This window comes from Manis pentadactyla, chromosome 7 (genome assembly GCF_030020395.1).
Source record: "Manis pentadactyla isolate mManPen7 chromosome 7, mManPen7.hap1, whole genome shotgun sequence".
Taxonomy (NCBI): Eukaryota; Metazoa; Chordata; class Mammalia; order Pholidota; family Manidae; genus Manis; species Manis pentadactyla.
In genome coordinates, this window is record NC_080025.1 from 74,047,481 (window position 1) to 74,119,569 (window position 72,089).

A 72,089-nucleotide genomic window follows, 5' to 3' on the forward strand; every position below is an offset into this window, starting at 1 on the left:
CATTTTTGGTTTTTAGGACTTCTTGGATCTTGAATTGTAAATAAGGGATTATTTGACTGTATTCTGATTTCCAACTACCTGACTCCTGTGTAGACTTTCTCAGTTGGTTCCTAGCTTGTGGAGTGGAGGAAAGCAGAAGTAGATGTTCCAGGAGGGTAATAAAGCTTAAGCTTCAGGGCTCGTTCTCCAGCTTTATAACTTACTTTGTATTTATAATTTTATATTATTTTCTTAAAGAGATCCCTCAAAAATGTAAGCTTCAGGCCCCACAAAACCTAGATCTACCCCTGGAGAAAAGGGTGATTGCCTTCCCTAAAATCCCAATAGCTTAAAGGCATTATCATCCCCATTTTACTAAGGAAGAGACTACAGCAAAGAGATCTTTAGTAACTTGACATCCACTTGTAAGTGGCAAAGTCTGGATTCAGACCACAGTAGAACTACTGAGTTTGTGCTTTTAACCATTACCTTTCTATATTTGCAGAGAAAAATAAGAAAATAGTTGATACTCTTTCCAATTAAAAGTAAAGCTCAGAGGATAGCCCTTATCCCAACAAAAGTAACCAAGACATCTTAATTTCTATCAAACATCTGAGTCTAGTGAGAGAAGAATGAAATTCTTCAAATAAGAGTAACTTAGGGAAAAAGCACTAAAACACCTCTGTACATGTTCTTCTAAAGAGAATCCATGGGGTTAAGTCCTGTTTACACATTATCATTCTCCTGATATCGAGTCTTCAATATTAGTCTACTCTTTTTCCCCAAAAAGTGCTTGTATTTGCACCCCCTTCCCCCAACATCTTAACTATGCTTGGCTTTTTAGGAAATTTAATCTGGAAATCAGTGAAAACTGTGTACACAGAATTCTCAGACATTTCTATAATAGTAAACAGTGTTGCATATGTATTATCTCATTTCCTTTGCATAACAAACCTGTAAGAAGGGGAAACAGTGAATACACACATTTTACAAATGAAACTGTAAGGCTGGAGGCACCAGAGGGAGGAAAGCGAGGACAGTGCAAACAGCAAAGACAGCACCAAATAGCTCTGTGCCATATAAGGAAGGAACAGACAGCTCTTCCTGGATTCCAGTCCCGTGACTTGCCAACAAACCCCGGATGCAGAGCCCCTCCATCCAGAAGGAGGAGACCTCTGGCTGTCCACCCGACCCTGAGCCAATAAAAATTCCCCACATACCCCTGGCGGGGGCCCACATCCCCCTCCCCTCCCTGTGCTTATAAAAACTCCCCGCCTATCTCATTAGGGGCGACTTCTCCAGCCTGTGATTCAGACTGGTAAACCTCGCCCAGGATTGCGCTCAAATAAACTGCCTGGCCCTTTGTTGCCTCTCATCGCCTGCTTATTTTGGTTAGAATTGATCTTACATTTGGTGCTGAAAAAGTCCAGGAAGGAGTGTGAGCATGGGGCCCCGACCAGCCATCGGCTGCCCTGCCCCCCCTCCTTCCCTGACCTGGAACCTCAGCCTGCTCTCCACTGCATGAACTATTTTCCAGTGAGTCCCTCAGTGTCCCCCGGTCTGTTTCCCTTCCTAACTTCGTTTCACCTAGTCTGTCCAAAGTCGTAGCTACGTCCAGATTGGGGCATTCAGCCCCTGGGCATCCAGCCCATCCACTGCGGGCATCTGGGACACCCACCCCTGGCCCTGTGGTGGGGGAGATGTCCCTCACCCAGGCTCCCAGGCCATCTGCCCTGACTTGGCACACTTGGGACGCTGGGCGCTCCTCTCAGCAGGATTAGTTGGGGAGTGACACAGACTTGGGGAACCAGCCCTCGAAAGCAGAGGCCCAGACACCACCGTGGTGTCTCATTTCTAACTTGGCTACTCTATATTTGTCCCGGGAAGTTCACAAACGGAAGCTAGTCTTTCTTTGCTCTGAGGCCGGGCCTCAGTATCCCTTGAACAATCAATCTCTTTGGCCCCCTGAGGGAACTTTCGATTTTGGCCTCCTCACCAACTTGACTAATTATTGCCACTGGAGCAGAAAGTGGGGTGAAATCCCATATGTGCAGGCTTTTTGGAGTTTGTGCGCCCACCCAAATCCCAAATCGGTGTGTTAAGTGTACTCCTTCCCAAGTTTTGTTGGCCCAGGCCTCCACCAAGGACTGCCGATCTCTACCGCTCCTATTACTGGGAGGCTCTTCTCTGACGGACTCGGGGGAAGATCTTGGCTATCCCCCTTTCCGCTCCTCCAGGCCCACCGCGGGGGCCAGCTCCCTTCCTCAGTGTTCATGTCCTCACCTCTCCTCCTCTCCCTCTCTCTCTCTCTCCACCATCTTGTTCCCCTTCTCTTCCAGTTGCACCACTGTCTTGCTCCACAGGTGCTGACTCCACCTCAGAAAAAAACAGATAAAACTCCCCCATATGCTAGTCCCCAGCCTTCAAGTTCCACATCGATTCCCAAGTTGTATCCCCCACTGCCAGTGTTGCCTCCTCCATCCCCTCCTTCAAACCCACTGCCGTCCTACTTGCCGTGGCTGGTACCCAAGTGGTCTAGCCCTCCCGTAATCCGCTCTAAGTCACAGCAGTCTCAGGCTCATGTGATGGCTCCTCTGAGGGAGGTGACGGGAGCTGAAGGGGTGATGCAAGTTCATGTTCCCTTTTCCCTAGCAGACTTGTCCCAAGTGGAACAGCGATTGGGGTCCTTTTCTTCCAACCCCTTAATGTTTGCTAAACAGTTTAAATATCTCACTCGAGCTTACAAGCTCACCTGGCACGATGTACATGTAGTCCTCCAATCCACTCTAACCCCTGAAGAACATGACCGTGTCATGGCGGCGGCACAGCACTGTGCCAATGAGGCCCACGCCACAGATGAACGGGAACCTATGGGCAGGGAGGCTGTTCCTCTACAAGAACCCCTGTGGGATTATAATTCTCCCGAGGGTGAAGCATGCTGGGATTGCATGGTTCACTACTTGTTAGCAGGAATGAACTCAACCGCACAAAAGGCCATCAATTATGATAAGCTTAGAGAAATTACCCAGAGGCCTGATGAAAACCCGTCAGAATTCCTCAAGCGCCTAAAAGAAACCCTAGGAGCTTTTACTAAAATTGACCCGGCCTTAGCATTAGGTTCCTCTCTCCTGGCCATGCATTTTATAATTCAGTCAGCTCCCGACATCAGGAACAAGGTTAAAAAGGCTGAAGATGGTCCCCAGACCCCTCTAGGAGACCTGGTAGATAGGGCATTTAAAGTTTTTCATGCCCAAGAGGATGAGAGCAAGAAGAGGTCAGCTGCCCGAATGGCAGAACAGACTTGCGCCATAACAGCTGCTCTGTGGCTGGTTCATGGAGATCGTTGGGGTGTCCCTGAAGATTGACTTGAACCTCAGGGTCCTTGCTCTCAGTGCCGTGAAGAAGGGCACTGGGCACGGAAGTGCCCCAATCCATGCAAACCAACCAAACCGTGCCCCTACTGCTGTAAGCGAGGTCATTGGAAAGTAGACTGTCCACTAGGAGGTGGTCCTCCTCCAGTGGCAGAGCCCCACGGGGGGCGGACACCCTTGAAGTACTACCCTTCAGACCTGCTGGGCATCCTTGAAGATTGAAGATGCCTGGACTCAGAAACCCCAATCACCCTCGCTGAGCCCAGGGCCAAGTTATGGGTGGTGGGTAAGCCCATCTCCTTCTTGGTGGACACGGGGGCTACATACTCTGTTCTCCCCTCCTTTAAAGGGCCTCTGAACCCTACCAAGGTCTCCATAGTTGGGGTCATGGAAACCCTCTCCAGGCCTTTAGAGATGGGCCTGGTGGCCTGCACCTTCCAAGGCATCCCGTTTACCCATTCCTTTCTGGTCATGCCTTCCTGTCCTACCCCTCTGTTAGGACAGGATTTGCTCTATACGTTAGGAGCCTCTATTTCCCTCCCATGTGTTAAATGCTTACAGGATGCCAGAGACTCCCTCATTGCTTTGGTTGGTGAAGGGGAGTTAGACAATGGGGACCTGAGTCTCCCAACTTCCTGGACTGCTGTCAATCTGGTCGTGTGGGACATCTCCACCCCTGTAGTAGCATCCCACCACACCCCGGTTCTAATATGCCTTAAAGACCCATCCCGCTTCCCTTCTCGGCCTCAATTTCCTATTTCGCAGGCTCACTGAAGGGGACTACAGCCTATCGTTAATCATCTGCTCTCGCGGGGGCTTTTAGTACCCACTAACTCTCCATGCAATATTCCCATCTTGCCGGTAAAAAAGCCTTCTGGAGCGTATCGCCTCGTTCAAGACCTCCAAATAATTAATGAGGCTGTTATTCCCTTACACCCAGTGGTGCCTAACCCATATACTCTTCTGTGTCAGGTCTATTCCAGTACCTCTCATTTTACTGTACTGGACCTTAAAGATGCCTTTTTCACTATACTTCTCCACTCAGACTCGCAGCCGCTATTTGCCTTCACGTGGGAAGACCCTGATACCTGTCGATCTAGAAAACTGACCTGGACAGTTCTACCACAAGGTTTTAGAGATAGCCCCCATCTTTTTGGACAGGCCCTGGCAGAGGACCTCTCGTGACACTCAACGGGCGAGAGTACTCTCCTCCAATACATGGATAATCTTTTACTTTGCAGCCCCTCAAAGGAGGCCTCAGTTCTGTACACCACATCCCTTCTTAATTCCCTGGCAAATATGGGATACAGGGTATCCTCTGCCAAAGCACAGCTGTCTCTATCTCAGGTTACATTCCTCGGGCTGGCTCTAACTCCCACCACTAGAGCCCTAATGGCAAACCAAGCAGCTGCAATTAAAGCTCTCTTGCCACCTACTTCAGGAGCTGAGATACTATCCTTTCTAAGATTGGTGAGGTTTTTCAGACACTGGGTGCCTAACTTTGCCCTTCTAGCCAGACTGCTTTATGCAGCTGCCACAGAGACTCCTACGGGGCACTAATTTCACTCACCGAGGTGGCTTCTGCTTTCAGTTAGTTGCAGGATGTGTTGCTCTCATCCTCCCCGTTGATGCTCCCCGACTTAACTAAGCCCTTTACCCTATATACAGCAGAGAGGGCAGGGGTAGCAACCGGAGTGCTGGTATAGCCAGTAGGGCCAGGGTGCCATCCCGTTGCCTTTCTCTCCAAACAGTTAGATACCACCGCCAGGAGGTGGCAGCCTTGCCTCTGAGCCCTGGCAGCTGCGGGAAGTCTGGCCTGAGAAGCCCTGAAATTAACTCTCCAACAGCCCATTACTGTGTATTCCCCACACTGGTTGCAAGATCTTTTGAGTCATAAATCCCTGGCCTCCTTGAGTCCTTCAAGAATACAAGAATTCCATCTTCTGTTCATTGAACATCCACAGGTAACCCTACAAGTTTCTCCACCCCTTAACCTAGCCTCCTTGCTTCCCATCAGTGATCAGGCAGATCAGCCCACTCATTCCTGTGTAGAGATTTTAGAGGCCCTTAGAAAACCTAGAGAGGGCCTACAAGACGTGCCCCTCAAAGACCCTGACTTGACTTTTTTTGTGGACGGAAGCTCGGTGAAAGAGAGTGACGGGTTGTGAAGGGCGGTCTATGCAGTGATAACTCTGTCGCAAGTGATAGAAGCAAACCTACTCCCATCTGGGACCACCTCCCAGAAAGCCAAATTAGTGGCTCTTACCCGGGCATTACAGCTGGCAGCTGGGAAGAGGGCCACAATTTATACTGACTAAATATGCCTTCCTAACTGCACACACTTATGCTGCAATTTGGAAGGAAAGGGGCTTCCTTACCACTAAGGGAACCCCGATCATCAATGGCAGGGCTATCAGCCAACTGCTACAGGCCCTACAGCACCCCAAAGAGGTGGCCATCATGCATTGTAAAGGACATCAGGCTGGAAACGATCCAGTAACCAAGGGTAATGTGTTGGCAGATGCCACGGCCCGACAGTTAACATCCAGGTCTAGGTAACCCTCTGTGCTGTTTCTTTCCCCCTCTATTGCCCTAATACGCCGATGATGAATGGCAACTGCTACTACATCAAGGGGGAACGTTGGGAGATCAGGGATAGATATACCTCAGGGGATGAATTGCCCTCCCCCAAGCCCAAGGCAGGGATATCATATCCAAAATTCATCAGTTTCTACACATTGGGCCGGAGGCCATGCACTAGTTTCTCTCCTCCATATTTGCCCCTTATGGTCTCCGCAAGGCAATAGATCAGGTGCACCAAACCTGCACTACTTGTCATCCCGTCTTGTCTCAAGGTGCTCTGAAGACCTGGATGGCCCTCCACCAGATGAGAGGAACGATCCCCGGACAGGACTGGCAAGTTGATTTCACCCATATGCCTAGGCACAAAAAACTCTGATATTTACTAGTTTTAGTTGATACCTTTCTAGGGTGGATCAAGGCCTTCCCACCTACTGAGAGACTGCATCAGTAGTGGCGCAGGTGCTGGTAGAACACATCGTTCCTCGTTTCGGGCTCCCCACTTCACTCCAGTCTGATAACAGACCTGCCTTCATCTCCCAGGTCACTCAGCTAACAGCCAAGGCTCTCAATATCACCCGGAACCTCCACATACCCCATTACCCCCAATCGTCAGGTAAGGTTGAAAGGGCTAACGGTCTCCTAAAAGACCAACTAACTAAGCTGTCTCTGGAGATAAAGCTCTTGTGGCCCAATCTTCTCACTATTGCTCTCACTCGACTGCACACTGCTCCCCGGGGACCAGCTGAGCTAAGTGTATTTGAGCTAATGTATGGCAGGCCCTTCTTACTGAACACAGGCCTGCCTGCTACCTCTCCTCCTTTGGCCTCCTACCTTCCTTACTTTTCACTGTTGAGACATCTTCTCAGGGAACACGCAGACCAGCTCCTACCCCAACCTATGTCATCCAACAACCCAGAGGACGCAGCAATCCTTCAGCCAGGGGACAAGGTACTTCTAAAAGAACTCCAGCCTCGATTGCTCCAGCCTCGCTGGGCAGAAACATACACTGTAATCCTCACAACCCCCAATGCTGCCAAACTATCAGGACACCCTGTGTGGTACCATATTTCCCGACTAAAGAGAGCCCCTCCCCCTGATGATATTTGGCAAGCGGAACAAGTTGGACCTCTATGGATCCAACTTCCACGGGCTCCTCCTCCTCTTCCTCCTCCTACATAGTAGAGTAACCACACCTTCTCCCATCAGGTTCCTTCAACAGCGCATAGCAGAAATGTCACACATAAAGGTCAATCAACTGTTGCTGCACTAGTACCTGCCCCTCTTGATTGAGCCTCCTCCAGCTGTCAACCAGCCTTAAACCCCATCCCCCACAATGCCCCTTGTCAGCCGGAAGTAGCCAGATCGAGTTGTCGCCCATTATGATCAAAAGGCTGGAATGTAAGGCTGGAGGCACCAGAGGGAGGAAAGCGAGGACAGTGCAAACAGCAAAGACAGCACCAAATAGCTCTGTGCCATATAAGGAAGGAACAGACAGCTCTTCCTGGATTCCAGTCCCGTGACTTGCCAACAAACCCCAGATGCAGACCCCCTCCATCTGGAAGGAGGAGACCTCTGGCTTTCCATCACCCAACCCCGAGCCAATAAAAAATTCCCCACATACCCGTGGCATGGCCCACTTCCCTCTCCCCTCCCTGTGCTTATAAAAACTCCCTGCCTATCTTGTTAGGGGTGACTTCTCCAGCCTGTGATTCAGACTGGTGAACCTCGCCCAGGATTGCGCTCAAATAAACTGCCTGGCCCTTTGTTGCCTCTCATCGCCTGCTTATTTTGGTTAGAATTTATCTTACAGAAACTGAGCACAAGAGAAAGTAACTTCTCCAAGGCTACCAAGTAGTGCAAAATTGGCACCAAGACTCAGTACATCCTTCCATACCCCCTTGTCCAGGGCCACTACAACCACCTCTGCTTTATGAATGCTTGAGGGTAAGTTTTTCCATGAGGGGAAATACAGAAAGTTGTTTATCTAAATAAAATCAACTTTGGTCATATAGGTTCTAACTTGTTTCATGCATAACTTTGCTCGCTAAAGTGCTGGTGAAGTTTCCCAAGAAGAGCAAACCATCCACGCATTCAGACTGGTTCTTATTTCATTCTCAGATTCTCCACTTGGCATAGGAGAACAACAAGGAACAGTTTTGGTCTGTTCTTCACAATTAAAATAATATCTTTAAACATTTTATTATGAAACAAAGTTACAGAGAAAAACGGTGGTTCCTTGAAGAGGATAATGATATTTACCACCTTAACATTTTGCCATGTATTTGCTTCAAACTTTTTCCTTAAGTAATAAAGTCCCTGTGGGTTTTTCCCAATCCTTTTCTTTACTTGTGCTACTCAGAGGTAACCAGCAAACTAAATTTTAATCCATAAATATTTATATAGTACTTTTGTATTTAAAATTTTTTACATAAAATATTTTTTTTGTATTTATAAAAAGATGAATTTACCACTTATATAAATGTCTTGTATCTACCATTCTGCAATTTCTTTTCTACACCCAACGTTATTTTCAAATTTATATTGCTATTTAAAGGAAATAGATTGATGCCTTTGGTTTTTGCGATATGGTGGATGGGATCTTCGTTTCAATTACATTTTCTAATTGTTTATGACTGTTATATGAAAACACTATTGATTTGGAATCAAAGAAACTTTCTGAACTTCTTTATTGGTTCTAGAAGCTGGTAGATTCTCTGTATTTTCCATGTGGGCAATCATCTGAAAACAAGAACAAGCAAGTAGTTTTAGAATGATCATATTTCTCAGAGTGACCTGCTACTTTGCTGAATGAAAAACTCTCAGGATATCTCATTACTGAAATAAAATCACTCTCCAGTATCTACAAGCATATGTCCTAATGTAGACATTCAGGAAGGGTCTCCTATTTCCCATCCTGTTTTTTTGAGAGGTATAGTTGTAACCATGTTCTATTCTTGCTCTGTCACCCAGTGACTGTTCCTGAGGAGTGCTTGGTCTGACTTTAGATGGAGTACCACAAGACCAAAGAACTAGAAGCAATGGTGATTTTTATTTCAAGAAGAGCATATTACACCACTTAAGAATATCTGTGATTTTATGAAATAGCGGACTTTTTGGAGAAATAGTCTTTAGATTTAGGAAGCTCGTAATCATATTTCCCTGTAAATAGGTTGAAGCAAAAGTGTTCTCTTTTTGTATGTAGCATCCTGCAATTTGTTTTTGACATTCAGTGTTACTTTGAAATTTGTGTTGATATTGAAAGCTAATAGATTTATACCTTTAGTTTTGTGATACTCTTTGTCAATAAAATAAGTTGGAGAGGAGCTGTGAATTCAACATCATCTGCTCCCATTGAGAAGAAAAGTAGAGTGCCATAAAGAAAATCAAGGTCAAAGACCCATTATCTTTGTGGCCATTTATTCTGACCACCTACCAGAGCTGAACAAAAAGACCAGTGGTCCTGGGAAGGCATGGTCTGGTTTCCATGTGAACTGGAAGACAGAGCTTTAACTATGTGTCCTTTCTCATTTTTTGAACTGAACATTATTAAAGGACCTTTTCTTCAAACTTTGCTCAATATAAGACATTATCAAATAAATTTGTCAGCTAGTGTTCTTTAGATGCAAACAATAGAAACTGACTGACTGAAGCAAAAAAGTTATTGGAAATATTCTAGATAGATACCCAAAAATTCTGGGAGGGGAGCCTCCCCTGAATCCACTGGGGACATCCTCTTGGAGAAAGTAGCCTTATCACACACATGAATAATGGGGGGTGAGCCTTTTAAAACTGAGAAGAGTCTGTTTGGTGGGCACTTATGGGTGGGCTGACCTAGAAGGCTTCCAGGAAAGAAAAAGGTCCCCTAAGGGGACTCTTTTAACTTCAGACTATTGTTAGAACAGTTAGCTCTCCCAGGAGACTTCTGTGGCCCAGTTTCCCATTTTGATGCCTCAGCCTGACTACATATTTGAGGTTTCTTCCTAAAACATCTCCCATCATCCTTGTTTGGCTTCTGCTGCCTTTGCCTGTAAAGCAGGAAAATGTGTAACCCTTAGAATCTGGGTTCAAATTCTGACTTTTTACTTTCTGGGTGACCCTCTATGTCCCTATCTTGGCTAATATGAGTGACTGCTGATGCTTTACCACTTAGAACTCTCAGTCTTCCCTCCATCTTCATAAGTTTTATTAAGATACCCAGTCATGGAATTACCCCCATTTCCTGATAGCATCCTATCCAGAATAAAGTCCTGCTTCCTTAAGTCCTTCCCAAAATCACCTAACATAAGACTAAATCCTTTAATAAGACCTTCCAAACACCTTCCTACTGAGACACCCAACATCTCCCACGCTGCACATCCTTCTTTTCTGTAATAAGAAATAAAAGCAACTTGTTCAGCTACAGGTATATTCCTGATCGTCTTTAGCTAGAGGGTATTGACACCATCAACGACTCTGAAATTTCAGTGACCTGGCTTGGCATCCCTGGCTCCACCACTTATCAGCTTTAAGACCTTACAGGTATCTTAACCTCTAGGTGCCTCAGTTTCCTCCTTTGTAAAATGGAGATAGCTATAGCACCTTTCCATGGAACTGTTACAAGTATTAGCATGTAAAGAGCTTAGCATAGTGCCTGACACAGAAAAAGTTATCAGTAAATATTTGCTATTATTGTTGCTCCAAAATAGTATCATTTTCTTCATTTACTGGATATCCTAATTCTAAGATTTACATTTGATTTTGTCTTTAAAGATGGGTGGAATTATCCTTGATTTTATTCCATGATTCTTGCCTGATTACATACTTGAATTCCAGTGTATGTGTGTGAATGTGTGCATCTATGCATTTGATGAGAGGATGAGAGGCATGCCTGCCATTTACTGAACATTATGCACCAGTCACTTTGCTGGGGTTGGTTGTTTTTGTTTTTTTTTGCAATGTACAAAAGCCAAGGAGGTTTTCCTGGAAATTTTCTTGAGGCTAGATCCAAAATTTTCCAACAGAACTGTAAACAGTACTGCTGAATAAAAAGGGTCAGTCAGCCATCCTCCTGAGAAATTTAAGCCTGATGTAAGTCTGAAGTGAGGATTTAGATTTAATTTTCCTGCTACGGGTAGATAAATTCTCTGCCAAGGACGTGACCTTCAAACTTGTTTTCCAAGAAATGTCTTTAAGAGCCTGCAAAACAAATTTAATTCACATGAGAATGTAAATCAAGTTAGGATATGAAATCACATATGCTACTTACTGGCTCCATAGAAGTTTGATGGCAGAGTTTATGTTGCAACAAGCTTCAAGATACCTGAGAAGACCTTTCATTTCAGGGTCCGAAATGATTAAGTGATTAAAATTGGTCTTTAATAATTAAACGTGCCATCTGTATAAGGCAGAATGTGACCTTTCACCCAGGGTCTCTCGGGTTGTTCTAGAATTTCTGCAGTTGGCACATATGGTATCAGAAATTCATTGCTATTTGTCCTTTGAAATATTAGAGGAGCAGACTTAAAGCAGCTGTTTTTGTGTTGCCAGATTTCATTGAAATATGGGCTTTAAAAACCTTTGGCCTGTCATTTTGAGTTAGCTTACCTTAATCACAAATTTCACTGTAATATAATTCAACTGCTGCCTGAAACTCAATCTAGCAGAACATTTGCTGAACAATGCACTTAACAATAACCGACCAGAACATACATTTTCCATTGAAATGTCCTTTTCATATTATATGTGCCCTCAAAAATATCTAATAAACATTCCTTTTTCCTATAACAAAAAAATACTGACAAAACAATCTCCACCGTGCTCTCTTTCCCCTGGTTAGGTACATAAAAGGAAATACGACATTTGGAGAACTATCTGCTCTGCTACTGCAGTGCTACTGAAAAATTGATGCAACTCTGCCATTAAGCCAACTGTAGTAATTAGCAAGTGATGAGTACATTTGCATGTTTGACTTACATATCATATGAGACAACTTTCATAGCTCAGAGACCGACAGGTACAATGGTCAGAACACAGGAATGTCAGTCACCAGGGACAACTTCTCTATGTGTGGGGGAAGAAGGCATAGCTTCTGCTTTTAACAGTGCTTGCTAATTAATCCATAGTGTCCTGTAGACATTTCATCTGCTTGCCTTCAACAGGCTCTTTAGTTATTAAAGTTCAGCTGTTAGATTTCATTCAAATGCTTTCAATGTTGACTTTAGTGCTTCTTTTGGAGATAAGCTTACTTGTTTACTTCCATTTAAAACCATAGACTTTTAAAGCCAGAAGCAAAAATATATGAGCTAGTCTTACTTTAAAACATATTGCAAATTTTATTTTTAAAAGCCAAACTGTGGAGGAAACTCTCTTAGAATCTATTTGAATATGTTTCTCACATAAATTTATAGCCCAGAATCAGAAAAAATTGTCCCAGTTGATTTATCGATGTCTTCATTGTTGTATTCAGGAGCTAGAAGGAATTCACTGGGTGGTAAGACATAACATAAAATAGGGCACATTTGTCCTTTTTGCTCCCAGCAAGATTTCAAGCCATGGGGACAGTTACTGAGTATTCATTTGTTCATTTATTTATTAAAAATATTTATTTATGAGTTCCCCCAATAGTGGATACTGGAACACTTATCACCATGAATGAGACTTGTGAGAACTCAGTGTTGGCCTGGTATAGGAAGCCAAATACATAAAATTAATACCATAATACAAGATGATCTAATATAAATACAAAATTCAACCAACTAAATTTGAAGATCTAATTGGCTTTATTAAGTGATTCATGAATCAGACAGTATCTATGGCAGATAGCCTCATTGGTACTGATTGGAAAATTCCTGACTGACTGCATTTCTGGGGGATGTTGGAAACTGCAATTTCATTAGGTATTAAGCCCAAGTTTGGTGACTTGACCTAGCAGAAGTGACCCCATTTGGGGCCTGTGATTTTCTTTTGAACAGTATATATATACACAAATACATATATACATATACATACATAGATATACACACACACATTTACAAATCAGAGGAGAGGACAGTTCATTGTGAAGGAAAGTTATGCTGGTTATTCACCTTTCAAATCCATTCTCCAGACTTTGCTACCCTGCCTTGGTATCTCAGATTATATTGCCTGAGTTTCTTTGCTCCTCTGGCTTTGGAAGGATAGATAATATAAGAGAGAGGTCAGGGTATTTATTCCCCCTATTTCCTCTACCTTATGACCACAGCTCCTATCAGACAGTCCCCCACCAGTTCTCTAAGGATTTAAGCCCCTCTGCTCCCACTTTGCCCGTTCGTTCCATGGCTGGTAATAGCTTCTCTTTGTGTTTAGTCCCTGAGTGCCTCACCATCCTTTGTTTGCTCTTGTTACTCCTGACTATACCTCCGTATTCAATCCCTTCATTGAATTCTCTCTTTCGGGCCCTTGACTGATGCAGGAATACAGAAGGTTAAGAAAGATAATACACAGGTTCCTTTACCTTCAAATATTCAACATAACACACGTTGATAGATCTGAGCAAAGCTTTATCCAGACTAAAAACATGTCATTTCTGTTGCCACCAATAGATGGCAATAGCAGTCATGTCAGACATTTAGGGTTGTGCATTGTTCTTTTTCGTGAGACTGTTGGTCACTGTGATATTATGATTTAAAATAAGAGATATATATTTGGTCTTCACCTGTTTCTCACACAGAGCTCCTAAAACCCTTAGAATTTCCTAAATAAGCAGAGCAGCAATAAATGTGTCTTTTGTTATGTTAATGGTGACTTTGGACCCCACCTAATTATGGGGGCTGGTTGCCAAGAGAACCAGCCACGTGATTAAAGGGTTGAAATTTCAGTCCCCTGCCCAATTACTCACACCACAGACTTCAGGGGAGGGGAGAGGGGCTGGAGTTTGAATCAGTTGCCAATGGTCAGTGAATCAATCGTGTCTATACAATGAAGGCACCATAAAAACCAAAAGGACTAGGGTCAGAGAGCTTCTGGGGAACACACAGAGATTCATGGAGAAAGGTGGGCCTGGAGAGAGCGTGGAAGCTCTGTGCCCTTTATACCTTGCCCTATGCATCTCTTCCATCTGGCTATTCCTGAGTTAACATCCTTTTATAATAAACTGTGACCTAGTAAGTAAAATGTTTCTCTGAGTTCTGTAAGCTACTCTAGCAAATTAATTGAACCCAAGGAAGAGGTTGTGGGAACCTCAGTTAAAGCCAGTTGATCAGAAGCAGAAGTGATAACCTGGTCTTACGACTTGAGGCTGGCAACTGACATCTGAAGGGGGATATCAGGTAGAGCAGTCTCATAGGACTGAACCTACCCTGTGGTATCTGATGCTATCTCCAGGTTCCAGGGTCAGAACTGAGTTGAATCATAGGATACCCTGCTGGTGTACAGAGCATTTGTTAGCATGGGGGGAACCTCAACATCCCTCCCCACACCCCCACATACACTGGAAGTGGTGACCAAAGCCTAAAAAGTTATTTTTCTGAATTTTTAAAATGTTTTACAAATATTAACTCAATCTACCTGATAAATGGAAAAGCAGCGAAAATGTTGAAAAACTATTTTAATATGCATACATTTGACTTTGATAAAGGCAAGAGTAAAGATGATTTGGAAAAAAATGCAAAGTAGAGAGAAAAGAACAAAGTGTGTAGCACAAGCAATGAACAGTTTTGACAGGAAAAATTCTGCAGTTCAAAGAGTGACTCATATTACAAGAGAAAAGTTCCATGCTTGTTAGGGACAAAATTGTGTCCCTCAAGATACATATTTTGAAGCCCTAACCCCCAGTGTGACTATATTTGGAAATAAGGCTTTTGTGGGGATAATTCAGGTTAAATGAAGTCATATGGGTGGTACCCTAATCCAACATGACCAGTATTCTTGTGGGAAGAGGAACAGACACCAAGATTTAGTACATGAAACATTAGTGTCTTTGACGGGAGCCATTCTGTGGAGTGGGGGCAGGTGAGTCTGATTAGAGAGGGTTTAAGAGACAACTGGGGTGAGAATTGAAGTCAGTGAACATTAGACCACTCCTGAGAAATTTTCTACCAAGGAAAACAATGAGGTGACAGCTGGTTATGGAAGTAGGGTTGGAACAAGGTTTGTACATGTTTTTAAAGAGAGGATCAATAACAGCATGTTGGTAGACTATGGAGAATGATCCAGTAGAGACTGAAACACAAAGGATGCAGAAGATTAGGAGAGTTGCTGGAGCAATGCTGTTGGAGAGATGAGGAGGGTGAGATCTGGTGCCCTGGGGCAGGTTTGGCTTTGAACAGGCGGATGAGTAATTCTTCTCTAGTAACTGGTGGGAAAGCAGAGGATGTGTGGGCAGGCACTGGGGCTAAGCACCAAGGTACTACCGCATAGAGAGAATGGTACGAGCAGAAGCAAATTCACCTGGTACATCTGGACAAGAGGAGGCATCAGCATGTACAACAGAGTGATGCTCTGAGGCAGAGTGTCCTGACCTCTTCTACTCCTCTGCCCTGGAAATTGAGGGTCTCCTGTAATGAACCCTTAACAATCACAATCTTCTGTTCTTAATTTGGGACAACAAACTTTTCCTTTATCTTTTATTTATTTGGATAGATAGATACTTTATGTTTATTTTTTGTATGTGCATATGTGTGCATATATGTATTTATGTATATATATGGAAATGTGTATAGAGATAGAAAGAGCAAGACAGCAAGCCTGATTTATGAACAAAAGGACCTTTATACATGGGATTTGTAGACTTATGTATTCCCCTTCCTCACTGCAGATATTCAAATCATCTCTAGGAAGGAGCACAGGGACCTTGCTTAAGAACAACAATCACACCTGTTATCACCAGATTTTTCCTTTCTATGAGGAGTTGTGATCTGTTGCTGTCAAGAAATATTCAAGACACAGAAACATAACTCAAACTGGGTTAAGCAAAAGGGGAATTATTGACTCAGATAATAGAACAATTTGACTCCAGGGACTCTCTGATCCTGTGTCCAGACAGATTCGCAGAAACCTGTTTTTCCTTCTGGAATGACTCTATTCTCATCCTGGCTGTTCCCTTAGGAGCTGGAGTCTTCTGAGCAGTCGATACTAAGACAGGATTAGTCAGGGTGATGATTTAGACCTTCATGTATAAATGCCAACTCAGGTCCTGTATCCAGAAGCCCTCAACATGTCAGGTATTCTCTTCTCCCAGTGTACAGTCACCCTTAGTAAATAGTTGTAGGTCCCTTTGGGGAAGGACTGGGAGAATCATTATAGTATGTTTTTGATGCATTGTTGTAGATCCCTTCTGGAATTTGGATACCTCTTCAGTCAGTGGGTTCTAGGTGTGAAAGTTGGCTCAGGATTGGGAACTGAGCAAGGCAGCATGACATTTTGTTGGGTTTGCTGCCCTTAGCCTACTGCTCTTCCATCCCTGCCTTTTCTGGTCGTGGATGGTAAGCAGCACTCTTTCTGACTGCCCCTCTATTCTGCCCCTAGGTCTGGCACACTCTCCTATTCATCTCCACACCTCCCTAGAGGTCAAGCCCCCATTGGCTGCCCTCTGACTCTGGAGGCTGTTATGTTAATTGTGGCCTTCTGGCTTTCTGACCATCATTACTTTGGGGGCTCCATCATACCCATTGAATACTAGGAAGCTTAGCTCTGTGGCTGCTTCTACTGTGGTCTCAGCCTCCACTGGAGAGCCATTACTGACCTCGGTGACACTGGTGTGCCTCTTGCCAGCACATTCCTGATGGCCTTGGAGCATGGTGTTTTCTCTGGACCCTCTTCGGGAACATACTTGTTGCTGATTTTTCTGGCTTTACATAATACAGCTACTTCAGTAAGGCTAATTCTCTTGGCCTTTTCCTTCCTTCCTCTTCCTCTTGCCTGGGCAACTCAATCATTTTCATTTTACTCAGTGTTGGCCACCACTCTCTTCAGGATTCTATGAGCCTCCCTAACAATGAGTTTACCCCATTCCTTGGGGTCTTGCCCAGGTTATTAAATCCCATGTCCTGTGAAAGCACCCCAAGTCAGTGAAATCTTGCTTATCCAGTTTAACATTCGAGACCTTTGATCAAGCACCCTCAAGTACCTCAGTGGTACTCAATGACTCCTGCCAATACAAGCTAATTATACTTTTTTTTGGTATCATTAATCTACAATTACATGAGGAACATAATGTTTACTAGGTTCCCCCCTTCACCAAGTCCCCCCCACATGCCCCATTACAGTCACTGTCCATCAGAGTAGTAAAATACTGTAGAATCACTACTTGTCTTCTCTGTGTTGCACAGCCCTCCCCATGCCTCCCCCCACATTATACATGCTGATCGTAATGCCCCCTTTCTTTTTCCCCACCCTTGTCCCTCCCTTCCCAGTCCCTTTCCCTTTGGTAACTGTTAGTCCATTCTTGGGTTCTGTGATACTGCTGCTGTTTTGTTCCTTCAGTTTTTTCTTTGCCTTATACTCCACATATGAGTGAAATCATTTGGTACTTGTCTTTCTCTGCCTGGCTTACTTCACTGAGCATAATACCCTCTAGCTCCATCCATGTTGTTGCAAATGGTAGGATTTGTTTTCTTCTTATGGCTGAGTAATATTCCATTGTGTATATGTACCACATCTTCTTTATCCATTCATCTACTGATGGACACTTAGGTTGCTACCATTTCTTGGCTATTGTAAATTGTGCAGCGATAAACATAGGGGTGCATCTGTCTTTTTCAAACTGGGCTGCTGTATTCTTAGGCTAAATTCCTAGAAGTGGAATTCCTGGGTCAAATGGTATTTCTATTTTGAGCTTTTTGAGGAACCTCCATACTGCTTTCCACAATGGTTGAACTAATTTACATTACCACCAGCAGTGTAGGAGGGTTCCCCTTTCCCCACAAGCTCGCCAACATTTGTTGTTGTTTGTCTTTTGGATGGTGGCAATCCTTACTGGTGTGAGGTGATATCTCATTGTGGTTTTAAGTTGCATTTCTCTGATGACTATCGATGTGGAGCATCTTTTCATGTGTCTGTTGGTCATCAATTTCTTCTTTGGAGAACTGTCTGTTCAGCTCCTCTGCCCATTTTTTTGTTTTTTTTTTAAATTCATTTTATTATCATTAATCTACAATTACATGAAGAACATTATGGTTACTAGACTCCCCCTTCACCAAGTCCCCCCCACAAACCCCATTACAGTCACTGTGCATCAGCGTATTAAGATGCTATAGACTCACAACTTGTCTTCTCTGTGTTGCACATCCCTCCCTATGCCCACCCCCCACATTATACATGCTAATTGGAAGGCCCCCTTTCTTTTTCCCTGCCCTTATCCCTACCTTCCCAACCCTCCTGCCTAGTCCCTTTCCCTTTGGTAACCATTAGTCCACTCTTGGGTTCTGTGATTCTGCTGCTGTTTTGTTCCTTCAGTATTTCTTTGTTCTTATACTCCACATATGAGTGAAATCATTCAGTACCTGTCTTTCTCTGCCTGGCTTATTTCACTGAGCATAATACCCTCTAGCTCCATCCATGTTGTTGCAAATGGTAGGACCTGTTTTTTTCTTATGGCTGAATAATATTCCATTGTGTATATGTACCATATCTTCTTTATCCATTCATCTACTGATGGACACTTAGGTTGCTACCATTTCTTGGCTATTGTAAATAGTGCTGCGATAAACATAGGGGTGCACCTGTCTTTTTCAAACTGGGCTGCTGCATTCTTAGGGTAAATTCCTAGAAGTGGAATTCCTGGGTCAAATGGTATTTCTATTTGAGCTTTTTGAGGAACCTCCATACTGCTTTCCACAATGGTTGAACTAATTTGCATTCCCACCAGCAGTATAGGAGGGTTCCCCTTTCTCCACAACCTCACCAACATTTGTTGTTCTTTGTCTTTTGGATGGTGGCAGTCCTTACTTGTGTGAGGTGATATCTCATTGTGGTTTTAATTTGCATTTCTCTGATGACAAGCGATGTGGAGCATCTTTTCATGTGTGTGTTGGTTATCTGAATTTCTTCTTTGGAGAACTGTCCGTTCAGCTCCTCTGCCCATTTTTTAATTGGATTATTTGCTTTTTGTTTGTTGAGGTGCATGAGCTCTTTATATGTTTTGGATGTCAACACTTTATCGGATCTGTCATTTATGAATATATTCTCCCATACTGTAGGGTATCTTTTTGTCCTATTGATGGTGTCCTTTGCTGTACAGAAGCTTTTCAGCTTGATATAGTCCCACTTGTTCATTTTTGCTTTTGTTTCCCTTGCCCTGGGAGATATGTTCAAGAAGAGGTCACTCATGTTTATGTCTAAGAGTTTTTTGCCAATGTTTTTTTCATGACTTACGTTCAAATCTTTGATCCATTTTGAATTTACTTTTCTGTAATGGGTTAGACAGTGATCCAGTTTCATTCTCTTACATGTAGCTGTCCAGTTTTGCCAGCACCTTCTGTTGAAGAGACTGTCATTTCCCCATTGTATGTCCATGGCTCCTTTATCAAATATTACTTGACCATATATGTTTGGGTTAATGTTTGGAGTCTCTATTCTGTTCCATTGGTCTGTGGCTCTGTTCTTGTGCCAGTACCAAATTGTCTTGATTACTGTGGCTTTGTAGTAGATCTTGAATTTGGGGAGTGAGATCCCCCCCACTTTATTCTTCCTTCTCAGGATTGCTTTAGCTATTTGGGGTCTTTGGTGTTTCCATATGAATTTTTGAACTATTTGTTCCAGTTCATTGAAGAATGCTGTTGGTACTTTGATAGGGATTGCATCGAATTTGTATATTTTTGGGGGCAGGATGGCCATTTTGACAATATTAATTCTTCCTAGCCAGGAGCATGGGATGAGTTTCCATTTATTAGTGACCTCTTTAATTTCTCTTAAGAGTTTCTTATAGTTTTCAGGGTATAGGTCTTTTACTTCCTTGGTTAGGTTTATTCCTAGGTATTTTATTCTTTTTGATGCTATTGTGAATGGAATTGTCTTCCTGATTTCTCTTTCTATTAGTTCATTGTTAGTGTACAGGAAAGCCACAGATTTCTGTGTGTTAATTTTATATCCTGCAACTTTGCTGAATTCCGATATTAGTTCTAGTAGTTTTGGTGTGGAGTCTTTAGGGTTTTTTATGTACAACATCATGTCATCTGCAAATAGTGACAGTTTGACTTCTTTCCTAATCTGGATTCCTTATATTTCTTTGTTTTGTCTAATTGCCTTAGCTAGGACCTCCAGTACTATGTTGAATAACAGTGGGGAGAGTGGGCATCCCTGTCTTGTTCCCGATCTTAGAGGAAAAGCTTTCAGCCTCTCACTGTTCAGTATGATGTTAGCTGTGGGTTTATCATCTATGGCCTTTATTATGTTGAGGTACATGCCCTCCACGCCCATTTTGTTGAGAGTTTTTATCATGAATGGATGTTGAATTTTGTCAGATGCTTTTTCAGCATCTATGGAGATGATCATGTGGTTTTCGTCCTTCTTTTTGTTGATGTGGTGGATGATGTTGATGGATTTTCAGATGTTATACCATCCTTGCATCCCTGGGATGAATCCCACTTGGTCATGGTGTGTGATCCTTTTGATGTATTTTTGAATTCGGTTTGCTAATATTTTGTTGAGTATTTTTGCATCTATGTTCATCAGGGATATTGGTCTCTAGTTTTCTTTTTCAGTGGGGTCTTTGCCTGGTTTTGGTATAAGGGTGATGTTGGCTTTATAGAATGAGTTTGGGAGTATTCCCTCCTCTTCTGTTTTTTGGAAAACTTTAAGGAGAATGGGAGTTATATCTTCTCTGAATGTCTGATAAAATTCCGAGGTAAATCCATCTGGCCCGGGGGTTTTGTTCTTGGGTTGTTTTTTGATTACCACTTCAATTTCTTTGCTGGTAATTGGTTTGTTTAGATTTTGTGTTTCTTCCTTGGTCAGTCTTGGAAGGTTGTATTTTTCTAGGAAGTTGTCCATTTCTCCTAGGTTTCCCAGCTTGTTAGCATATAGGTTTTCATAGTAGTCTCTCATAATTCTCTATATTTCTGTTGGGTCTGTCGTGATGTTTCCTTTCTCATTTCTGATTCTGTTGATTTGTGTTGATTCTCTTTTTCTCTTAATAAGTCTGGCTAGAGGCTTATCTATTTTGTTTATTTTCTCAAAGAACCAGCTCTTGGTTTCATTGATTTTTTCTATTGTTTTATTCTTCTCAATTTTATTTATTTCTTCTCTGATCTTTATTATGTCCCTTCTTCTGCTGACTTTAGGCCACATTTGTTCTTCTTTTTCCAATTTTGATAACTGTGATGTTAGACTATTCATTTGGGTTTGTTCTTCCTTCTTTAAATATGCCTGGATTGCTATATACTTTCCTCTTAAGACTGCTTTCACTGCGTCCCACAGAAGGTGGGGCTTTGTGTTGTTGTCATTTATTTCCATATATTGCTGAATCTCCATTTTAATTTGGTCATTGATCCATTGACTATTTAGGAGCATGTTGTTAAGCCTCCATGTGTTTGTGAGCCTTTTTGCTTTCTTTGTACAATTTATTTCTAGTTTTATACCTTTGTGGTATGAAAAGTTGGTTGGTAGAATTCCAATGTTTTTGAATTTACTGAGGCTCTTTTTGTGGCCTAGTATGTGGTCTATTCTGGAGAATGTTCTAAGTGCACTTGAGAAGAATGTGTATCCTGTTGCTTTTGGGTGTAGAGTTCTATAGATGTCTGTTAGGTCCATCTGTTCTATTGTGTTGTTCAGTGCCTCTGTGTCCTTACTTATTTTCTGACTGGTGGATCTGTCCTTTGGAGTGAGTGGTGTGTTGAAGTCTCCTAAAATGAATGCATTGCATTCTGTTTCCTCCTGTAGTTCTGTTAGTATTTGTTTCACATATGCTGGTGCTCCTGTGTTGGGTGCATATATATTTATAATGGTTATATCCTCTTGTTGGACTGAGCCCTTTATCATTATGTAATGTCCTTCTTTATCTCTTGTTACTTTCTTTGTTTTGTAGTCTATTTCGTCTGATACCAGTACTGCAACACCTGCTTTTTTCTCCCTATTGTTTGCCTGAAATATCTTTTTCCATCCCTTGACTTTTAGTCTGTGCATGTCTTTGGGTTTAAGATGAGTTTCTTCTAAGCAGCATATAGAAGGGTCTTGTTTTTTTATCTATTCAGTGACTCTATGTCTTTTGATTGGTGCATTCAGTCCATTTACATTTAGGGTGATTATCATTAGGTATGTACTTATTGCCATTTCAGGCTTTAGATTCGTAGTTACCAAAGGTTCCAGGTTACTTTCCTTACTATCTAAGAGTCTAACTTAACTCACTTAGTATGCTGTTACAAACACAATCTAAAGGTTCTTTTCTATTTCTCCTCCTTTTTCTTTCTCCTTCATTCTTTATATATTAGGTATCAAATTCTGTACTTTTTGTCTATCCCTTGATTGACTTTGAGGATAGTTAATTTAATTTTGCATTTGCTTTGTAATTAGCTGTTCTACTTTCTTTACTGTGGTTTTATTACCTCTGGTGACAGCTATTCAACCTTAGGAACACTTCCATCTGTAGCAGTCCCTCCAAAATCGACTGTAGAGATGGTTTGTGGGAGGGAAATTCTCTCAGCTTTTGCTTATCTGGAAATTGTTTAATCCCTCCCTCAAATTTAGATGATAATCTTGCTGGATAAAGTAATCTTGGTTCCAGGCCCTTCTGCTTCATTGCATTAAATAGGTCATGCCACTCCCTTCTGGCCTGTAAGGTTTCTGCTGAGAAGTCTGATGTTAGCCTGATGGACTTTCCTTTGTATGTGATCTTATTTCTCTCTCTGGCTGCTTTTAGCAGTTTGTCCTTATCCTTGATCTTTCCCATTTTAATTACTATGTGTCTTGGTGTTGTCCTCCTTGGGTCCCTTGTGTTGGGAGATCTGTGGATCTCCATGGCCTGAGAGACTATGTGCTTCCCCAGATTGGGAAAGTTTTCAGCAACTACCTCCTCAAAGACACTTTCTATCCCTTTCTCTCTCTTCTTCTTCTTCTGGTATCCCTATTATGTGAATATTGTTCTGCTTGGATTGGCCACATGGTTCTTTTAATATTCTTTCATTCTTAGAGATCCTTTTTTCTCTCTGTGCCTCAGCTTCTTTTTATTCCTCTTCTCTAGTTTCTGTTTGATTTATTGTCTCCTCCACCGTATCCAACCTGCTTTTAATACCCTCCATCGTGTTCTTCAACAATTGGATCTCTCACCTGAATTCATTCCTGAGTTCTTGGATGTCTTTCCGTACCTCCATTAGAATGTTGATGATTTTTATTTTGAACTCCCTTTCAGGAAGAGTCACGAGGTCCATATCATTTAAATCTTTCTCGGGAGTTGTATTAATAATTTTACTCTGTACAAGGTTGTACATTTGGCATTTCATGTTTGTATATGGCACCCTCTATTGTCCAGAAGCTCTATTTGGAGCTGCTCAGGCCCTGAAGCAATGTCAGGGGTCGCAGGGGAGTGGTACTGGTGCCTGGGGGGAGGAAAGAGCTGTTCCCCGCCTCCCGGCTGCTGTGCCTGTCTGCACTGCCTGAGCTAGTGGGCCAAGCACACAGGTATAAGTTTTTGTCCCAGAGCAGCCAAATATGGATCCCTGCTTTCCACAAGTGGCTGGAATTCTTGTCTCCCAAGGAACTCTGCCTGTATTAACTTTCCAACCCGGTAGTCATGTGAGTCTCATGAAAGCACCATGAAATGTCGGTTTGTGCTCCCAGAGCAGATCTCCAGAGCTAGATATTCAGCAGTCCCAAGCCTTTCACTCCCTCCCTGCTCCGTTTCTCTTCCTCCTGCCAGTGAGCTGCAGTGGGGGAAGGGCTCGGGTCCCGCAGAGCCACAGCTCTGGTATGTTACCCCATTCAGTGAGATCTGCTCTTTTCTCCAGGTGTGTGCAGTCTGACGCCATCCTCTTTCCTGTTGCTCTCTCAGGATTAGTTGCACCAACTGTATTTTCTAATTGTATCCAGTTTTAGGAGGAAGCCTCTGTCTCTCCTCTTATGCCGCCATCTTTAATCCATGCTCTGCCGATTTTTTTATTGGATTTTTTGCTTTTTGTTTGTTGAGGTGTGTGAGCTCTTTATATATTTTGTATGTCAACCCTTTATCAGATCTGTCATTTATGAATATTTTCTCCCATACTGTAGGGTACGTTTTTGTTCTATTGATGGTGTCCTTTGCTGTACAGAAGATTTTCAACTTGATATCGTCCCACTAGTTCATTTTTGCTTTTGTTTCCCTTGCCCAGGGAGATATGTTCATGAAGAAGTCACTCATGTTTATGTCCAAGAGATTTTTGCCTATATTTTTTTCTTAGAGTGTTATGGTTTCATGACTTACATTCAGGTCTTTGATCCATTTTGAATTTACTTTTGTGAATGGGGTTAGACAATGATCCAGTTTCATTCTCTTACATGTAGCTGTCCAGTTTTGCCAACACCTACTGTTGAAGAGGCTGTCATTTCTCCATTGTATATCCATGGCTCCTTTATTGTATATTAATTGACCATATATGTTTGGGTTAATGTCTGGGGTCTCTATTCTGTTCCACTGGTCTGTGGGTCTGTTGTTGTGCCAGTACTAAATTGTCTTGATCAAGCTAATTATACTTTGGCTCATAATTTCTTTCTTTCCTCCCTTTATCAGTTTCAGAATGTCCCTAGCTATATTCCACAGGGGTTAAGCTCCACTGGGGTCCCTAGCTATATTCCGCTGGGGTTCTTGGTATATCTTCCAGGAGAAGAGGCAATGGGGAGCTCCTGTAAAGGAACCTGTGGATGCACACAGCACACAGGGAGGACACCTCTGTAAGCTCAGATTTCAGGGGGACTTGCAGAGTCAGCGTCACATCCTTAGGAGCATCCATCCAGTCACCAAGGCCATGTGTTGGCATAAAGGGCACTAGCATCAGTAAGACATTTGATACTCTATCTCTCCTCCAGAGGCCAAAACTCACAGTAGAGGCAATCATGGAGCTGGACTCATTGATGTCCATATGGATAATGAATTTTCCAAAGTAATAGAGGCCAAATGATGCCACTTGAACACAGGAGCCATGTTTCAGGGTCCCAAGTTTTCCCATCCATAGCTCTGGCCTTAGAGCTGCTTGGTGGGGAACATAAATGTCTCTGGAACTCTATCAGATCCTTAATCTGTTGTTTAGCTGTATCTACTCTTCCACTACAGGGGATAAGGGCTACAAAAGAGGTCCTCTAACTTTCACACTTAGTCTTTAACTGCTAGGCAGCAGACATTGGTTTCTCATTACGCCTCTGTAGGGCATTAATACAATTCTATAACAGAGTGATTCTGCTGTCTTTGTAGGCTCCCCTGTATTTTCAAATGATTGAATTATTACAGCTACCAGGGCATTCCCTTCTACAAATTCATTTTCCTAGGTGGAATACATTTCACCACCAGTGACATTTTTGGCAATTCAGCTTCATCTCTTTCTAGGGACTATCTATACTCCACATACTTCTCAAAATGGCTTCTTCCCTACCCATTTTATAGTCAGTGAACCAATCTCAAAGCTTTATCTTACCACTTATTTTCTCAGAACATTTCCAGGAGCATTTACATTGGTTTGGTCCTTCAAGATCAGCTGCCAAGATAGGATAGAAGTGGAAGAGGTGTATTGGGGAAACAGTTGGAAAAGGTAAGGGAGAGGGAGCCCATGAAGATCAGGAGAACCTTCAAACAGTGACACAGGTATGGTGCCTGTAAAGGAGAGGGGAAGGGATTTCACTGGTTGAATTTCAGAGTATAGCCCTGTTCTAAGAAAGTTTCAGCTAGATTGACAGGGAGTCCTCGAGCCAAAATCTTCTACTGGAGGCATGCTGCATTAGTACTCTTTCATGTTTAGTCTTGTTTGGGAGCAGCCATTAGGAGGCAGGTCTTAGCATGATATAGAGGAATCTAAGGTGCAATATGATGGAGGAATCTGAGGTACAACTGAGGCCATCAGTCAGTTACGCTCTGAGTAGGGTTTTTCCATAGCCATACTCTGCACAGTCTCAAACCGGCTTTTAGCAGCCACAGGGATTAAATCCTTCCAAGTCTGAATCCACAGAAAGATAAGCATCTTTGTCCCAGCATTCCCAGAAAAAGCCCTGAGGTTGACTTGGATCGGGCCAGTGTAAGTCATGAGCCCATCCATCTCATGATGGCCAAGTGAATGCTATCCATGTTCAGATTTTTTCAGGTCTTTTGTCATGCTCTACTTCCAGGGTAGGTGTTGGAGCACCACATGTGCCATGAGATCTGAAAAGTGATGAGGGGCAGATTCCCAAACATGCACATAAAGAATATATGTATTTTTTCTTTTAATGGCTACTGCCAGGTTGTTTTCCAAAGACACTATAACAATTCATAGTTCTCCCAGAGGTGTAATAGTATTTCCCCCCACATCTTCACAAGCAACCTGTGTTAGTTTATTTAAAAATTTTTGCCAACCCAATGACTATAAAGTGCTAGCTCATTACTACTTCAATTTATAATTACCTAGTACTAGCAGATATAATTTTTTTTTCACACATTCATTGGCTTCTTGGATTTTTTTTTTCTGTAAATGAGCTATTCACATCTCTTGTCTATTTTCCCATTGTTTTATTTCTTGTCCTTGTCAATTTATAAGAGTGCTTTTCATATTACAGCTAATAACTCTTGGTTTGTTTTCTGCCTTGCAAACTGGCAAGGAAAAAGCAGTGTGGATCTCTGCATATATCTTTCCACTTCCATCTTTATAATCAGTACTAGATCCTTGGTCCTCAGGGTGCAGTCTAGATCAATGTTCCAGGAAAGCTGAGGTCATCTCCATCATTCATTTTTGAAAAAAAAAGAGATAGGCCCTGGTCAAGGACAAGTTTCCAGGCCTCATCCCAACCGCCTCTTCCCATGTATACACTGGGGCAACATTGCTCAAATTTCAGTCATTTTGAATCTGCCTTCACAATTTTGCCATATCCTTTAAATTGAGTACTACTATTTATATTTCTGAAACTTGACATTTTTACATAGATTTCTTTGAAAGAAAAGTTTATGTCGTTACCATTATATCATAGCTACTAGTTATATTTTACCACTGCACATTAAAAATAAATTCATAACAATGACAGCCTCTTCACCAACTGGTGTTGGCAAAACTGGACAGCTGCATGCAAGAGAATGAAACTGGATTATTGTCTAACTTTATATACAAAAGTAATCGCAAAATGGATCAAAGGCTTGAATGTAAGTCATGGAACCATAAAACTCATAGAAGAAAACAATGGCAAAAATCTCTTGAATATAAACATGAGCAACTTTTTCCTGAACACATCTCCTCAGGCAAAGGAAACAAAAGAAAAAATGAACAAATGGGACTACATTAGACAAAATGTTGTACAGCAAAGCACACCATCAGCAGAACAAAAAGGTATCCTACAGTATGAGAGAATATTTCTAAATGATATATCCAATAAGAGGTTAATATCCAAAATATATAAAGAACTCACCTCAACACCCAAAAAGCAAATAATCTGATTGAAAAACGGGCAGAGGATCTGAACAGACACTTCTCCAAAGAAAAAATTTGGATGGCTAACAGGCACATGAAAAGATGCTCCATATTGCTAACTATCAGGGAAATACAAACTAAAAACACAATGAGATATCACCTCACACCAGTTAGGATGGCCAACATCCAAAAGACAAGAAACAACAAATGCTGGTGAAGATGCAGAGAAAGGAAAACCTGGTGGGAATGTAAATTAGTTCAACCATTGTGGAAAGCAATATGGAGGTTCCTCAAAAAACTAAAAATAGAAATACCATTTGACCTAGGAATTTACCCAAAGGAAACAAGACCTCTGATTCAAAAACACATATGCACCCCTATGTTTATTGCAGCACTCTTTACAAAAGCCAATATGTGGAAGCAACCTAAGTGTCCACCAGTAGATGAATGGATAAAGAAGATGTGGTACATATACACAATGGAATATTATTCAACCATAAGAAGAAAACAAATTCTACTATTTCCAACAACATAGATGGAGCTGTAGGGTATTATGCTCAGTGAAATAAGCCAGGCAGAAAAGACAAGTACCAAATGATTTCACTCATTTGTGGAGTATAACAACAAAGCAAAACTGAAGAAACAAAACAACAGTGGACTCATAGACCCCTAGAAGGGACTAGCGGTTACCAAAGGAGAGGGGTGGTGGAGGGTGCATGGGGAGGGAGGGAGAAGGGGATTGAGGGGCCTTATGATTAGCACACATAATATGGGGGGGGGCATGGGGAAGGCAGTATAGCACAGAGAACACAAGTAATGACTCTATAGCATCTTACTATGCTGATAGACAGTGACTGCAATGGGGTGGGGAAGGGGGGACTTGATAATATAGGTGAATGTTGTAACCACAATGTTGCTCATGTGAAACTTTCATAAGATTGTATATCAATGATAACTTAAGAAAAATTCATAACTAAACTATGAAAACAGAAGGTATTCATCGGCATACCACTTAAAATACACCATATTTTTGGAAAATATATTAAAGCATTCCATAGGGCCACAGTCTAGTCAAGGACAAGAGGAAGAATAGACAGAGCTGTGCGCTTCAGGACCTCACCACTGACCTACAGCACAACAACCCCCCTGAGGCGCGGTGGATGGTAGGTTCATTTAAGTCTGAGGAAAAAAGCACAGAAAGCTGCAACTGCTTCACACGCTATTGAGCAGTGGAAATTAGAATCCAGATCTTTGTCCAAACACAGCAGCAGAGCAGGAATCTATCATGTCCGGAGCACGAACTGTATGTACCTGGTTGCCAGGCTGTAGGAAGCCTGAGCTGGGGGTGGACTGGGATTGCGTTATGAACATTCCACGACTGGCTGGAACTTTAGGAGTTCAAAGGTTCTGTGAATTTTGCCGGGGTCCAGGCTCGGGAGGAGCTGCTCCGACAGAGTTGGGCCTAGGGTGGTGACAGTCCCAAGGGGGTCTGCCTGTCCGACCGGGTACCTGGTGCCACTGGCCTGGCACGGGGGGAACGCGGGACCATGGAACTATGTGCTGGCTGTGGGCATGGGGCCAAATCCTCCTGCCAGTTTTCCTCTCCCTCTTTCTCATCCAGTTGTTTATTAGCTTCTGAGAGAATCGTTTTTCCCACATCTCCAGACACAGAGGCAAGCAGCAACCCAAATCAGCAGATGACGACGGTGAGCGATCCCGGGCCCAGAGCCTTGGCGCCTGTCCTGTGCAGCCACCGCCCTGTTTCTGTTTGCCTGGTTTTCTTTTGGTTTCTTTCCAGGTAGGCTGAGATTTTCATCTCTAAAGTTGCCATTTAGTGTTAGTGGGAAGACAGCGTTAAAGGCTTTTGACGTCTTTGGTGAAATACTTTTAAACTGTGCTCGAATTAATTTGCTTTATCTGAAATATGAAAAGTGGTTTAAAACAAATTTAAATTTTGGAAAGCTCTTTTTCCAAACACTCGCTTTTTGCATGTCCCATAATACATAAGCTTTATGCTGTGAATAAGCTGTTGGGTTTCTTCTAATCAGACTCCACTCCATGGCCATACCTAGTTTTTCTTAGCTTCTTAAGGTTTTATTTAACAAATTGATGAATCTGTGTTTTATCTTAAGAATTAATTTGGTTTGGAGACTTCCTCGGCTGTCCTTCCCAACTGAAGAAATTTTGAAATGTTTGAAGTCATGCTGAACTGAATTCTCAAACCTGGAAATAAGGATTTTAGTGTCCTAAATTGAAATTGTATAGAGAGAATAAGGACAGGATTTTAATTACTTGGAAAATGCCCTGTAAAGCCAAGATTGCCATTTTTATGAACACCGTAAGACAGAATAATTACTGCTGCTTGGTGTTGGGAGTTCAAAAGGATGATAATATCTATAAGCGAATCAGGCTTTCTTACTAAAACAAACCCAAAGCTCTCAGCTTTGCATTGAAATAAGATTCTCCATTAAGAGGTATGGGGGTGGGGAAAGGCTGAATCAAAAGGCTTAGCTTGTTTCCTTTTTTCAGCTTTCCCATAGATTTCTTTCTTTTAACTTCTTGGTCATCCCTATATATGTTCCGAGAGGAATAGTGTTCTAGTGCCACCATCCCTTTCTGTTCTCCCCACAAATAGTGCCTGAAAACATAGGCCAACATAGAAACAAATCCTGCCCTTTGTTCCCTAACAAACTGGAGTCATACTGGAATTTTTCAAAATTTATTCAAATGCTGGGCAAGAACAAAAAGGGAGTAAACAAAACAAATCGAGAATCATAGATGACATACATAGTCTGGTCTCCAAAGATTGAAGTTTCTGACTATCTAGCTCCGGGCTGACCAGGCCTGGGCAGTGTTTCTGAGGGAACAGTTTCCCTTTGTAAAGGAAAGTCTTGTTCAGCCCATCCTGGGTCTCCCCTGAGTGTTTGCTTCCCAGCCTAGATGGTCTATTTTTTTTCTTTTTGCTTGCATTCACCCTTCCCATCTAACAGGGGTATGATTTCTTAGACATCATGATTGCTTCACTTCCAAAACCAAGAAAGAGATTCCAACCCCTCACTGATATCCCACCTACATCCCTGCTAGTGCTCTGAATGATAAGCCTTTCTGACTTTGTGAATAATCTCACATCAAGTCTGACCTCGCCCAAAAACAGGTTTCTTTGATCCCCAGGGCTTTTAACCTTGATCTTCGCTTACATTTGAATGCCTAGTAAGCAATATCCCAAGAAGTTACAGTTTGCACTTAGAACTTGAGTTAAGAATGTTCTCTAGTTTATAGGGGGGACCTGGTATAGGGGAGAGCCTAGTAAACATAATATTCGTCATGTAAGTGTAGATTAATGATACAAAAAAAAAAAAAGGCAGTTCCTGTGTGGAGACCTCCAATGAGTCCTACACAAGGGTATAAAGGGCATATAAAAGTGTAGGCAAGGGGTCTGTTTGTGTTAATACAGAGGATCAAAGCCTAACTGGGCTACCCCGAAAATGAACTAAGATACGATATGAAAAAGAACTTCCAACATCAGCACTCTCTGGAAGGCTCATGCCAGGAGATGATCATCAAAAAACCCCAACAAAGATCCACGCACTGCTACAGCTGTAGATGCACTCATCCCACCAGTTCCTGGACTTGCCATGGGAATGAAGAAGGAGATATCTAAGCTGGCCTGTGCATACAGTAAAAGAACAAATTTGACTAGATCTATACTGTTGGAACTCAAACAAGAATTAGGAGAAGTGCAAATCGTAGCACTCCAAAATCTTACAACTACAGACTATTTACTGTTAAAAGAACATATGGGACGTGAACAGTCCCCAGGAATGGGTTGTTCTAATTTGTCTGATTTCTCTCAGACTGTTCAAGTTCAGTTGGGCAATATCCACCATATCATAGATAAGTTTTCACAAATGCCTAAGGTGCCTAACTGGTTTTCTTGGTTTCACTGGAGATGGCTGGTAATTACAGGTATGCTTTGGTTATGTAACTATACTCCTATTATGTTAATGTGTGTGCGCAATTTAATTAGTAGTTTAAAACCTATACATGCTGAAGTTACTCTACAAGAAGATATGTCAAAGAAATAATCAATCTTCCCAGGTTTTCTTCTGCCTGCCACTTCTATAGCTTTTCTTCTTCCTTCCTAATTACAATCCTTAAATAGAATTCATGCCTCATATCAAATTTACCGAGTATCATAATTCTTCCAAGTGGTAAAGATACCTCAAGACAAATGATGGGCATAGAAGCCACAGGGCATAGATATGCAAAGAAGTAAAAAGCTAACCTTTTCAAACAATAAGGCTTCTCTCTCACTTACCAACTTTACATTTCCCTGTATGGCCCCGGAAGATGACTGGTTAGCCAGAGACGGGTAAGATTCCTCAAGGGAGGAACAACCTAAGACAGGCACAGTCGCAGGGGGGTCATCAGGTGAGAAATTGGGGATCAACAGAGGTGAGGCTTAGAACCTCACCCCCCCTGTTCTGAGAGAAATCTTCTGCATACGTGGATGTTTTATTGCCCTTGTCTAGCTTGGATTAACACATAGTCTACAGACACACACCTGATCATCTACATTTGCTCTCTTACAACACTAAACTATGTTTTCTACCTTTATCTTGTATCTACCTACCACTTCAGCATTTTATTAAAAATAATAATAAAGAGAGAAATGTGGTATCCACATATAAATCAAGTATAGAAATCAAATGAATATTCATATTTCACCTGACTGTTTATAGTTCATAATGCATGAGCAAAACCTAAAGTTTCTGTGATGACTGCCCTTGTACTGTTCACCATGTAACTTATTCACTATGTAAGAATTTGTTCTCCATGTAAGAACTTGTTCGTTATGCTTCAGAAGATTGGAGACTGACGAAAATTAGGCTTGGGGTGGATTAATGCTTGTGCATTGAGCATTGACTCCCCTATACAGAATTTTATTGTTGTTAACAGCCATTTGATCAATAAATATGAGAGATGCCCTCACAACAACAACAACAACAAGAAAAAAAGTACACTCTTCCAATTGTAAAATAAATAAGTAACAGAGATGTAATGTATAGCATAAGGAATATAGTCAAAATATTGTAACAACTTGGTATGGTGATAGCTGGTACCTAGAATTATCATGTATATAAATGTTGAATCACTGTGTTGTACACCTGAAACTAATGTAATGTAATACTGTGTGTCAACTACCCTTCAATAAAAAATAATTATCTACAAAAAAAAAAAGAATGTTCTCCAATCAATATCTAATGAATGAATAAAAAAGAAAAAGCAAATGTAGAGAAATTCTTTTGCCAGAAGCAACCAAACAACAATGGGGCATAGTCTAAAAAGCAAGTGGCAACCAAGAGAAGAAATAAAAGATTCTGGATCAGACTAGAATAACACAGCTATGGCAATGCTCCAAATACTATCAGCACCCCTTAGAAGTAACTAGTAAGTCACTAAATTCCAAGAATTTTTATTACTACTCCCAGATATAGAGAGATGCAAATTGAGTGAGTGTCCTTTACCCTGTTCTGAAGATCAACAGAGGAAATGGTTATAGAAGACAAATAAGGGAAACAGAGAAACTGAACAGTGGGCCTAACTGATGCAAACACCAGTGCTTGGACTACAAACTGGATTTAGGGTTAGATCTACAATCCAAAGATATCCCCTTTATGGAAATGGGAAAGACCTCTAGTTAGCTACTGCAAATCCTAGCACTGGGAAATGATGAAACTTCAGAAGAGAGTGTTGAGCTCAGATGTTCTAATAAAGGCTGGCACAGCATCACCTGAGTTTTCTCGCTTTGTCAAATGCTGAGAACAACTAAGTGAATAGAGCATAAAATGCCATAACACTAGTTTCTCAGAAAAAAATCTCAAGGACAGTGATAAGGTGGTCAAGATGTCATCTACACTGCGTCAGCACAAATAGAAGGTCTGAACAGAGCTCTCCAAGTATTAGTAAGATGAAAATAGCAATATTGCAATTATGCAAGTATTGCATAGCTAACAAAATAAATAATGAAATTTAGGAGTATATGATAGCATGCAGAAAACAAATAATCTACCATAGAAGAAAACATAATTCAACAGATGAGAATTTCCCTACAAGTGTTTTGAGCTAGAGAACAACCAAATCAGTGAAACAAGTCTCAAAGTCAAGCTAAGATATCAGAATGAGATAAAAAGGCAGATTTCTCCAAGGAAATAAATTGAAGGCTAAACAATTTGAATATAAGGCAAGGCTTCCAGGTTTTCTCTTCATTTCTATAAGTACCCATTTGCTTATATCAGCTCATGGTAAGCACACCACCAATATTTGTCATTGAAAGGAAAGGAGCAACACATAGCAGCAATTCACCGGAGAATTCCGCTTTATTAGGGAAAGGTGCTGGGTTATATAGGAAGGGGCATGGGGTGATTGTGGTGTTACTTCTACGGGGCTGGTGGCTATTGGCTAGGTGCTGGGATTAGGGGGGCGAGGGGTGATTGGGCTTCAGGTGGCACCAGCGGGAACCGAGGACTCGGAAGAGAAGCAGGAGGTTCGCCATCTTCTGGGTGGGGGCCCTTCATTCCCCCCTTTCTCCTCTATGGGGTTGTGGACGTTGCTTTCTCTCTGACTGCTTCCTGCTGAAGGGGGGGCAGAGAAGGGAGTGAGGGCTTGAGGACTGGGAGGAAAGGGTTGATAGGACTCCCCACAGTAAGGACGAGTAGATGTGGACTTCTTCAGGTTGGAAATCAATGAAGGTTCCCTGTAACCATAGGTCGAGGACTTGTTGATTCTAATGGTGCCAAGAGGATACGGGTGCCAGAAGCCAGGCGTCTGCGGCCATTGTTTCCAGGAACAGTTTCCAGCAGAGAGAGGGGTCCATCTCAGCGTGTGGTGAGGAGGTTACGTGAGGGTGAGGGATCTTCTGTGGCTAAAAGCTGGTAGTTCCTGAGTAAAAGCTGGTTGAAAGTTTGATTAGAGATTTTACCGACTTGGGATTTGATAAACTTTACTATACACGGTAAGAAGAGAAAGGTGAGAAGAATGATTATTATAGGGCCTGCAATGGGCCACAGCCAGGTGAGGAAGGGGTTTGTTAGTATTGAAGAGAATGGGTTGGAGGAGTAATACTGTGGGTACCGGGAGTTACCCATGTAGTGAATGGCGCAAGACCAGTGGGGACATCCCCCGTAGGTGTCTGGCCATCGCCTGCAACAGGCTTGTTTTTGGTCATAGAGGAAGCAGAGGTAGGGAGAATAAAGGTAGCTGCTAGTGAACACTTTGGTGGAGGGAGGAAAGTGGAGGTGTAATGGCTTGGAGCAGCCTTTCAGAGGGCAGTCTGATGTGGCAATGAGGGCAGTAATTTTTGTTTGATGCTGTGTGTAAGTCTGTCTGACTTTGAATCGCCATACAAAGGAGGCTGGGGTGGCGGGGAAGACAATAGGAATGAGGTAAAAAAGCAAGAGAGAGTGAGGGAGCAGTAAAGGAGGAAAAAGTCATGATTCGGGTATGGATGGCAAAGGGGGTGAACGGGATTTTGGAGGAAAGAGGACAGTAAGGTCAGGAGTCTGGAGGGAGGAAGAGTCTGTAAACTTTTGTAGGTTAAGAGATTCTTTAGGTGATGTGGGGACAAAATGGTAAGGGGCGCCCCGAATGTCAGTTTATGAGCTTCCTTCTGCAAGAGCTGTCCAGTGGCTAATGCCCGTAGGCAGGGGGCCCATCCCCGAACTGTGGGGTCTAATTGCTTGGAAAGATAAGCTACTGGGGCAAAGGATGGGCTATAATATTGGCCTAGGACTCCTAGAGCTTGACTGGACCTCTCATGAATGTATAATGAGAAGGGCTTCGACAAATCAGGAAGTTGGAGAGCTGGGGCTTCCACAAGGGCTTGACAGAGCTTAATGAAGGAGTGTCGGGGTGAGGAGGATAATGGTTCTTCAGGGGGTCCCTTGCTGAGGTCGTATAGGGGTCTTGCCAACAGGGAGAAGTTAGGGATCCACGCTCTAAAATACCCAGCCAGGCCTAGAAAGGAAAGGATTTCTGTCTTGGTTTTGGGAACGGGCATGTCAGAGAGGAGCCGTTTTCTGTCTAAGGTAATGGACTTTCTTTGTTGAGATAGAAGAAATCCGAGGTAAGTGACAGAAGGGGAAGAGATTTGAGCTTTGACAGGGGATACCCGGTAACCTCTGGAAGCTAGAAGGTTAAGTAGGGAGGCAGTGTCAAGTTGAGACTGTTCCCACGAGGGACTGCAGAGTAGAAGATCGTCCACATATTGTAATAAGGTGGACTCGGAAGCCTTGTGGCAAAACTGTCCAAGTGAGTTGTTCAGAATGTCTTGTGTATGGGTCCGTCCAGGTGAAGGCGAAAATATCTTGGGAGGAGGGGTCCAGAGGGATAGAAAAAAATGCGTCCTTGAGATCTAGTACTGAGAAGTGGGAGGCCGAGGCAGGGATCTGCGATAAAAGGGTGTATGGATTTGGGACTAATGGATGGATAGGGACGATGGCCATGTTAATGAGGCAAGGTCTTGGACAAGGCGGAAAGATCCATTGGTTTTTTTAACAGCTAATATGGGGGTATTAAATGGGGAGTGAGTGGGTCTGAGGTAATTTTTGTTTAAAAGATCTTGAATGATGGGTTGGAGGCCTAAGAGGGCTGAAGTGGTTAGGGGGTATTGGGCCTGACAGATATACTGAGAGGGGTCACGTAATTTGATAGAGGCAGGAGGACATAGAGCCACGGAGGGGCTTGTAATGTCCCAAACTCTGGGATTTACAGGGTGTATGAGGGCGGAACTGGAGCTTCTATTGGGTAGAGGGGGGTCGTTGGCTATGAGGGTCATTAGAAAGGGAGTACTGGGGGCTGTGGGAGTGGATATAGTTATGGAAACATGGCAGAGAGAAAGGATGTACCATCCTAGTAAGGGGATGGGACACTGGGGCATAACCAGGAAGGAGTGGGAGAAAGGTATGGGATTGTCTTGGTTTGTGCATAAAAGGGGGGGTTTAATGGGAAAATCTGTTTACCTCCTACCCCAACTATAGGAGTAATGGCAGGCGTGGTAGGGCCCCGGTATTCCCGCAAGACTGAGAAGGTGGCTCCTGTATCTAGGAGGAAGGAGATGGGGTGACCATCTACTATTAAAGTAACCCTGGGCTCCTGTTTGGTGATGGAAATGGTCGGGCGAGAAGCCCCCCGGACCCCGTCAATCTTCTTCTGCCAGCCCCACTACGCCGGGCTTAGGATGGGGGGTTGTTCGTCCAGCCTCCCCTTTGGGTGGCTGGGCAATCAGACCCCCAGTGGCCCTTTTTGTGGCATCTGGGGCATGGGGTGGTAGGAGATCTGGGGGAGGGGCATGCCCTTGACCAGTGTCCTTCTTGTCCGCACTTGAAACAAGCTCCTGGGGGGCCTTGTTTGTAGAAGGGCGCCTAGGTTGTGGTTTTATCAGCTGGGCCAACATTTGGAAATTGGCCTGATCAGCCTTTTGTTTACGGCGTTCTTTCTCCTTCTCCCGGTTATGGAAGACTTTAAAGGCCACTGTTAGGATCTCAGTCTGTGGGGTAGCGGGGCCCTGTTCTAACTTTTTGAGTTTAGCTTTAATGTCGGGGTGGCTTTGAGCTAGGAAGTATGTCATAAGGACATGTCTCCCGTCAGGCGTTTCTGGGTCTAGGCTGGTATACTGCAATAGGGCTTGAGTGAGTCTGTCTAAGAACTCAGAGGGTGTCTCCTCCCTCCTTTGAATTATGTCTTGGAGCTTTTGAAAATTGACTACTTTACGAGCTGCCTTTTTCAGACCTGCTTTTAAGCAGGAGGTGAAAATATCTTGAGAGCGGAGACCCACGGCGGTGTTATAATCCTAGAGTGGGTCTTGTTCGGGGACAGCGGTGGGGCCAGGGGGATAGGTGGGGTCAGTCCTGTGGGTTTCGGTGGCGTGCGTTTGGGCGAAGTCCCAAACTCGTCTGCGCTCTTCAGGAAGAAGGGTATTGGCCAGGAGCATGAAAATGTCATGATGTGTGAGGCTGTATGACTGGAGGGTCCATTGAAACTCCCTGATATATGTCATGGGATCAGTGGAAAAGGAACCTAGGCGTTTCTCCAGTTGGGCTAAATCTCCTAAGGAGAAAGGGACGTGAACGCGCACGATGCCTTCGGATCCTGCTACCTCCCGGAGGGGGGCAATAATTTTGGGAGGCCCTCAGGACCGAGTCTGAGGAGGACTGAAGGGTTCTGGCTCAGTCTGTGGGGGAGAAACAGTTGATGGGGGCAAAGACAGAGGAGGCTCCTGGAACTTAGAGGGGGACTGAAAGGCTCAGGCTTGAACTGCAAGGGGGGTGAGGTGGGGAAGGATATGGTGGGGGAGGAAGGGGGAGGGGCTGTTGTAGGAGAGGAGGGGGAGGCGGCGGCAATGGCGGAAGAGGGTGGAGGGGTTGTAGGAGGGGGAGGGGCTGAAGGGGGAAGCCTGTATGGCGGAGTTTCGTCGGCTGGGTCAAAGGTAATTGAGGAGGGACTGGGAGTGTGTGGAGGGGAGGGAGACGGCTTGCAGGCTAGGAGAACTTGGGGGGAGGCGGTGGGAGGAGGCGGCGGCGGCGGCGAGGGAGGCGGGAGGAGGAGGCGGAAAGCTTCGGTATAGGGAATCTCCTTCCATTTTTTCAGGCACTGGCAGTAGTTAAAGAGATCGCGAGTGGTGTTAGGATCAAGAGCTCCCCCTGCGGGCCATTGGTTGTGATTGTCTAGGGGGGTATGTCGGCCAATCTTGGGAGCAGTATTTGTGGAGAAGTTCTGGTTTTATATCAGGCGTCAGGGAGAGGGTGGCTAGATGCTTGAGCAGGCATTCAAGAGGTGAACTTCCAGGGAGGGATGAGGAGGCTCCCATGGCTAAAGGACAGAGAAGGAGACAAACAGGGGAAGATGAACGGAGATCCTCGGACTGGGAGCAGACCGCAAGGAGACAAAGGGCGTCCCCGATGATCCTTGGTGGTCTGCGGAAACTCGTATACAAGTCGGTTTCTTAGGAAGTGTGGGTCGTCACCCAGACTCCTCTAAGAAGGCAGAGTGCCGGAGTCCGAGGTACCCAGTACTAGGAATTTTCGGCGGACGGAACGGATTTTGGCAGGCAGAACAGGAGGAAGGGGAAAAAGGGAGCGTTCTCATCCACAAAGGAGTCACCTCGTTTATGGCTGTTGGAGGGTGGGCCTGAGGGTCTGTCGCAGCCATGAAGGCCTAAGGCAGGGAGAATTCCCTCCTCGTCCCCGAGCGTCAGGGCCTTGCCGGACGATCACGGTCAATGGCGCTGCGATAGCTCGGGGAAGAGTGGCCCGCTCCAGGGGGAAAACTTACCCCAAGGCCAGAGAGGAGTGGTGAGTGTGAGGAGCCAGCGCCTGAGAAAGAGGACAAGGGCAAGCTGCTGCTGGTGTCGGGGGGAAGACGGGGCCCAGTTGGGGTGTCCCGTCTCCCGGGTTTCGGCACCAATGAAAGGAAAGGAGCGACACACAGCAGCAATTCACCAGAGAATTCCGCTTTATTAGGGAAAGGTGCTGGGTTATATAGGAAGGGGCATGGGGTGATTGTGGTGTTACTTCTACGGGGCTGGTGGCTATTGGCTAGGTGCTGGGATTGGGAGGGGGGCGAGGGGTGATTGGGCTTCAGGAGGCACCGGCGGGAACCGAGGACTCCGAAGAGAAGCAGGAGGTTCGCCATCTTATGGGTTGGGGCCCTTTAGTCATGCTCTCTAATATTTTTATTGTATTGCACTCTGATATCTACCCCCTTCCTTTGTCCTCTAGACTTAGGGGTGCTGATATCTGGCAGGAGGTGGGGTTTCATTGTCTTCCCCTTGATAAACTTTTTGGTCGCTTCCATAACCTACATACACAATCCCCAATACTAAGTTCATTTTATGTGTACTAAGAGTGATTGCTATCACTCACAGACCCTCTCTGAAAAAGATACTCAAGGATATTATTCAGCAAAATGAAAATGAACTAAGGAGAAATGTGAAATTTCAAGAAAGAGTAGTAAAGAAACCAGTAAGACTTGGCAAGAAACGAGTAAAACAATAGCAATTTAAATATAGTAATTGTCTAATAATAATTAACTACTTAATAGTAATTAAAATCCCCGATGATTTCTACCTGAAAAGTAGTGTGGGGAGGCAAAGGAAGAAAGAAAAAGTATATTAGGATCCTATATATGTAGAGAATGTAGGTCCTGATTAGTCAATGAAAGAGGCAAATAAAGTATATGTCTCAAGATTTTTAAAGTAACAGTTTACATAGAATTAGTAAAGGAGGTGTGACTTTAAAACCACTAGAGGAAATAAAGGAATAAAGAATTAATTGATGAACTAAGATAAACCTTGCAAATGCTACCGAGAAAGAAAGCAAGTGTAGCAATATATTAATATTACATAAAACAGAATTAAAAGTAAAAACTGTTTAAAGTAGAGGAATAAGTGATATTCTAAACTGACATATATAACACCATACATGAAGATAACATTGTGAACCTTTATTTATCTGACAGCATAGTTTGAAATAGGTGCAGCAAAAGCTAATAGATATAAAAAAGAGCACTTGACAATTTAAAAATCACATGGAATCATTTTACATGTGTATGTCAAAAATCAACAGACCAAGTAAGTAAAGAAAATAAAAGGATACATATAGAGAAATATAAAAACCCTGTTATCTGTCCCCCACTTTTTTCTCCTAGCTCTTAAAAAAATTTCACTTCCAGATAAACTGTAGAATCGGCTTATCTGATGCAGCTGTATTTTTAAATTGTTAATTTTTAAATTCATTACAATGCCAATCAAAAAGAAAGATTTTGTTTTGCTACCTGATATGATGTTGATGTCTAGCATCTCTAGGCTTTTGAAATTGTGATTCCTCATGGAAGAAGAGAAGAAGATAAGGACAGAACTTTATGGCGTAACAATTTAGACAGTGATTGAGGAAGTGGAACCCATAAAGGAATCTAAAAAAGAATAGGCAGAGATGTTCCAACAGAAGTAGGAGAGAACGATGCTGCAAAAGTTTTGAAAAAAATGTGATCAAGAGGAAGGAAGTGACAAGAAATAAAACAGATATACAAAAATTAGGCCTTTGGGATATGGGAAGAATCCAGTAAGTGATAATGCTGTAGAATCAGTACCTCTTCAAGAATAGACTGAAAGAAAGAACTTACTGCTTTGTGTACAACATGGTCGTATAGTTCAGCTGGCCCTCACTGGTTTTCCAGTAAGAGCAAGAAAGACTATAGGCAAGATTTACAAATGCTCAATCTAAACCTTTTAGATAGAACCAGGTCAGGTCATTCACTGACATGGGGTTCAGGCTCAAGAAAAGGAAAGGAGGTTATGAGGGGCAAACAGATTTGGAAACAATGGAAACGTCAAGGAAAATAAAGTTCTGCATGATGTCAAAATGCAATCGAGAGGAAAGGAAAGAAGATTCTAGTCAAATAATAGAATATTGGAGTTGAAGATTTCAGTGTTGGAGCCATCTGAAATGATAGCAAAATCCAAGTTCAGATCATGGAAATAATTTGCTTAAAGTAAGATGAAGAATCTGTTTCTCTGGGTGGTGGAACTTCAGTTTTTATTTTTTATGTATGCTTACTTCTTAAATTGAACATGGATCATTTTGTAACTATATAAAGACAATAATACTGTTTTAATTTTGTGAAAAAAATAAGTAGTGGCAATGAAAAGAAGGAAAATATCAGGACTTAGTGAAAAGAAACAGTTGTGGGCTTTATAGTAACTGGAATGTTTTTGAATGCATTATAAGAAACCAAGATTATACATGTAAGAGACATGTAATTCTCACTTGAGAGAAACAAGAGAAGAATAGGAATGCAGTGGGCCTTAGACACGGGTAAATCACCATCAGCTCCCCATTTCTTCTGTTTTCTCTCCCTATCATCTTCATTCTCTATTACTTTCCTCCTCAGGACTTCTTTCAAAGCTACTGGCAGCCCCAAGCCCACATCCTCTCAGCTTTCCAAGCAAAGAGAAAGAGGCTCCCTCCTACCCCTTGACTCTCAAGTTTCAATTTGTAAATTGTGGGGGAAGAATTCTGATTGGCCTGACTGGGGCATATTCCCTCTCCTTGGACCAATGAGTGTGGTCTGGAATTAGCCCAGTTTGATTCAGGTGCATAGACTTGACTGCCTGGTGGGGACCAGGGAGTTTGTGTAAGAGAGGGCAGTTACCAATTGTACTGTGTGTCTAGAGGTGAGGAGGGAGTTTTGCAGAGGAAAGATGATTTGTATTTCCCAGGAGAAGGGAGAGGTGCTGGGGGTTAAAACAGCTCAAATCCATAGAAAGGGTGAGCATTTTTTAAATTGGTCCTTTTAGAGATACACCTTTTCTTAGTTCACACAAAGATGCCCTTTCACCAACTAGTGCTAGCAGCAGCCCTTTGTCTTCAAATTTCTCTCATGTATTTAAACATATAAAAGTTGAAAAACAAACATGTTGCTATCATGTACGTGCTGGTTTGATGTGATAAGGAGGGAACTTGACCTCCACAGTGTTCTTTCCCAAAACCTGTATCTCCAGTCTAATCATGAGAAAAACACAGACAAACCCAGACTGAGGGACATTCTGCAATAGATTTGACCAGTACTCCTCAAAACTGTCCAGGTATGAAAGACAGGGAAAAGCTGAGAAACTGTGACAGACCAAAGGAGACATGATGACTAGATGCAATGTCGTATCCTGGAAGAGAAAAGGGACATTAGAGTAAAACTAATGAAATCCTGATTAAAGCTGGAGTGCAGTTAAAAGAAATCTACCAATACTGGTTTCATAGTGTTGATAAATGTACCAGAGTAATATAAGATGTTAGCAATGGGGATTCTAGGAGAGGGCTATACAGGAACTCCCTGTATAATCGCTGCAATTTTTCTGTAAGTGTACAGTTATTCCAAAAGAAAAACCTTAGCTAACAAAAAAAGCTTTGTGAAGCAAGTAGAACTAGGAGGACGGTGGCTGCCATGTGACTTTTGTTCCAGGCTCCTACCCCTGAAGTCAGATGCTCCCATCAGAGCTGAAGCAGTAGAATCTTTCCCATTTACCTTACCTTTTCCTTAACTCACCTATCTCTTGGGGACTTCAAGGATACTTTTGAGTAGGAGTAAATTACTCAATAGGACTCAATTTGAAAAACTATTGTTAAGTTTTCCCCCAGCCAAATCAGATCTGTAGCCACCAACCAATTTGAAATTACATAGAAAGGTCTGCTCTTCCCACAGAGCCTGTGAACCTTCCCCTCCAAATAATAGAGAGAATGACGTTATTGTCACTGTAGCACAAGAAAACGAGGGTATATTGGAGTAATAATGTTACTAGGGATGGTGGACTAATAAAAAGAGCCATTGAAATGCTTTTCTCCAAACTCATATTTTTTTATTCTAGATTTTCAAATATAAATTATATTGTTTATTTTTTCACCAAACAAAACAATGAAAGCCCTCTTTTGGGGGAAGTTTTTAAGACTTGGTGGCCAAACAAATGGGGACAATTTTTTAATATTTAAATGACTGGTTAACCAGGAATATCTTGACAAAACCATGCTAGATAACAAAAGAGTTACTAGAAGAGTTTTTAAAAGTATGATGTTATAAATATACAGTGATATTGCCAATTTGTTTTTCCTTATTGTTTTTTATAAGTTAATTTTTAGAACTTACTTGGCTAATCAGAGTTGGATGGTACCATTTCATGTTTTCCCAAGTAACAGGAAAAAATAATAAAGTAAGGATTTAAGGAGTACCAATGGGGAAAGTATCTAAATATATGAAAATAATGAAGCAAAAACCCTGGGGTAGAGATGAATATGCCATGAAATGGAATGATTAATTGAAATTCACTTTTATATAAAATTGAGCAATAAATAGGCTTTGTATTTGCATTTTTTGTATTTAATTGTATTCTCTTGTAGCATGTGCCCTAAAGAAAAATTGTCAGTGCACAGAAAACAATAAGGTAAGTTAACTTTCACATGAAGAAATTGTCTTGGGAATATTATAATATAGTAATACAATTTATAGTTGTAGTCTGAAAGATGCTAAACTGTTTTACACAATGTTTTTTATAGTAGGAATGACTAGTAGCAGTTATGAAGATTTTCTGCATTTCAAGCTATTCTTTGAGGATCTAGAAATAAACAATGGAAATAATTCAGTACAAACATGTACTAATTTATACTAAATTATTTCCTTCTAGAAAATTATACTTTAAAAACTAAGCAATTTTTGCTTGAAAAAATTATATTGACTTTGGGGAGATCTTTTTTAAGTCAAGGAAAAGATCAGCCCTTTGAGATGCAGTGAAAATGTCCTTGCTCTGCTATTGCCTAAAGACTAGAAAGGAAGACACACTGTTCCTCAACCACAGTGTAGCTAAGATCCCCTTTTCTGATGATTACACATCTGACATCACTATTCTTCACTTCAGATTTGGAAGAAAGTGGAACTGCCATGAGTAATGAAGGAAATGATGTTGCAGAGAGCTTTGCAGCAATGCTCATAGAACCATTCCACTCTAAGTAATATTGGAGAACTGACAATTAACACCAAAGACACAAAATCACTGACTAGAAACAGGCACACTCCAGTAATTGACATCTTTCCTAGTGTTCTGGTTGTACCACTTTTTGTCCCTTCTTAACTTCATCTGGCCACTCCTCAGCTTTAATGAGATCCTGGGCTCCTGGCTCAGGCACTTCTCTACCCAATTCCTGTTTTTGCCTTATGTATTTTCCGTCCTTGGCAATGGCTCAGACACACATGGTTGCTCAGTGTCCTGACTTCCTCCACCTGCGCATGAAGTCAGTGTCCTGACTTCCTCCACCTTACTCCAATGGGCCCATCCTGAACCCTGCAGGATCTACAATGGTTCTTTTATTCTCCCTCACACTGTACCTACCTGTCCTCAAGCCCTTTAATCTCTAATTTTTTCCTTCAGCTTACTCGCCCTCTCCTGTGGACTCCCTTCCTTCCTGGGAATTCTCGTATCTGTTCACTTGAATAGAATATTCTTCTGCCTTTCTTTGTTTATTACAATAGAAAATTTCAAACATATGAAAACAGTATAAAAAAACTTTATATCCACAAGATCCATCTTGGCCAATCTTAGGTATGCCCTTTCCTCCCAAAATGGATTATTTGAAGCAAATAATAATAGTATGGAAACCGTATCATTCCATTTGCAAATATTTCTCTCCTTCTCTGAGACAGATATAAAGACTTTGCTTTAAAATATTACAAGTCCATTATCATACCCCAAAATTAGCAATAACTTCTTAATATCATCAAGCATCCAGGAAATAATATCATTTCTCTTGTTTCATACTTTTTAAAAGTTCATTTGAATTAAATCCATACCCTACAGTTGGCTGATATATCCCTTAAATCTCTTTTTATGTATATGTTCCTTCTCCTCTCTCTCTCTCTCTCTCTCTTTCCTTTTTGCAACCTACTTGTTGCAGAAACTGAATTGTTTGTCCTACTGGGTTTCCCACAGTCTGGATTTTGCTCATCACATCCCCATGATGTGCTTTAGCCTCTTTTCCCTGTTCTAAACTACTAATAACATAGGAGGGCTTGATCAGATTCAGTTTAATCTCTTAGCAGGAACACTTCATGCCAAGGGCTTTTATTAGGAGGCAAATAAGGTTTGTTGTCTATTATTTTATAATGTTAGCAGCTTTGATCCTTGCCCAGACCTGTTATTTCATTGGGGGGTACAAAACCCACCACTACTCAAATGCCCTTGACCTGCATTAGTGCAACTACAAATTCGTAATTTCTGGTCTCACCCAGATAGGAAACAAATACTATCCATTGTTTGCCTTTGGTTAGCAACATTTCCTAAAATTGCCTACAGCAACAATTCTAAAAATTTGTTGCCATCTTTAGAGTTCCAATATTATCCCACACTCACTCATTTCCAACTGATGACTTGTCTCTGATTTTATAGATAAAAATTGAGGCTCTAGGTGTAAACTTCGGCCTCCAAACTGATAAAATTTGTCATTTTTACTCATCTTTATCCATTCTTACACTTCCTCTTAAAGGAAGAATACTTCCTGCAATTCCTCTATAACTCTCTTTTGGATACTTAAATGTACATTTTGAATTGTAACATATCATTAAACTGTTTGCATGTTCAGCTTTCCCCATTCTCAGTTCCCTGAGGACAAAGTGCATGTTTTATTCATCTTTGCATCTGGAATACCTTACATATTTCTCAGCACATGACAGTATTACATAACTATTAAACTGAACGAACATTTGACCCATGTGAAGATTGAATTATATTTAATATACTTTATGGTGTAACAAGATAGTGTATCTCAAACAGTTTACAAACATAAGCCATAACGGCAGTTTCAATCATGGTGTCATAATAATGAGACTTGTATTTTCTCTTTTTCTTTTTGCTCATGACTGTTAAAAGACTGAGTTTTGCAACTGACTAAAAAAATAAATCAGAGTAGATTCTAGGTGTTCTCTATAATCACATCTTTCTCATTCATTGCGTCTTGATAAGGATTATGGGTTGAGACAGAAAGGAGCGAAGTCACAGCAAATCCACTAGGTTTTTAAAAAATATCTCCCACAGCCCACCTAATCTATTGCACTGTTCATAGGAAATAACCATTACTCACTTGCTTGTAAGATGCATTTATAAATGACATAACTTGCACCCTACAAAGATGACTACTTTGATACTTACTTTCCAAAGATTTTTTGTGTGTGTGTGCATGTGTAAAGGCAGGGAGTAGAGGAAAATGGACAGGATCATGCATCTGAATCTCAATATACCACTGAACATGTGGATATCACCTATCAGGAGTCTCTCAGCTGAAAAAAAAGTGTGGAGGACCAGTTTCATAGATTATTCTTCAAGGCAACTATTCCCAATACCTTACCTGCTCTCAGCATGACCATTCTTCTGGAGCTTGATTTTCCTGGGGATGTTTCAGGCCATCCATGAGGTTCAAGTTCCTTCATTTTTCTTTCTAATCAATTCAATGTCTTTTCTCTTACACTCCTTTTACCCTTAAGAAGTTGATTATCAGTTCCAAGGCTAATTCCCTAGTCTTTACTTCTATGTATGCATCATACTTGGAAACACATGCACAATCACAAACTCAGAGTCTGTCTCATTTCCTTGTCCCCTCTGTGACAAATTCAGTTTATTTCTCTGCATTGACATCTTTTCTTTCAGAATTCAGGCAAAAATGGAAAAAAACAAACCAAACCTTCTTGTTTCTTTCAAGCAGCTCAAGTCTATTGTCCCTTGGCTGCCTTATCACACTGTCTGATTACATCCTTATCAAACTGATTCAGAGGTTACAAAAGATTCTCCATGACCAAGTGCAATGACCTTTCCAACCAGTCACTCACACTAGAAACTTGCTCCTTACTTTGTGATCTGGGCTTTACCTTGCTGCTTCTGCCCTCACCTCTCTATTTCCTTTACAATCTCCTCTTCCTTTCCTTCCGCATCCTCCTAATGCTTTTTTATACTGTGCTCTCACCTTTGTGCTATCTCACTACTGCCATGACCTCTCTGTACCCTCATGTAAGGAAATCTCAAACCTATATCCTTAGACCTAATATTCCCTTGGGCTTTGGGGCCACCTTCAAAGTTGCTTGATTGACATTTCTTCCTGCAGTTTTTCATCACCTCATGCTTAAAATTTCTATAACTCAATTTATGATTTTCCTTCCCCAAGAAGCTCCTTTTATTTGCTACTTTATTTTTTCTGGTAGCATGTTCTAAACCCATAACTTCAGAAACCTTTGACTCCTTTCCCTTCCCTTTTCTCCATCTGCAGTTCACAAAGCCCTATCAATCCTATTTCTTTTCTTCTGGCTGTAACAATCCTAGACTTCTCCCAGTCCCTGCAATCCCTTCTGTTGCCTTTCTCATTATATTAAATTAGCACTTTGAGCATGTCACCTTTTAGCACAAAATAATTCAGTTGAATTCCTATTGTGAAGATAAAAATACAAACTCCTTAGTTTGGTATTCAAAACCCATCACAATCTGAGAGAAGCTTACCTTTTTCAAATAAATCCACCAAATTCCATGAGAGATTTTCATGCCATAGTGGGGTGCCTATTCTTTCCTTCTGCCCTGGCTTCTGTGTCTAATGCCCTCCCCTTTCCTGTGCAGATTTTACTGCCTGTTCTCTGAAAAAAATTGTATCTAGTCATTCCAACTCTGAGTATTTTTCTTATGAACTCCTATTACTTTATATCTGTCCCACTCCTTTTGAAATTATTATCTTCTGCCATTTAGAGATTTTGCTTTTTGTTGACTGTCCATATTATACCTGCCAATTAATCATCACCCTCTAGAAAACAAAAATAGTGCTTTATATACCTGTGTAACCTCTGCTATATCTAGCACTTGCCTGTATAATTAGTAACTGCTCTTTTGATCTCTCTCAATGCCCACTGTTTTAAAATACCTTTGCACAATAACACTTAATTAGTTTATTTTTGCTGGTATAATATTAAACCATTTGATTTATACAGTGTTAAAAAACCAGTAAACATTTTTATGTACCTTCTCCAATTCTACATTTCCTCATTTTAATGACATTTGCTTATAAAAATATGAATTTCGGTATCCACATAAGCTTATTAAAACAGAGTTCTACCCTAAAACAAATACTTTAGTTTCCTATGGAGCAATATTAACCATCATTCTAAAGTCTTTTAGCTGACTTCTCAATTGTCATTCTATTAAAAGTCTGAAGTTGGCATAGCTTCATATTTATATGGGTCACCTTCTTTAACTACAAGGAAAAAAATCTGTAATTTGTCTTAAATTATGCATTACCAATTTAAGGATGTTGAATATATTACACTGTTCCTCTGAGTAATGTGAAGTTCTTCTCTGAAGAGTTTTTAGAGTTAGGTATGGTATTATTCAAATCTTTTTGTGATAAGTGACATAAACCTAACTCAAAATAATTTAATAAAAAGGGGAATTTATTGACTCACAAAACTGGGGAGTCCAGGACAGCCTTGGCTTCATGCCCAGCTGACTCTTAAAGAATATCACTCCCATTTCTGCCCTCTTTTCATCTCCCAGCTTTGCCTCCCTCTGTGTATTGACCTCATTGTCTTCTATGGCAAATGGACATTCTCCATACAGCTTGGAAGAGGCTGGCTTCCAGCAGATCTCTCCCAGTGTCTGCAGGCCACTCCAAAGAATATTCTGACTGGTCCTCTTTGGGTCTCAAGTCCCGACCAGCACTAGTTACTGGGCCAGTGAGCCAAAGGGCTGAGGTGGTGAGGCAAGGCCGGTTGACAGCACACCAGGATCACATGTAACGGAGGAGGAATCCTGGGGGAAAGAGTGAGTGCTGCAGTCAAGGGAATGGGAAGGGTTTTGGAGGGAGGAAAAAACTCCATCTACTGAAGTCCTTATTACTACTTTTGTGAAATAATGTCCCTCAACACAGATCCTGAGAAAGAGAACATGGGGTTTCTTGGGTGACTGCTATTCAGCAAAACTCTGTGAAGGAGTAAGGGATTCAGGGCAAGTAGGGGACAAGAGTTAAACAAAGATATGATCTCAGGTAAAGTCTACCATTGGCTTGAACCTGGGCAGCCCTGGGGCAAAAAATTCACATAGTAGAACTGTCCCTGGAAGGATGCCCACAGTTTGGAACCTCATATATCAGTCAGTTTCTGGCAGAGAGGGAAGTATTCTCACAGGCAAGGTAGTCTCTATCCTTTGAGGACAATTCAACAAGGACCGCTTGAGCCATTGCCAGCCAACACTCACTGCTGCTGGGGTTCAGGTGCCTGGGCCTGGAAAAGGAGGTCTGGGCAGACCACCACCAGCATCTACTACAAATAATAATAATAAAATGATGAGTAGTAGGAGGAGGATGGCTGTAATTTATTGAACATTTCTTGAAGTAGTACTAAAACTTACTGGACTTGTGGTTATTATAGTGAACACTGCTTTTATTTTTCTCTTTCCAAATACAGTGTTTTTGGTGTAGTAAAGAAATGGTTTGCAAAAAAGTTTGTTTTCTGAACTTTGGGCATCAAATCAGTTATACTTACTGGTTAAACTGTAGAGGTGAGTTGTCCTTATTGGAATTTTTCTGTACTTTTTTCAATTAAATTACAAATGCTAGCGATTTGCTATGCTTGAAGGATTATAAATTACTGCATTTGCTTTGTTAAAATATAACAAATCTGTTCAATGATGTTTCCCTTGATACAGGCTGATACTGGTTATTTCCAGACAGTGCTGACTCAAACTAGGTCAACACTGGTTCTGATTGGTGGGTGCCTTAGCAAGCCAGTTGTTAGATACTGTTATCTCTAAAATTTTCTGATGTATGATAACAATAACCCAGTGAAGGGAAGTTTATGTTATTACATTGTTTCAGGAACTCTAGGAATTTCCAATAAGCTAGTCCTAGGATGAGACCTATTGAGCCCAGTAGCTTTACTATAATTAATATATCCTCAGCCAGTGTATTGTATACTGAATTACCTACCATTCAGGATGGCTCCCTAGGACTGAACAATGTCAATCATCAAAGAATCTTTAAATTACATCTGTAATGTTGTAATTTTGGTTTGTTACAAGATACTTAGTGAAGCAATGAATTGCAACCTTTTAAGAAGATTTCAAAAAAAGTTGAAACAAAACCTTTCCAGGTAAACCCTAAGTACATGAGAAAACCCAATCTAGAAAACCAGTTGCCCATGCTTTTTTTTAACTGAAGTGAAAAAAAACCGTAAATTTTGCCCTCAAGCCCTGTTTTCCTCAGGAACTATAAGGATTATTTCCAACAAGGAATTTATAAACAAGTAACACTTCCTATACTTAGTATGATGGGAACCCTAGTCTTCTCTTTCATGCTCTGTTCTTCTAGTTGCACTTTCTAGGTACACCAGGCTGATAAATTCATAGTACTGAGGGGGAAAAGTTTACAAGTGCTAGAAATCTGCTTTCGTAGTGAGCATTGGTTGTCTCTTTGATAAAGGAACTGCTGAAACTCACATAATAAACCATCTCTCGCTGTCTATGTGTATCTTCATAGAAACAGCAACCTAAGGAATATACTATTTTATATGTTGAGATGTTGCCTAGAATGAATGTAGAGATAAAAGAAAGGGGAAAAAAAACAAAAATCCCTAGTGGCCTAATAGCTTCCCAATTTGGAGACCAAAGACATTATCTCCTTTCAGCAATCCAGATTATTTTCAAGTGTTAGTGATTGTGTTAATGGTAGTTTTATTAGAGTATGCAATGTGTGTTATTGTATTATTTTCAACAAGGACTTATGAATTTGTATTTAAGAATCAGACTGCATGATACTAAAAATGATGAAAATGTAATAAATTATTAATCTTCTGTTAACTTAAAATATTTTCTCTTCATACATTTCAGTTGACATGTTTGGATTCCTGATGCTTCTACTCATTGCAATATTAATTACAGCATTCATTTGGTCTTGCTGCTTCTATCACTATTACCTGCAGGAGTATGTAACCTCTATAGTTCTGTAACTATATTTATACCTTGAAATAATTACTCTATAGTTTGAATCTAAAATTATAAGAAATCATTTTATCTGTTGTAAGAATGCTTTTTGGGGATAATATCATTGAAGAAAATGATAGTCATCATGTTTTACCTTTTTAATGTAATAAAAATAATATATCCATATGATAAAGAAAGAAGTTCAGAAACTACAGAAAACTGTAAAATGAAAAGTTTAACTTTCTCACGCTCCACTCCACCTCTGATAACCACCCCCAAGAAGGAATCCTTTTAATATGATTCTATTTGTAGTTCTTCTTTTGGTTACCTCCATATATTTGAACAATATGGTTGTATCTCCTTTTCATGATTTATTAACTTTAGATGTTATCTATTGACTCCCTGTCATGAAAGCTGAAAAATTTATCTTTCAGTATCAGTATTTTTGTTATTTTGCTATTAGTGGATGGTATTATTCTGTTATTTTTGAATTGTAACTATTTTTTTCATTATTAGCTCTTAAGATTACTAGTGTTTCCTCTGTTGGGTTATCTTTTTGGGTTTGAGTAATCTATTTAGTGCTCTACTTCTATGTCTATCAATATTTCTCCCATTATTTAAGAAAATTTGGAACCCTATACTTCCACCTATTCTATCCTCCCTCTATCTCTTAAACTCCATTAGCTTTCTCACTCATTTGACCTTGTCAAGGGTGTAATATTTATATTCTGTTCTGTAACTATATTTATACCTTGAAATGCTTACTCTATAGTTTGAATCTAAAATTTTTAAACTAATAAAAATAATAAAATATTGTGATTGTATAAATATTGTTCAGTGAAAAATCAAAGTGGAAATAGGAAATGTAATTCTTTATCAGTAACCTGTATTGCTTGAAGGAGAATTATCTAGTTTCAAGATCAAATAGATTCTCTTTCCTTACTCTTCATTTCTCAGAATCATACTACATTTCAACTTGTTTTATATTTACATTGTGACTTTCCTGTACAGGTTTTGTACTTTCTAGAGTTTTAAATTAACTTCACTATTTCTTGTCAAGAAGGACACCTGGATCTTTATTCCCATTACTACTATCATTCATCTTGGTATTTAGTAAAATGTATTCATTCAAAATATCTTCTTATAGACCTTCTTGTAAAAGTCCTCTGACTTCTTGTTCTTACTTACAAAATCAGTTTCTTTTCACTGCTATACTGAGTTAGAAGAATTTTTTAGATCCCATATTGTCCTCTTTTTAGGATTCACTTTTTTTCTGGAGTACATCCTCAAGTAACTTTTTCAAAAGGAATTCACAGAAGGTATGGAAAGTATTTCTATTGTCCATACATGTTGAGAAATTTGTTTTTCTCCATTCTCCTTCAGCCCAGCATGGTATCATTTTCTTCCTTCAGATTGTACACCTTTTGCAAGGAAGACCATAGACAAGATAGAAAGACCTATAGATAAGTGCCCATCTCTGAGTAAAATGTGCCTATAAAAAGATAAGCAGTGGCTAGATGTTCTCTTTGTTTACTTAAGACCTCTATTTTGTCTAGGTCTTTGTATTTCTCTGGGTTTAAGATTTTATATCCATTCCTTATTAATATACAAGGATAAAAGACAGGGTAAGATGGAAGATAATTCCTTATTCTTTACCACTAGAACAAAAATATATCTGGAAGGAAGAACCAGTAGGGTATATTACATGTGGCAGGAGGTTGTAGCAAACATGTTTTTTTTTTTTTTTTTATATTTTCTTCTCAGGACCTTGTTTTCTCAAAGGTGTCATCACTTTTCTGTACAGTGCTTATGAGTAAAGTGGCAAATTATACCCATAAGAGAATTGGGGCCTAAGCAAATATCCATCTCTGAGGCTTCTTTTTTTTTTTGAAACTTCAATGCCTAGGATTTTATTATTGTGGTTTTTTTTTTTTTTGTAGATAATTATTTTTTATTGAAGGGTAGTTGACACACAGTATTACATTACATTAGTTTCAGGTGTACAACACAGTGATTCAACATTTATATACATGATAATTCTAGGTACCAGCTATCACCATACCAAGTTGTTACCATATTTTGACTATATTCCTAATGCTATACATTACATCCCGGTTACTTATTTATTTTACAATTGGAAGTGTGTACTTTTTTTTTTTTTTGTGAGGGCATCTCTCATATTTATTGATCAAATGGTTGTTAACAACAATGAAATTCTGTATAGGGGAGACAATGCTCAATGCACAATCATTAATCCACCCCAAGCCTAATTTTCGTCAGTCTCCAATCTTCTGAAGCATAATGAACAAGTTCTTACATGGAGAACAAATTCTTACATATTGAATAAGTTACATGGTGAGCAGTACAAGGGCAGTCATCACAGAAACTTTCGGTTTTGCTCATGCATTATAAACTATAAACAGTCAGTTCGAATATGAATACTCATTTGATTTTTATACTTGATTTATATGTGGATACCACATTTCTCTCTTTATTATTATTATTTTTAATAAAATGCTGAAGTGGTACGTAGATACAAGATAAAGGTAGAAAACAGAGTTTAGTGTTGTAAGAGAGCAAATGTAGATGATCAGTTGTGTGCCTGTAGACTATGTGTTAATCCAAGCTAGACAAGGGCAATAAAACATCCACGTATGCAGAAGATTTCTCTCAGAACAGGGGGGGTGAGGTTCTAAGCCTCACCTCTGTTGATCCCCAATTTCTCACCTGATGGTCCCCCTGCGACTGTGCCTGTCTTAGGTTGTTCCTCCCTTGAGGAATCTTACCCGTCTCTGGCTAACCAGTCATCTTCCGGGGCCATACAGGGAAATATAAAGTTTGTAAGTGAGAGAGAAGCCTTATTGTTTGAAAAGGTTAGCTTTTTACTTCTTTGCATATCTATGCCCTGTGGCTTCTATGCCCATCATTTGTCTTGAGGTATCTTTACCACTTGGAAGAATTATGATACTCGGTAAATTTGATATGAGGCATTAATTCTATTTAAGGGTTGTAATTGGGAAGGAAGAAGAAAAGCTATAGAAGTGGCAGGCAGAAGAAAACCTGGGAAGATTGATTATTTCTTTGACATATCTTCTTGTAGAGTAACTTCAGCATGTATAGGTTTTAAACTACTAATTAAATTGCGCACACACATTAACATAATAGGACTACAGTTACATAACCAAAGCATACCTGTACTTACCAGCCATCTCCAGTGAAACCAAGAAAACCAGTTAGGCACCTTAGGCATTTGTGAAAACTTATCTATGATATGGTGGATATTGTCCAACTGAACTTGAACAGTCTGAGAGAAATCAGACAAATTAAAACAACCCATTCCTGAGGACTGTTCACATCCCATATGTTCTTTTAACAGTAAATAGTCTGTAGTTGTAAGATTTTGGAGCGCTACGATTTGCACTTCTCCTTATTCTTGGTTGAGTTCCAACAGTATAGATCCAGTCAAATTTGTTGTTTTACTGTATGCACAGGACAGCTTAGATATCTCCATCTTCATTCCCATGGCAAGTCCAGGAACTGGTGGGATGAGTGCATCTACAGCTGTAGCAGTGTCTGGATCGTTGTTGGGGTTTTTTGATGATCATCTTCTGGCATGAGTCTTCCAGAGAGTGCTGATGTTGGAAGTTTTTTTTCATATCATATCTTAGTTCATTTTCGGTGTAGCCCAATTAGGCTTTTATCCTCTGTATTAACACAAACAGACCCTTTGCCTACACTTTTATATGCCCTTTATACCCTTGTATAGAACTCATTGGAGGTCTCCACACAGGAACTGCCTTTTTTTTTTTTTGGTGTCATTAATCTACACTTACATGATGAATATTATGTTTACTAGGCTCTCCCCTATACCAGGTCCCCCCTATAAACCCGTTTACAGTCACTGTCCATCAGCATAGCAAATGTTGTAGAATCACTACTTGCCTTCTCTGTGTTGTACAGCCTTCCCCTTTCTCCCACCCCCCCATGCGTGCTAATCTTAATACCCCCATGCTTCTCCCCCCCTTATTCCTCCCTACCCACCCATCCTCCCCAGTCTTTTTCCCTTTGGTACCTGTAAGTCCATTCTTGAGTTCTGTGATTCTGCTGCTGTTTTGTTCCTTCAGTTTTTCGTTTGTTCTTATATTCCACAGATGAATGAAATCATTTGGTATTTCTCTTTCTCCACTTGGCTTGTTTCACTGAGCATAATACCCTCCAGCTCCATCCATGTTGCTGCAAATGGTAGGATTTGCCCTTTTCTTATGGCTGAGTAGTATTCCATTGTGTATATGTACCACATCCTCTTTATCCATTCATCTATCGATGGACATTTAGGTTGCTTCCAATTCCTGGCTATTGTAAATAGTGCTGTGATAAACATAGGGGTGCATTGGTCTTTCTCATACTTGATTGCTGCATTCTTAGGGTAAATTCCTAGAAGTGCAATTCCTGGGTCAAATGGTAAGTCTGTTTTGAGCATTTTGATGTACCTCCATACTGCTTTCCACAGTGGTTGAACTAATTTACATTGCCACCAGCAATGTAGGAGGGTTCCCCTTTCTCCACAGCCTCACCAACATTTGTTGTTGTTTGTCTTTTGGATGGCAGCCATCCTTACTGGTGTGAGGTGATACCTCATTGCAGTTTTAATTTGCATTTCTCTGATAATTAGCGATGTGGAGCATCTTTTCATGTGTGTGTTGGCCATCTGTATTTCTTTTTTGGAGAACTGTCTGTTCATTTCCTCTGCCCATTTTTTAATTGGGTTATTTGTTTTTTGTTTGTTGAGGCGTGTGAGCTCTTTATATATTCTGGACGTCAAGCCTTTATCGGATGTGTCATTTTCAAATATATTCTCCCATACTGTAGGGTTCCTTTTTGTTCTATTGATGGTGTCTTTTGCTATACAGAAGCTTTTCAGCTTAATATAGTACCTCTTTTTCATTTTTGCTGTTGTTTTCCTTGCCCGGCGAGATATGTTCAAGAAGAAGTCACTCATGTTTATGTCTAGGAGGTTTTTGCCTATGTTTTCTTCCAAGAGTTTAATGGTTTCATGACTTACATTCAGGTCTTTGATCCATTTTGAATTTACTTTTGTGTATGGGGTTAGACAACGGTCCAGTTTCATTCTCCTACATGTAGCTGTCCAGTTGTGCCAGCACCATCTGTTGAAGAGACTGTCATTTTGCCATTGTATGTCCATGGCTCCTTTATCAATTATTAATTGACCATATATGTCTGGGTTAATGTCTGGATTCTCTAGTCTGTTCCATTGGTCCGTGGCTCTGTTCTTGTGCCAGTACCAAATTGTCTTGATTACTATGGCTTTATAGTAGAGCTTGAAGTTGGGGAGTGAGATCCCCCCTACTTTATTCTTCTTTCTCAGGATTGCTTTGGCTATTCGGGGTTTTTGGTGTTTCCATATGAATTTTTGAATTATTTGTTCCAGTTCATTGAAGAATGTTGCTGGTAGTTTCATAGGGATTGCATCAAATCTGTATATTGCTTTGGGCAGGATGGCCATTTTGACGATATTAATTCTTCCTAGCCACAAGCATGGGATGAGTTTCCATCTGTTAGTGTCCCCTTTAATTTCTCTTAAGAGTGACTTGTAGTTTTCAGAATATAAGTCTTTCACTTCTTTGGTTAGGTTTATTCCTAGGTATTTTATTTTTTTTGATGCAATTGTGAATGGAGTTGTTTTCCTGATTTCTCTTTCTGTTGGTTCATTGCTAGTGTATAGGAAAGCCACAGATTTCTGTGTGTTGATTTTGTATCCTGCAACTTTGCTGTATTCCGATATCAGTTCTAGTAGTTTTGGGGTGGAGTCTTTAGGGTTGTTTATGTACAGTATCATGTCATCTGCAAATAGTGACAGTTTAACTTCTTCTTCACCAATCGGGATTCCTTGTATTTTTTTGTTTTGTCTGATTGCCGTGGCTAGGAGCTCCAGTACTATGTTAAATAACAGTGGTGAGAGTGGGCATCCCTGTCTAGTTCCCGATCTCAGAGGAAATGCTTTCAGCCTCTCACTGTTCAATATAATGTTGACTGTGGGTTGATCATAGATGGCCTTTATTATGTTGAGGTACTTGCCCTCTATTCCCATTTTGCTGAGAGTTTTTATCATGAATGGATGTTGAACTTTGTCAAATGCTTTTTCAGCATCTATGGAGATGATCATGTGGTTTTTGTCTTTCTTTTTGTTGATGTGGTGGATGATGTTGATGGACTTTCGAATGTTGTACCATCCTTGCATCCCTGGGATGAATCGCACTTGGTCATGGTGTATGATCCTTTTGATGTATTTTTGAATTCGGTTTGCTAATATTTTGTTGAGCATTTTTGCATCTACATTCATCAGGGATATTGGTCTGTAGTTTTCTTTTTTGGTGGGGTCTTTGCCTGGTTTTGGTATTAGGGTGAAGTTAGCTTCATAGAATGAGTTTGGGAGTATCCCCTCCTCCTCTATATTTTGGAAAACTTTAAGGAGAATGGGTATTATGTCTTCCCGTATGTCTGATAAAATTCCGAGGTATATCCATCTGGCCCGGGGGTTTTGTTCTTTGGTAGTTTTTTGATTACCTCTTCAATTTCGTTGCTGGTAATTGGTCTGTTTAGATTTTCTGTTTCTTTCTGGGTCAGTCTTGGAAGGTTGTATTTTTCTAGGAATTTGTCCATTTTTCCTAGGTTTCCCAGCTTGTTAGCATATAGGTTTTCATAGTATTCTCTAATAATTCTTTGTAGTTCTGTGGGGTCCATCGTGATTTTTCCTTTCTCATTTCTGATACTGTTGATTTATGTTGACTCTCTTTTCTTCTTAAGAAGTCTGGCTAGAGGCTTATCTATTTTGTTTATTTTCTTGAAGAACCAGCTCTTGGTTTCATTGATTTTTGCTATTGTTTTATTCTTCTCAATTTTAGTTATTTCTTCTCTGATCTTTATTATGTCCCTCCTTCTGCTGACCTTAGGCCTCATCTGTTCTTCTTTTTCCAATTTTGATAATTGTGACATTAGACCATTCATTTGGGATTGTTCTTCCTTTTTTAAATATGCTTCGATTGCTATATACTTTCCTCTTAAGACTGCTTTTGCTGTGTCCCACAGAAGTTGGTGCTTAGTGTTGTTGTTGTCATTTGTTTCCATATATTGCTGGATCTCCATTTTGATTTGGTCATTGATCCATTGATTATTTAGGAGCGTGTTGTTAAGCCTCCATGTGTTTGTGAGCCTTTTTTCTTTGTTTGTACAGTTTATTTCTAGTTTTATGCCTTTGTGGTCTGAAAAGTTGGTTGGTAGGATTTCAATCTTTTGGAATTTACTGAGGCTCTTTTTGTGGCCTAGTATGTGGTCTATTCTGGAGAATGTTCCACGTGCACTTGAGAAGAATGTGTATCCTGTTGCTTTTGGATGTATAGTTCTATAGATGTCTATTAGGTCCATCTGCTCTACTGTGTTGTTCAGTGCTTCCATGGCCTTACTTATTTTCTGCCCGGTGGATCTATCCTTTTGGGTGAGTGGTGTGTTGAAGTCTCCTAGAATGAATGCATTGCAGTCTATTCCCCTCTTTAGTTCTGTTAGTATTTGTTTCACATATGCTGGTGCTCCTGTGTTGGGTGCATATATATTTAGAATGGTTATATCCTCTTGTTTGACTGAGCCCTTTATCATTATGTAGTGTCCTTCTTTATCTCTTGTTACTTTCTTTGTTTTGAAGTCTATTTTGTCTGATATTAGTACTGCAACTCCTGCTTTCTTCTCGCTGTTGTTTACCTGAAATATGTTTTTCCATCCCTTGACTTTTAGTCTGTTCATGTCTTTGGGTTTGAGGTGGGTTTCTTGTAAGCAGCATATAGATGGGTCTTGCTTTTTTATCCATTCTATTACTCTGTGTCTTTTGATTGGTGCATTCAGCCCATTAACATTTAGGGTGACTATTGAAAGATATGTACTTATTGCCATTGCAGGCTTTAAATTCGTGGTTACCAAAGGTTCAAGGTTAGCCTCTTTAGTATCTTACTGCCTAACTTAGCTCGCTTATTGAGCTGTTATATACACTGTCTGGAGATTCTTTACTTCTCTCCCTTCTTATTCCTCCTCCTCCATTCTTCATATGTTGGGTGTTTTGTGCTGTGCTCTTTCTAGGAGTGCTCCCATCTAGAGCAGTCCCTGTAAGATGTCCTGTAGAGGTGGTTTGTGGGAAGCAAATTCCCTCAGCTTTTGTTTTTCTGGGAATTGTTTAATCCCACCATCATATTTGAATGATAGTCATGCTGGATACAGTATCCTTGGTTCAAGGCCCTTCTGTTTCATTGCATTTAATATATCATGCCATTCTCTTCTGGCCTGTAGGGTTTCTGTCGAGAAGTCTGATGTTAGCCTGATGGGTTTTCCTTTATAGGTGACCTTTTTCTCTCTAGCTGCCTTTAAAACTCTTTCCTTGTCCTTGATCTTTGCCATTTTAATTATTATGTGTCTTGGTGTTGTCCTCCTTGGATCCTTTCTGTTGGGGGTTCTGTGTATTTCCGTGGTCTGTTCGATTATTTCCTCCCCCAGTGTGGGGAAGTTTTCAGCAATTATTTCTTCCAAGATACTTTCCATCCCTTTTCCTCTCTCTTCTTCTTCTGGTACCCCTATAATATGGATATTGTTCCTTTTAGATTGGTTACACAGTTCTCTTAACATTGTTTCATTCCTGTAGATCCTTTTATCTCTCTCTATGTCAGCTTCTATGCGTTCCTGTTCTCTGTTTTCAATTCCATCAATGGGTTCTTGCATCCTATCCATTCTGCTTATAAACCCTTCCAGAGTTTGTTTCATTTCTGTGATCTCCTTTCTGGCATCTGTGATCTCCCTCCGGACTTCATCCCATATCTCTTGTGTGTTTCTCTGCATGTCTGTCAGCATGTTTATGATTCTTATTTTGAATTCTTTGTCAGGAAGACTGATTAGGTCTGTCTCCTTCTCTGGTGTTGTCTCTGTGATCTTTGCCTGTAGTTTTGCCTTTTCATGGTGATAGGAGTAGTTTGCAGAGCTGGGACAAGTGACGGCTGGAAGAACTTCCCTTCTTGTTGGTTTGTGTCCCTCCTCTCTTGGGAGAACAGCAACCTCTAGTGGCTTGTGCTGGGTATCTGCGCCCAGACAGGGCTTCTGCTTCCTGCCCGGCTGCTATGGAGTTTATCTCTGCTGTTGCTGTGGGCGTGGCCTGGCTCGGGCTGCTGCTCCAAAATGGTGGATTTCCGTTGGAGGGGGTGCGGCCTAGAGGCTATTTATCTCCATAAGGGGCCTCCGAGCTCCCTGCAGCCCAGGGGTTTAGGGTGCCCAGAGATCCCCGGATTCTCTACCTCTGGATTAAGTGTCCTGCCCTGCCCCTTTAAGACTTCCAAAAAGCACCAGCCAAAGCAAAACAATGACCACAAAAAAAAAAATAATTTGTAAAATTAAAAAAATAAAAAATAATTAAAAAACGGCCCCTCGTTTTTCTTTATTCTCCGGCGCCAGCCTCAGGCATCTGCTCACCGGTCTTGCTGCCCTGTTTCCCTAGTATTGGGGTCCCTATCCCTTTAAGACTTCCAAAAAGCGCTCGCCAAAACAAAACAGCAAAAACAAACAAAATTGCCGCTCACTTTTCTTATGTCCTCCGGCGCCAGGTCTCCATTACCCACTCACTGTTCTTGCTGCCCTGTTTCCCTAGTATCCAGGGCCCCCTGCGCATGCACTGTGTCTGCACTCTGGCCCGGACGCCTGGGGCTGGGTGTTCGGCAGTCCTGGGCTCCGTCTCCCTCCCGCTCTGCCTATTCTTCTCCCGCCGGGAGCTGGGGGGAGGGGCACTCGAGTCCCATGGGGCCGGGGCTTGTATCTTACCCCCTTTACAAGGCACTTGGTTCTTGCAGGTGTGGATGTGGTCTTGATGGTGTCCTGTGTCTTCTGGTCTTTATTCTAGGAAGGGTTGTCTTTGTTATATTTTCATAGATATATGTGGTTTTGGGAGGAGATTTCCGCTGCTCTACTCACGCCACCATCTTGGCTCCAATCAATCTGAGGCTTCTTTTATCTGCAGTTTAAAAGGAAAGTCCTGAAGCCTCTTTGCAAATAAGTTTCAACCGTTGTACTCAGTTCTGGTTTACCTCTGCTAATTTACCCATCATCTCTTCTTTTTCCATTTCTTCTAGATTCCTTTTAGACCTTTTAATTCAGTGAGCACTGTATTCTGCTAGAGAAATTTGTCTCATCAAGGACTTATTACACTTCATAATACAGAGATTTTGATTGAGTTCCAGAAACACCCACCTTTCGTTTCTGCTCCTTGAGTGAAGAATGGGACATCAAAATATTGATTACTACAACTGATCTAATATTCTCATTATTCAGCAAATATGATTTAAGAGTTAAAGCACTTTTAAGAGTTTCAAATATTAGAGAATATAGATGTTTTACTTGCTCATGGACTCAGTGCTTCCTTGACTCTCATCTATTTCAGCAAATAGTTATTGAGTATTTATTATGCCCTCGGCAGTGTTGTTACTAAGGATATAATTATAAATAACAAAGATAAAAACCCTTGCCTTTATGGAGCTTACATCCTATGAAGGGGACATAGAGAAGTAAACAAACAATTGTTAATTCTACTACTAATTTATTGATATTTAGAATGATATTCTACTTATTTTAAGTGTGTTCTTAATCAAACACTTTAATTCTCTTAGTGGATAATTAAGAGGAAATTTAAAGTAATAAAGCAGTGATAATGAAAAGTTATATAAATGTCTATCTAATAAAATAATTCCAATTATAACCGTAACTGTTCTGAAAATAAACCTCACTAATTCTAAATTCACCAACATTTTGAACAGAACTCAAGTCTGTATTCCTGGAAGACCACACACAATTTATGTTCACCGTGAACCTACTCCTGGCAAGTGTTTTAACTTACTTAATGGTATGTCCAAGGCTCTTTCAGGAACTCACAGCAGGAAGTCTTTCCCTTACTTATACCAGGCATCAAAATTTAAGTATGACTAGGAAACATGACAGCAGATTTCACTTTTCTCATATCTAGGAGACATTCTTGTAACTTCAGTAGCTAGTCTAAGATGGGTAAAACTACAATGTTGATAGGGAAGAGTTAAAAATGTCCAACCCAAAGGGGATATTAATAGCTTTTCAAGTTCTTCCAACTCTCAGTCCATGAAAGCATCTTGATGAAAGATGATCTTTGATCTAAGGAATCCTTGCAGGCTTTTCCCAAATTAATTAACTTCATCTTACCTAGCTGGCCAACCCTCTATCCACTCCTCTCAATTGTTTCTTTAAACTCTCCCTTCCTTACAAGGCTCCCTCTTACCCAGGACTCAAATCTTGGTTTCCTTCAGCTCATCATGTACAGCTCTTAGGCAGGAACTTCCATTCCTCCACCCAGGCCTGGATCCTGGAACCTCAAGTGAAGTCAGAACTGTGGCTCCCCATTCACCTGGGTAGTTGGACTATAAGAAATTTTAGATCAGAATACGATGGAGAAAAGAGTACTGCAAGTCCTTTATAATTACCATTACAAATAGCTTTGGGGCATCTAGATTATTGTGCTGCTCTGGGCTTCCAGGACAAGGAGCAGGATAATCCTCAGGGGCAAAAATGAAATGTCTCCAAGCACATCCGCACTCCACTGCCAACACCTAGGTCTCGTTATGCAGAAATTGTTTTGGTGGTAACAGCATCACTAACTGTCCCTAAAAGCTATTTGTGGAGGGGAGCTGATGTGCAGCGTGATTGCTGCTTGTGGGGTTGAAAAACCAAACCGGAGGACTACAGAGAATGATGCTGTCTCTCCATTTTTCTCCCTCCATTTTAAATTCCATGATAAACTGGGCTTTGGAGAAATGCTTTGAAAAGAGCACAAGGCCAGGCATTTATTTATTTTAGGTAGAAACAGTTATCTGTTCACAGATTGAGAATAATTAGTTATGCTAGATTCATTATAGAGAATAAAATGTAGTCAAATTCATGAGGCAGGATTGTTTTCCACCCAGGAGAATAATCTCCAAGCCCAAGGGAAATGCTCGTATTAAAGGACTCCTCAAAAGGAATTAAGAAGATGGACAAATGGAAGACAGTGGTATCATGGAGATCAAGAAAGGGAGTTCTGAATATGGAGGGAGAAAGATTCATGAGTGTCCTCTGGACTTACAGATTGGGAAGTGATTGGTAACCTATTTGCCTCTGGTAGTCTTATGAGTGTTCCCTGGAGACACAGAGTAAGCAGACTTCTGACTTGTGGAATAGGAAAATATAGAACCTGAAAAATGTATGTTTTACATGGTGTTTTTATTTGATTATGATGCTCCTCACTCCCAGTTATTTTCCAGGAGTAATGGTAATATCACCCCTCTTGGCCCTTGGTCTGAACTCTTCTAGAAAATGAATTTAGGATTAGGGATTCATTAAGCATCCATAGGTTTTCTGTCACTGGAGACAACTAGTCTTGTAGTAATGATCAAATAGGTCACTTGAGCTCTAAATATTAAAATAGCAATAATATTACAGCTCAGAATAGAAGCCATATTATTATTTATACAGATTTTGTATTTGGCATTTTTTTAATTAGCTGAGTCATCATTGCCTTTTCTTAGAAAGAGGTTGAAAAGGTTAATTGATCTTCTCTTCTCATAGCTTATGATGACTGAAAAAATAGGTCTTCCAGAAAAAGAAGGAAGTTCCTTCAATGGCAAGGTTTAAAATTATGTTACATGAATTTTCTACATGCCTCCCCCACCTCCACCTTCTCCTATTAAGCAGTTTTTCAGAAATATAATAAGAATTTCTGAGAAAGTAAGTGGAAATCAGATTTGTAAAATGTAAACTGAATTTCATGCCCAAAAACATGTCATAGAAGGCCACAGAAGTTGTAAATATAACAGCTCCCCAGTCAGGCTGCCTTAGTTGAAATCTGGGTTTCATTACTAAGATGTCATATTAGACAACTAACTTAATCTTTGTGTGTCATAGTTTGCTCATTTGTTAATACTATCTAATAATAGAGACTAAATCATTGAGTAGTTCTGAAGACAAAATGAGATTTTACAGGTAAAATTTTAGATTGTCCCTCACATCCAGCAGGTGTCCATTGTTACTACTATATTCACAGAATCTCAGTTTAATGATCATTCTGCCCATCCCCTCTTCCAGTGCTGGCACCCTCTTAACATCTCCAGCCGCTTAGTTGATGAACAGTAGGGACTGTCACCTGGATTAAAACAGCTTCTAATTTGGCTCTGTGCATGCACATGCGTACAAATCACATGTGCTTTACTTACAACAAGGTCAACACCCAGGCATGCTTTTACTGCCTCCTCCTACATACACCTACACAGAGAGGAAGTCCCTAGCCAGAGGCATGCTCCGAAATTTGATGGCTCCTGAAGCAGTCGGTGTAGGGAGAGAGGGGAAGGAGGCAGGCACCTTCCAGAAGCCTACAGGCCCCCTATACACTAGAATGATTTCCAGGGGAGAGAGTACATATCATTTTAAAAGAGCAGTGACACTAGGATGATTTTATACCATCCAAATTGGGCACATTTTGAGAATGAAAAGGGGTACTCAGTAATTAGGCAGGGAGAAAGGTGTAAGCCAGGACTACCTTGAGCAAGTGAGACTGTGTAGTCATGCTAGTTAACACCCACTGTTGTGAAGGAAAGGTGCATATTTATTTGTTGCTGGAGGGATTGGGGATCTATACAAACTTGTTAGCAGACAATATGATAGTATCTATTACAATTTTAATTTTTTTGGTACTTTTTCACTTAAGGTGATTCTGTTATTTTTTCTCCCCCTGTATAGGAACACGTTTTGAGTCACTAAAATTATATGTATTAGTTGAATTATACAAAATTTCTGTATCTGTCTATTTGTAACATACTAAAAGGGCAATTTCATATGGCTCAAACTAATAAAATGATCAGACATTGAGCTAGGTTTTGTGGAGACTAAAGCTTAGGGAATTTTCAGACTTGTTTAAAAAAATTTTTTTTAAATTTTTTCTTTGTGAATTTTACAAAAATATATGATAACATATATTCCCAGGGCCTTAAAAGGGCTCAGAGAAATGAGAGCTTCTAAAGCTTAAGCTATACCACACACATATATTCTATTAAATATTTTTAAAATGAGAACATATATTTTTGACTACATTTGAATAAGAATGGAACTGTCATTACTATATTTGGGGATATAAATTAGTACAATAGAAGTCTAAAAATCAGTTTGCTAATATGAATCTAATATGAATCAACTTTTTTCACTCATCCCACTAATGTCACTTTTGGGAATTTAGCCTATAAAAATAATATGAAATTGTTTAATTTTTTAATATGTAGCTCTTGGCTTAGAATTAATCACTATATGTGGTGTTAGATTCAACTCCAATTTTATCTTTTTCCAAATGATTATCCAGTTGTCTCAATATCATTTAATTTAAAGGCTCATCTTTACACCAGGGAGATAAGATGGAATCTTTATCATAGATTAAATTTCCACACACAATTGAGTACATTTTTGTATGTTTTGTACATTTTTAATATTCTGCCTTTGGTTTGTTTGGCTAATCATTCCCTAATGCTATAATTGTTTAATTACAGAGGATATATAAATTATTTTCTATATAATGGTGGAAATGGTACTAAACTCCTCACCACCTTACATTACCCTGTTTTCATTTTTTCTTTATTTTAAGTTCAAGGAGAATAGATGAGTTGTTTATTCTAACTTGTGCCAATTCTAGAAATTTCAGAAAATTAAACATTTGGTCTCTGGAAAAGACAGTCTTTCTAAAACTTCAGAGGTACTGCTTACAAAATAATTTGTGAATTTACAAGGATTTCCTCTTGATTTGTTTCAACTTGGTTTCACTCTCTTCCCGGTGTTCCCCTCCTCTCTCCTCCCCACCTTCCTCTTTCTGATCTCTTTGCCTCTTTCTTCCACCTTCTCTCCCTCCCTCTCTCATTCTTCTTTCTTTCCATTTTCCTTTCTTCCTCTGTCCCTCCTTCCCTCCTTTCCTTCCTTCCTGCCTTTCAGAAGAAGAGTTACCAAAGGAGAACTTGATGATATTAGGATTTAAAAAAAATGTCTTCTCATGCAGACTTGTTATTCAACTTTTGTACCAGGGCATTTCATTTTGAATAAAAATGCCGCAGTGGGGAAAAGTGTTATTGCAGAAGATCTTTCACTATGCAGTTGACCATATAATAATCATATAAAGACTTTTAAATACATAATACAAAGGACAACTTTTAATACTTTTCAGTTGGATAGTCTGTTAAAACGGTGAAACATTTAAACAATTAGTCCTGATATATTCCAGACCAAACCTGTCTTATATGAAGCAGTATTTTGAACCCCTAAAATATTAGCACAAATTACAGAATGAGTTATGGATTCTTTTTCATATCCAATTAGTACACTTAAAGAAAGGTTGTGCAATATATTGAGAGAAAAGGAATTGACCCAGAATTGTTGGGAAACAGGACTGAGGGGAGAGAGAAATAAAGATTTAGAAAGACTGAAAAGGATTGGGGAAGCTTCTGTTTGTGTGAAGAGAGGGGAGAAGAGAGAGCTGAAGAAAGCAGTTACCTTAAATTGGGTTCCCTGGGAAATGGACTCCAAGGCAGAGATTCGCCTGCAGGGGTTTATTGGGGAATGCTTTTAGGAGGAACTCTTGTAAGAGAGAGAAGCAGATCTGGACAGGGGGGAATAGGTGAATTGTCATAGTAGTAGGAGAGGCTTCAGTCAATCTCACAAGGAGCTCTGGAACCTGGATGGCTTCTCTAATTGAGGCAAAGTGGTCCAGACCCCCTGTCAGCCCTCATTAGATGTGGGATTCTTTCTAAAAGGAGGCTTAACTTTGAGTGAGGCAGGCAATTGCCCTTCCTTTGGCTGAGGGCAACTCCCAAAGAGAACCTGACAGGTGGAGGAATGAGTGCCTTGCTCCTGAAAGGGCAGTGGGGCAATACACCATAGCATCTACCACCTCAACTGGAAGGAATATTGAGAATAGCCATGCTGGGAAGATAGGATTTGAAATGTTCTACTACTTGTTAAGAGCACACTCATACCCCACTGCTTTAGCATTTTCTTTATAGCCTAAGTACATATTTAAATTTCTTTCAATTATATCTTTGCATTGTTATTATTGATTGATTGATTGATTGACCCAGTGCCAAGATTGGGCCACATGTGGCCGGCATTATTTTTAAGTTAAATAAATTTTGGAATGAAATTAATTGTGATGGTAATTGAGAAGGGAAAGATGTAAACAGAAGATGGTAGTTTTATTAGAAAAAGAAGGTAACAGAAAAATGGGATGTCTTGGAGAAGTAGAAAAAAGCAGGTCAATGGGACAGAGAGCTGGAAAGTAGAAGGTTGTGGCCAGAGAGTGTAATTTCATCCTAGAACACTAAGAGATGGAACAGTGTAGATCCAGGGATTGGCAAACTTTCTGTATAAAAGGCCAGATAGTAAATATTTCAGGCTTTAGGGGCCTTATGATGTAGTCAGCTTTGCTCCTGTTGTGCAAAATCTGCTATAGACAATATATAAATGAATGTAGGTGACTGTGTACCAATAAAATTTTATTTATAAAAACATACAGAGGGCTAGATTTGGTCTATCAGCTATAGTTTGTGGATCCCTTGCTTAGATGATGAAAAAGACCACTGAATGGCTAACTCATGTTCATCTAACCTGTTACACTGCCTTGTAACACATTTTTTAAGAATATCAAATAAAGTAGCCAAAGGGAGATTACAAAAGGAAAGCTAGAATGAAGTAGACATTATGTTGCACATAATCCCAGCACTTTGGTCACATAGTTGATCAAGTATGCACAGCCTTTCATTTCATGATTAACTAATTTTTTCATGCCTCACATTTATATTCTTAATGCATAAATACTCAGTTTTTTGAGATAAAAGCAACAATCCAATATGCCACCCTGATAAATCCGAATATTTTTTGACAAACGCATCATCAGGAGCAGTTAATCTCATGATAAGAAATGAAAGAGTAACCCAAAAGGAATAGAGTAGACTTCTGAAATACACATGTGACAGGGAAAGGGATCTCTCCACTTAATCTGTGTGGTTCTTGACAAATTCCCTCTGTACTGCATTATGCAGCCCTCCACTAAAAATACATTTGATACTTTTCCTGAGTTTTGAAATCTACATGAAAATTTCTAAACTCATTTGAAAAGCATGTTCAATGCCTTTTTGGAATAAGGCAGTATTTTCCATATCTAAGTTGCTACCCAGCCAAATCACAACCAGGGAATGTTATTAAGGAAAGCCTTTTCTGGACTGTCGGTGAAATGAGATGGCCCTAACTATCATGATTGTACAACCAATAGAAATTTACTCCAAATTTCATTTACTATTTAAAATTTGGGTGCCCAAATAATTAAAAATCAAGAGTTAAGAGAAGTCTTTATGTCTCTTAGCTGTCTTGTGGTAAACATATGCTATTGAATTATATGTTAAGCAAATACATAGAGTCTAGTCAGCAAACTGTGACTGAAAATCATGGAGAAATACTTAACCTGCTGTTTCCTTCTGGTAGAGAAGAGGCACAGTTAAAAGGCTGAGAGTAGGTGGCCGAATGACAATGATGTCATTGACCCAGATGGTCTTTGCCTGGAATGGTGGCTTCTGGTTGGCTGTAAGAAAATGCCTTTTCCTCAATTCACTCACCAGCTTTTATCTCTCCACTAAAATGGTGATTACACATTTATAATGCATTGCAAGTGTGTCTCATTTTCCTCAGAATCCTCTGGGAGCTCTGGAAACTAGTACTTTGACAATGAGGGTACTCTTTTGGAGTTCTTTGCATGGGAAGATTTTAGCTCTATTAATATTTTTCTGCTTTCACTTGCACATTTTTCCTCCTTCAAAACCAATAGGAATTTTCCAATCAAATAGTGAGCACTGGTAACATTGAATAATGACATGCAAGCGATATAACTTTAATATCTATATTTTAAGTGTCTTTTAATTACCTTGGTAGTTATACATGTAATGCACTACTTTCCAGTAAAATTACAACCCTCCCACAATTCTTCCCTTTTCAAAATTATATTCTTGTATATATTTTTTAAATCTAATGGTTAATTCTGATCCTCCATCTTTCATTTTTCCCCTCTCCTCTCTGCTTGGTATTTAGTTCAAGATTCGTTTTTGTATTCATATCAATGCCTACTTGTTTCTTTAGGTTTAGTAGTTTGACCTTCAAAACAACCTGAATTGAAGAAAAGTACAGGCAAAACCTAATGATCTGGTGAAATTAGTAATGATAAGTATTAAAAATGGATCCTTCAACATACTCCTGACTAACGTTGTTTATATAAGCAATCATTTTATATCAGTAAGTTTTATCTTTCTGATATTAAGATTATTTGTATGTAAAACTCCATCAAATTCTTGGGAGAAAAGGCATTTTTTTTTTGCCAATTTATTTATAATTAGCAGGATTAAGTAGTCAATATGTAAAGACAAAAGTTGATAGAATGTAATGCAGAATAACATTTTTCTATAAGTATACAGTGATGGTTACTGTCAAAAGGATATCTAAATGAAACAGATCTACAGAAATAAGACCCTGGGAATAATAAAGTAATAATGATGATGTTAATCATGATAGTAGTGAAGACAATATATTTTTTTCAAGGGACTCCTAAGATGTGACAAGAGCTTTTTTGGGGGGAGTGTGGGGAAGCTCTGCAGTTAGTTTTAAAGGTTGCATCTGGAATTTACTAGCCATGAAATCAAAGGTAAATTGTTCAACATCTCTGAGCCTTGATTTCCTCCTGCAAATTATAGGAATAATGGTAACCACTTTACGAGGAAGCTTAGGAATCATGTAGGAAAAGCTCCTAGAATATAACACACAATCAGTAAAGAGTAGCTTCTGAGCAGGGTGGGTAGCCAGGCAAGATAATCATCATGAAGCAGGAAAAGTCCAGACCTTGAACCAGCAAGATCCTGGGTTCTAATCTCTGTCAACCACTTTTTAGCTGTTTAATGCTAAACAAGTTAAATGCTAAATCTCCCTGTATGAAAGGGAAATAATAATACTATAGAAGTGGCATGAGAATTGAATTTAAATATTGTGTGTAAAACACTTTTTATAGTACCTGGCACATAGTAGAGACTCCATAAATGATTCTATTATTGCCTATTATGTTACTGTAGGTCTGTATGCATTGTGGTATCATATAGAGGAAACTTAGAGGGTACCTTAAGACACTTAAAAATCTTTCAAGAAAGGTAAGGCCTTGAGGTAAGTATAAGTTAAGATAGTACAAAATGTGCTATAGTAAATTCCATAATAAGGATCCCTATGTGCTCAAGAATTGAATTAAAGTCTAGAAAGCTCATAGTCATAGGGAACAACTAAGACATAACAGAGGCAATCATGGCAACTTAGCTAAGTTTGAGGAATGGGCAGGCTATCCACAGGCAGAGACTGGAGCTGCTAGGGGAGGGAATTGTTGGGAGAAGCCCCAGAATGAGCAGTGAAGGCATGAAGGTAAAAAGGCACAGACTGTATATAAGTAAAATAGTAAATAAATCCCACTATTTAGTTAAAGTATAAGAACAGGGAAAGTATGGGATTAACAGCTGACATTTATTGGATACTTATTGCATGCCTTGGCCCTATTCTAAGGGCTTTACATGTATTAATTCATTGAATCCTCCTAACAACCCCATGAGGTAAGTCTTAGTATTAGCCCCACTTTATAAGGAAGGAAACAGAGCCCTTATATTGCCTATATGTGAAATAGAAAGTGGTGCCATCTGCTCTAGGCCTGTAGCAGTCCTGTGCTGAGACACAGTTTGATGGTGATACTTGGGCTACACTTCTACCCCCATGTGCCCCTCACCCCTTAGCCACATGCCTCACTCCGGACCCCTCAGTGTGTGCAGCAGGCTTGCTTGATGTCACAAAGCTGGGCTATCTAGCTCCAGTATCTGAGCCTTTAATCACCATCCCATATAACTAGAAAGGCTCCTGGTCTTTATCTGTTGAGAACCTTGAAATCCACACTTAGGAATTTGAGCTTTACTTTAAAGGTAATGGGAGGCACTGACATTATTTTGAAGGAATGTAGAGGCATTTTTCAGCAGTGGTGGGCAATAACATAATCATGTTTGTAAGGAAACATACCTTCTTGGTAGTTTACTAGGGGTAACAGGGGGATGGTTTGGGTGGATGGTGAAGAGAGAGGAGATTCAGGGAAGACCAATTGGGAAGAGAGTACCAGGCATTAAATGGGGTGAAAGCCCAAAGGAGGGCAGTGGGACTAGAAATTGGGAGGGGACAGACTTGAATGACATTTCCAATTAGAACAGGTAAGTGCTAATGATTATTTAGAAGTAGAGAGTGAAAGGAAGAGTGGAAGGACACCGCAAGGTTTCCAGTTTGGGTGATGGGAAGGTAATGATGCCATTAAGATAAAGAAGGAAACCAGGATGAAGGGCAAGGAAGTTTTGGTGAGAAGGATAATGTTTTCATATTGAATTTGTGGTAATAGCATGACATGCATGTGGAAATTTCAGCCAAGCATTGGCTTTGTGGGTCTGGAGTGGGGGAAATCTGAGCTGAGACCTAAATGAGGCATGAGTGCTCGTGGAGCCTGGGTGTGGGTGAGTGATTGTGGAGCATGTCAAGAGAGGAACAGAGGGCCAGGATGCATCCTTCAGGATGGCCTTAATCTGGATGTGGGAAGGAGTTATGGTGTGCCCAGAAAACATGGACGGACTCACAGAGTAAGTGAGCCAGAATACAGCTGTGCTGAGGTGCAGGATTAGAGTGGTCCAGAGCACTGAATACAGGGCACAGGCAAAAACTGCCCATATGCACAGTCTATTCTGTAAGTAGCAGTAATGCTTTTAAATTATTAGGATGTTTCAGGATACTAAAGAGTACTTTGCTAAATATTAGGTACTACGGTAGCTGAAAATAGATTGTAGCTTTCCAAAGTGCTTTGAATTGCAGGGTACATTTTCTATCCTGTGAGAAGGGTCATGCACACTAAATGTTTCATCTTGCCGGATAGAGGTTGCCTGAAGCATC

The 72,089-nt window shown here is 40.7% G+C and overlaps 1 protein-coding gene across 1 annotated transcript; it reads left to right on the plus strand.

Annotated features, from left to right (window-relative positions):
* Nucleotides 1-28,991: 28,991 nt before the first annotated feature.
* On the plus strand, nt 28,992-51,645 carry PTTG1IP2 (PTTG1IP family member 2). Its single transcript, XM_057504491.1, is given in 4 exon segments — nt 28,992-29,142; nt 43,378-43,421; nt 49,460-49,553; nt 50,880-51,645. Coding segments are annotated over 4 exon segments (408 nt in total). The 3' UTR covers nt 50,999-51,645.
* The last annotated feature ends 20,444 nt before the right edge of the window (nt 51,646-72,089 follow it).